This window comes from Cylas formicarius, unplaced genomic scaffold, assembly GCF_029955315.1.
Source record: "Cylas formicarius isolate icCylForm1 unplaced genomic scaffold, icCylForm1.1 PGA_scaffold_1__22_contigs__length_36826433, whole genome shotgun sequence".
In the NCBI taxonomy this organism is placed as follows: domain Eukaryota; kingdom Metazoa; phylum Arthropoda; class Insecta; order Coleoptera; family Brentidae; genus Cylas; species Cylas formicarius.
This window is the reverse complement of record NW_026844264.1, coordinates 7,055,721-7,127,809: the sequence shown is the minus strand read 5'-3', so window position 1 is coordinate 7,127,809 and position 72,089 is coordinate 7,055,721. Positions and strand designations below refer to the sequence as shown.

The following is a 72,089-nucleotide window of genomic DNA, read 5'->3' as shown; positions in this document are numbered from 1 at the left end:
TTACGAACCATCTAAAAAAATAAATCTGGGAGAAATTGCAATCTTTTTTGTTAAATGCATTTTGCTCTATCTCTAAAGGGAAAATGATGGAGGGTGCTTCAACATTCCAATGTCGATAACCACAAAATGGATTTTAATAAACTTAGAGTCGTTAAAGAGGGCTTTTTCTAGTCTCGCAATGAGTGAGATGTCCTGCTACCAGATGTAGTTTTCTAACATAATGGCAAATAAAATAATTTTCAGAAAAATATAATTAAATCGAAGTATAGGAATTTTTTTATTTTATCAAATAGTAAAAGAAGAAAAGAACGCAATTCTATTAAATTAATAACATTATCCGAACATTATATTATATTTTCAAGGGTACTAGGGCGTGTATGATAAATAAATTCAATTTTGGGGACCATTTCAGACCTTCGAAAATAATTTCATTGGTCCATTTACTAAATTTTTTTTAAAATTTTTAGGAACATTCATTTGCCCAATACCCTACCTCGTTCCCCTTACTGGGACACTCGGTTTAAAAAAAATATTGTTATTATTTTGTTATATTTTTAATATGATGATTATTAGTTACGTCCATTGTGAATAAAATCAGAATTCACTTCGTTGCAGAAGCACACCAGTATTAGAATTTGTTTAATGTTATTTATATGGTAAATGATAAAAACATCGATTAATATTTCAGATTTCCCATAACACTTCGATATAAGCTATGAAGGGGTGGATGCCTCCAAAGTCAAAAAGATATAATTTGAAACACACTTTACGTAGGTTTTCTTTTATTTTAATTTTAATTGATAGTTGTTATTACTAAATAATTACCACCTAAGATACAATTTTCAATGTTTTTATGCCGCTATAAAAGTCGTGTTATTCAATAAGCGTTATTAAATGTTATTTGGAAATAAAAATCTACTTCGTCCAATTTGCATTGGGTAGGCGAGACGCGGAACGTTTCGAAATAGTCTCGGACGTAATTTTTTTCGCATTCGGATTTTTGAGAAATTGACCTTATCGGGGGAACTTCACATATTGTTCCCACGACGTACATAAGTCGTTAATTAGCAATCGATAACGAGAAAGAACGGCATCTATCAAATGGCTCGCGATAGACAAGGATGAAACACAAGGTAATGTGAACATTCGACCTTCCTTGAAACCATTTCAATAATGTATTGCACAAAAACCCATAAGAAATATTACCTACGGTATTTATTTGATACGCCGGCTGCAGCCGCGGGACTGAAGATGTATTTCTAACACGTTGACCCAGTGGCGGACATTGTTTCGTTTTCTATTTCGAAGAAAAAATTTAAATCTATCGATTAACCTGTTTTAAGGGCGCAAAGCTATGGAATAAATAGGAAAAATCTCGACGTTTCTTGAAACCCTTGCTTTTTTAACCATAATGACTAGTAGATCGGTGCATTTTGAAAAAAAAACATTTCTATTCAGGTCTATTGTTATAAAAGTTATTAAATAATATGGGTTTTCTGTAAATGACGAAAGAAGACAATTTCGTCAGCATATTCTATTCTAGTAAAGGCAATAGATTTTTGTTGTCTTGATACCCGATAAAGATGGTCAGTATGACAGATTATGTTTTTTGAAAGCTGGAAACTGGAAATTATTGTTTGCTATTTATCATTTGAATTTGTTTTTTCCAAAACAAAATTTCTTTGTGAGCCTAACAATTAAAGTACGTAACGACTAAATACGCGCGACAGTGTGCTTTTCAAATATTTAAACGTATTTTAAGAAGATTTCTTCTGTAAATCCTTAATAAAATACCTTACGAAGCCCTTTTATTGTCAACTAGTGCAACTTTTGGCCCCCATACTTTTCTATGGTATTAACTCTCAATCGCAGGATCTAGTGAGCCTTTCCTAAAGTACTTTTAACAAGAAAAGGTTAATGGAGGACCTTTATTACCACTGTGCGCTATCCAAGAGGTTTGTGGATTGTGGATGTCATTGGATTAGTAATTTTTGGCTGGTGGTTCAATACTACAAGAATAAATAAGCGTTTAAAATCTAATGATAACGTAATAAAGTCACCAGTACACGAGAGACTCCGATTAAAACCAAGACGGCTTATTAAACTTAGGTTCTTAAATGTTAACATAAGAGATACGGTGCATCAAATGCATAGTGAAAGTGATCATTTATAACCATACAAGACAGTGTACGATGCTTAATTTCATTATTTTTTTAGAAAAACATGTCACAATAGCACCTTTAAATGAAAGGCTTGAAGAAAAAGAACTTGCTTTTATCAGCAATGGTTGTTTGCAGAGAGTATTGTCCAGCATAGATTCTAAATTCAAAAAAGATGGCTAGGACAGATATCTTGTGGAACCAACCAATGCTTGAATTAAATTTTTAATAAATTACGAGTATTTCAACACTTCTCTTCAGGTTATTTTCATGGACAAAACGTGGATATTTTCCAATGGCAGTGCAAAAAGTCCAGACAAGATAATTCGATACAAAGTGTAAGAAGACCACTGAGCTGTCAAGGGAAGCGATTTATAGATGTCCATGCAGGGAGTGAAAAAGGATTTGTTGCGAGCTTAAAAGAAAACTTATTTTGCAACTTCGAAAAGCAGTCAGTTATAATTATGGATGACGCACCATATCACAGAATTTTGGCAGAAAAGCATCCCTGTACAAGAACTTCTAAAAAAGAGATCAGCGACTGGCTGGTTAAAAACCAAAATTGAATTTCAGCCATCAAAACTAATAAAAATTAGATATAGAAAGAAAAGAAATATCTGATTGATGCAATTATCAGAAGTTATAGTCATGAAGTACTTCGTACTCCTCCGTACCAGTGCGAATTCAATGTTATTGAGTTAATATGGCCGTATGTTAAACATTGTTGTGATAGACATATCGAAAGAGACGGTCATAGTGATGAAAATGTTTTAGCTATGTGGGATGAAGCTCTATTACAAGTTGTACCTGAGGTTTGGAAAAACTCTGTGGGAGATACCAATAAAATTATTTTTTAGAGTGGTATAACAAAACTATTTTTAATGAAATAGAGCCCGTAATAATTTCACTGGATTCCGAAAATGATACTGAAAAAATTCAAAGACTCTTATTTAGAAAGAATCACTAAATAAAAATAATATATTGTGTCTAATAAAAAGTATTTTTCAAAACTATGTAGTGATATTATTATGTGAAATGGGGGAAACTTAACACATAATATATTTTGCTTTTTATATAATTTATTTGTGCTTAGATTCACCTATTTGAGACTATAGTTGAAATAAAATTGTTTTCTAAAATAAACTGTCCTTTGTATCTTGTGTTAAAATTCGTATATGTTTTCAACCTAATACTTGTTTGTTGTTGCGTTTTTATTTAAATATCTAACTAACTAACTAATCCCAAGATTCACTAATTCTTATTAACTAAAAATATTCAATGATCTAGAGTTATTACCCAATTATGAGAGGTAATGCGTAGCGGATCTTACTCTCTAGGAATACTTTTAAACTATTCTAAAATATTACTCATGTGACCAGATAAACTTTAGCTTTAAGCCAAATTTCTTTAATACAAAGTAAAATAAAATCACTAAATATAATCAAACTAAAAATATTGGAAATAAAAACTAACATAACCTTACCTACTAACCCCTATCACCATGTGTCATAACATAACCTCGGTACCTTACTCACCTTGTCACCTTATGATGTGACGTAATCTTCATCTTTTGTGATTTTTGCGATATGTAAAATCGTATTCTGTTTCCTTCATCTTAATAATAACAGTTATGTGATGAGCGGCACAGATCCCAAAATTTTCAAATCAGTTACAGTTAAATCTTTCTCCTCTTTCAAAAATCTTTACCCAAGCGGGAATAACAGACACAATATTATGTAATGCATCATTAAAAAGTCAAAAGAAAAACAATTGCTGCCTTTAATGGACTAGGCATTGTTTGGGCATACAAATGCCTTAATTTTTGTCTATAGCTAGGTAATATGTTGAAGAACAATTGAACATTTTCTAATTTGATCAAAATTTTAATTACATCTTCAATAATTACCTTCCTTTTAAATTCTTACTAGTAAAGCAAGGCAAAATGTCCTCTTCATTCATAATACTTACCTAAAAAGTGGAAAACAACTTTAAATTTACAAAACAACTGTAACACGTATTTGGAAATGTAAAGGAAACAAAAACTAATAAACCAAGCATGTCTCAGAGACAAATATAAGCGGTTTTTTTCAGAAGAACAAGAGAAGAAGAATACAATTTTCTTGTGATGCGCGGCAAAATGCGTTGAACATAACCTCCCACAGATCCCAAAAGTCTCAAATCAGTTACAGTTAAATCTTTTTCCATTTTCAAAAATCTTTACCCAAGCGAGAATAACAGATATAATATTATTAAATGCATCAATAAAAAGTCATAAGAAAAACAATTGCTTCCTTTAATGGACTAGGCATTGTTTGGGTATACAAATGCCTTAATTTTTGCCTATAGCTAGGTAATATGATGATGAACAATTGAACATTTTCTTATTTGATCAAAATTTTAATTGCATCTTCAATAATGACCTTTGTTTTAAATTCTTACTAGTAAAGCAAGACAAAATGTCCTCTTCATTGATGATACTTTAAGCTACAAAGAACTTTAAACTTACAAAACAACTAAAATAAGTATTTGAAAATGTAAAGGAATCAAAAACTAATAAATTGAGCATGTCTCAGAGACAAAAGACAATTTTTTATGTTACAAAGGATGATAAATCTTCTATGAACTGAATGCGATTCGTTTTCCAATTTTCGAGAGGACAACTGAGTGCTTAGCGCAGACATAACCTCATAACCAATAAAAAATACTCGTACCACATCCAACGATGTTTACTTTATTGTCCGGCATTTAGATGGTCTTCATCAGAAAACTAATACGTTACGCACATATTTACACTTTTGACTAAAGTGTGTAAAATTTCTAAATGAATGTTACGTGTCCCTATGATATTGCGCCTTATGTAACGGCGTCGCGCAATATCATTTTTCAATTCGAAATCAATTTGCATAGAATAAACTTTATTCCCAAAGTACGCTACAAAGTATATATTATTTGATCGACTTTGTTACCACAATAGCTTTATGACATTTTCAATCTGAAACTTGTCTCGACATAGGAGCAAAATTATACAACCTAAATAAATGTTCCTTATAAAAAAATATGTCTTCAAGTTACAATGGTATTGCTTAAAATAAAATTTTCCTCCTTTTTCATGCAAATATTTCGTAAACTCGAAAAAAACTGAAAATGAGCGCCACATAGCAGGACGCCATATTCGTCACCTTCGCATCGAACTAAGATAATAAATGGACAGTTTTAATATGTGCGGTTAAAAGAACATAACTTTACCATTAAATACAGGATGAGTCAACGATAAATTTCATTATCTCATTGGTTTCAAAAATTATGAGAAAATGGTCAGTTCAAAAGTTGTCAAGATTGTTAGGATGCACAATGTAAAATTAATTAAAAGTATACAGGGTGGATCAAAAAAGTGATGACAAATTAAACGTTCTTTGTTTCATTTTGTTCATTTTAAATTTTGTTGGTTCTGAAATTCGTCAACTTTTTTATTGATAATAATATATACTTAAACCGAATAGTTTTTCCCATATTTTAATTTAATAAACAAATGCTAGTTTTCACAATTTTAGTGGACGTTCTTTAGCATAAAGGCATTATTCTCCTGCAACTCTACCGATCCATTCTCGAACTTCTCGAAACCACATTTGTAGCATCTTAACGTGATCAACTTCTTGAAAAAGTTGAGGTAAATCATTTTGCAAAAACCTTAAATATTTTATGGCCCAATATATTGAAAGTGTTTTATTACCCTTTGTTCAAAATCGCAGTCTAGACATTGCTAACAGTCCGGTTTACCGCTTTCTGCCACTAGCATCAAACGGTTTCATTAAACACTGAAGTGATTGTCAAGTTGGTATACGTGTATCGGGGTACCTCGCCTTGTAAAGTCTTGCTGCTAACAAAGTATTTTTCCGTCTCACTCAGTATATAAATCATATCTATTAATTTAGCTTTAGGAAAATCTATACTTTTTGTAATTTACTGACACCAAAATAAATTTTATGAATTTATTTAGTCAGGCGTATGACGTACTTAATTAAAGCTGTAGGTTTTTGTAAGGATTTTCAGAAAAAATAATAATATATTAAGTGTGCCATTTAAGAAAATCGAGATTTTTCAATGTAATGTAAAATAAGGATTATTACAACTTTTGTATTTACCATTTTCTCTTTTTGGTCCAATGGGATACTAAGTTTTATTCTATTCTTGGCTCACTCTGTACAGTGAATTAAAGGAATTGGAGTCCGTCCACTCACACTTATATAAGAAAATTTTCATTTTATTTCTTCTGAAAATGGCATTTTCATAAGTCAAAATAACGGCTTGGCATTTAGGTTTTTTTTTGGAATAGTGGGTCACTTGACACACTTATTTATTCTTTCATTCATTTTTAAATGCCGAGCGGTTTGATTTAGATTTCTAGGTAACGTTGATGACACGGTAAGTAATTTTTACCTGCATATGCAAGAACCAGTTTTAGTTTATCATTATTATTATTATTATGGTTATTATTATTATTAGTATTATTATTAGGTTCTCACTGTATGCAGAATTGTAATTTTAAAACAAAAAATTTGTCTAAAAAATATTCTTTTCGCTGTGCCGCATCTCTGTTTCAACTTTGTATTCAACTAGATGTTCGGATTTCAAATAGTAATAATTTCTATGCAACATTTATAAATTTCGCTTTCGAGTTATTACCACGTTTTTACCAAATTCGACGACCACCGTGCGTCGCTAGAAATCATAACTGGCACTGGACATTAAAAATAACCATCCGAAATCCTTGGTTTGTTTCAGAGGTACCCAAAATTACCATAAAATTCCTAACAGACCATTAAAAATACCCAATTAAGTGGCAAGAATGTCGACGAAATCATGAACCTCGCGCAAACATCAAAATAGAGACGCAAAATGTAAATTGCTCCTATTGCGTTAATAAATTGCCCGCAGTCTAATTACTAGGTGCTATTTTTATCAGCCCAGCTCTCGAGATCACCATTTGATTTGCTATTCGCTAATACGGCGTTGTTGATCTTCTTGCTGAATCGTGCCAAAGGTTAAAGCCTTCTTAAAGGTAACATTTTCCTTAACGTCTTATAGTTATTGCGATATGCATGCGATAATTCATCTTCAAGTAGCGATTTTTACTTGTGCAATTAATTGCAAATTATGGCAAGCTTAATTTGTTCGAGATATTTGCGTTGGTTATTTTTGTGTACAGGTGACCGAGATTGAACTGGTGGAGATCAGCAAAATATTTCGCACACGAATTTAACACTTTTTTGTTCAAGTGTCAATAAACGTATACAGGGTGTCGCACCGGGAAATTCGTCGATCTGTTAATGGAAAACTAGCAAAAATTTGTAAATTGAACATTACCCCGTAGAAAATGGTAAAATTGCTTTAAGTAAGAGCAATTTCAACCATTAATAATACATTATGTTGAAAAAAAGCAGAATTAAAATAAAATTGAAAAAACTGGAAAACCTCTTTTTTTTTTAATCCTTATCGTTTCCTAATCCTAATTCCTTCTCATAATTTAGTACTGTTCTTGCATTATAACACTAATGGGTTAATTGCATAAATAACATTAGAGCAACAGAATAAAAGCCTTTTATGAAAGTTAGCCATTCGGGAATTTTCAAGATATTGCTCAAGCCCCAATATTTTAGTAATACATTTGTAATATTCATATATAGCCTATAACATATATTTCAAAATAAAGAGGTGGAATGAAAAAGGGGATAGAGGGTGGCAGGTAGTAAATGAAAACGGGTGGTTACGAAAATTATTTTATTTTATTTTATCTCAGATGAAGGTAAATCCAGAATTACTGAGGCTGTTTTCCATGATTGAATACGCAGTAGCTATCATCGAAACTGGACAAATTCAGTGCGTTAATCAAATTAGCAATATTATAACCGTAAGATCACTTAAGAAGTTCCTTTCTGTACAGCGCTACTGTATGTAGACTTTTGTGTGGAAAATTGAAAAATTGAACGTCCACTATAAAGGAAACTTTGTTACATAGAAAAAGAGGGCACTTCTTTTTAATGAAGGCATAATACTAAGCTGCCATATGTTCTATAAGGCTAGTGACTCCCATGTAGGCGACGTCAGCTCCAAGAGTCATCTCCCTGATTACAGTAGGAGATAGATATGATTTGCCAAGTGTGACTTCATATCTAAACGAGAGATTTTGCAGAGAATGTGTTCTACTTTCTCGTTTTGCTGTTCGCACTCGCTGCATGTAAGGACATAACGTAACCTGAATTGGTGTTGTGTAAGTAAGCATACCTATGGCGTTTGCTTGAATGTGTTAGACAATTGGTGATATGTATAAAGTTAAGTGGCTCACGTTTTTTTAAAAAGTCACTCCATTTCATATGCTTCAAAATGTGGGTATAAGCTCCAACTTGCTTACTTGCCCTTTCTGTGAAAATGTACTACCTCGTTAAGTGACGACTTTTTTTATATGCATAAATGCGAGTGTCTACTTGGTCTACTTTCAAAAATGAGAGGATCATTAGTAGCATAGTATCAGCGTTTGGTGTTTAAGGTTCGTAGGGAATCAAGGAAAGTCCCTCATATCGGTTTAACAGAGTTTATGTTCAGTGGATAACTAGCCATTTTCTTGGAGATACTGAAGAATATAGGGCGGCGGCTTTGAGTAATGAAGAAAGGATTAGGGTTTTTACGTTATGTTGGTAATGCAGGATTCCAAATTGTCGTACTCAACCGTTATCAACTTCATAGCACGTATCGCGTATAAATCAAATGTTTTCATCCTTAGCAGCAGAAGTATCCGCAGCTTTCGCGTCTAAGTATCATAGAAGAACATCAATTAAAATACTTTTTGGATATAATTTGAACGATGCAATAAGAAAGATCTTTAAAAACTAATAACAAAATGAGAAAAATTTCACAATGCCTACTTAACAGAATAGCAGTAACTTAAAAGTAATATTAGTTAAAGTAACATTTGGCAAATTGGCAAGTATTTCAATTCTTTCAAATACAATATATTTTGGTCGAGATTCTCATTTTCCTTTTGTTAGTTCCTTAGCTAGCTGAAACACTTGCAGTTGTTCAAGTAAAACGAGACGCTGAAGCTCTGTTTATGATAAATCTCTTGTTGGGTCGGATTCCACTTTTTTTTAGGATTCTTCTTTCTCGATCCCTTCTTAATGAAGGAGCTTGCAGTACTGGTCCTAAACTTAAAAACGCTACTTCGTTCAAATATGTTTTTTCTGCGGCAAGCTTTTTGAAACTGTAAAAATTAAACATAGCCCCTAAATGATGATGGTTAAAAAAACCGAAATATTTATTTAACTCTATATCAAATTTTAATAAAAACACAACTAACCTCGCAATCGAGTAATAGTAGGATTTTATTTTCCATTTCATTTTATTGGTTTATTTCCTATTTGATTTTTGTCTGTCTACTTTTAGTCTGGTTTTTATGTTTTGATTCTTCTTCCAAATCTTCCCTTCCTTATATTTCTCTCCTAATTCAGCTTCTAATTTTTATTTTATTTCTTCAACCTCTTCACGTCGTTTATTGTTTACTTCCGAGAAGAATCCTCTCTAGGACAGCTCGTCATCGTCGTTTAATGAAATTATTAAACATACACGACCGACAAAATATTTTAAGTGACTCAACGATGGGGATGTAAAGACTTTGGACAGCAGTAGTGCCGCAGATCAAAGTGCCAACTCGAAAATTTTAGCTGAGTACGATCTCCATTTTTTGTTATAAATTTTATGCCCAAAATGGGCTACACACTCATATGGAGTAGCTACTTCTGAGAGTCCACTCAATTTTATCGATACTATTCGAGATTTAGTCAAAACAATAAAAGATTGTCTAATATCCATTGTATATTATTTTTTATTTACACAAGTTATCAATTGTAGACTAATTTTAGTCATTTACTGGACTACTGCGTTCACCAGTGATGGATTCGGGTGCAGTCAGGCCTGAGGTTGGGCCGCTAGGATACCAACACTAGTGCGAACTATTAATATTATTAAGATTGTAGGCATTTCCACGCTTGCTAGACACATTTCAAATGTTTTAAATAAATACGGCCTCCTTAAAGTTGTGTTTTATCCAATTAGGTTCCATGTGGACAACCCTAGTGTTGGACCATTTGATGTCGTGTTCTTTATTCCATACAAGTTCCGCTTTTCCTTAGCTTTGAATTTCAATGTTTTTTTGTTTACGTTATATGACCCTCCACACTCACAGCGTATTTGGTAGATACACTCCTTCTCTTATATATGCCCCTTAATGTAGTCCCATATTTGAATAGAATGAGAGAGAAACAGAGGGGTATACAGACCTACCTCACATCGTTGTGAGGTTGCTTTCCGTTTACAATTTGATACCTGTGACCATGCGTAGCTTTTTCCTGGCTGTTGTTTGCTTGGTTGGATGGCATCCGTCCTGCCTCCAATAGTGGAAACGAGGTCGTCGCCTCATTGCAGACGCGGTTTCGACACCTTTTTAGCTAGTTTTTAGTCTAGCCACAGGCCCAGGCTTTTACACGAATCATAGATTGCAATGGCAAGTCATTAATTTTTATTAGAAATTCATTTTCTACCTTTTCAACCTGAATATCATTTCCAAAAACTATAGCAGATGACTTTGCCGGATTAATTTGCGAATCAATTGTAAAAATACGAATTAATAGGAATTTAGGAATTAATACATTCATTAATTCGTTTATGTTTCGTAAATGGTGTCGTCTTTTTCATTTCATATTTAATGTTGATGCTATTTGAACGCATTAATAAATAAATCTTATTATATAAACTGAAATGATCATATCAAACACGTTACTGAAGGCTAGCAGTAAAACTATGGAAGTTTTTCCTGCCAACGGCTGCAAATAGGTCATCCGTTACATCAGCAAGCGCACTCTAACAACTAAATCCTGGTCTAAAATCTTTGCTGTTTTTCGGAAATTAACTTCGAAGAATTTTGGTGCGAAGTGTATATACTTAGTGTACTGTGTGTAAATAATCAGTAAATTTATGTAGCACTTTAAAAAGCATTAATTATTGTTAAGTATCTAAAAATAAAATGTATTACCCACCGATCATGCGTGCGGGAAGCATTACTTTACCACGTCAGTTTTGTTTCCCATGAATCCGAGCCACTTCGGACATTTTCGAGATTTTACTGCCCGGATTTGGGAACAATCGGATGTTTTCGGAGATGTTTGTCATTTCTGACGGTCATGTCAGTGAATGTATTTGTGTTGTTTTGCGAAAATGTACCCAAAAACTAACGGTCGTAGAAAAAGTATAGTATGCAACACGTTCGGTAAACTTTTTAACTCACTCGTTTATTAAAAACTCGTGAGTCAAATGCCGTTTACCGCACTTGTTGCATAATAATTTTGCTTCTGAAATTATTTATTTAAGCATGAAGTAAGTAAATGCACATTACACTTATTACAAATGTAAATTGTGTGGCTGTGGCAGATTCTACATCTCCTTCGGACTTTATTAGCATGAACAATCATGAGGTGACCTTGATTATCATAACGTACTTCATCTATGGCAGGTGCAAGATTTCTTTGAGTAATTGTTTTATCAGTTTTTAAAAGTCGCAAAGCAATGTAAGATTTAAAATCTATTATACAATTTCCATGCATTCACTACTAAACTATCCAGTGAGTTACAAAATAAAGGCCACCACCATTTTTTTCCAAATACCTGGCACCTGTAATTACCAATTCCGTTGTCATGTAAATCTGCCCCACCCATATATCTGTTGTATTGGGCAATTACATAAGGTTGGGGTATATTTACATCTTTCCGTTCTTTTCTATTCTAGCGTTTTACATTTTGGACAAGATCTACGCTAGAAACATTACTTGCCACAGTTACAACTGAATTGTCGTGCCAACGGACAATAGAAATTTTTGATTCAGATTCATATGCTGAAGGATAGGATCCGCGGTCTTTTTTTCCAAATGATTTACAATTTTCCATGTGGCATTTATTTGTTCTATAGTGGCGGATAATGGCAAAATAACTATTAGTTTTTAAATGTACAAATAGTTTGCAGGATGAAAAAAGATAGTAAAAAAACTTTGGTGATTTACTGGCTGATCTACAACAGATATCTAGAATAGGGAAAAATTTGTCACTTGACACCAAAATCTTATTGTATAACAGCCTAGTTGCTCCCCATTTAGAATTTTCTTCCACACTTTTGTCCAATTTGCCTAATTACAAATTAGAGAAATTGCAGATTGTTCAAAATAGAGCCATGAGAAATATACTAAAGTGTAACAGATGTACGCCAATTCAAAGAATGTTGAGGGTTCTTAATTTCTTGTCTGTAAAACAAAAAGTAATGTTTAATGTCTATGTATTTATTTTTAAAATTAAACAGCAGTGTGTTCCCAATTATGTTTGTGAAAAAGTTACCTATTTCAGATACATTCATTCTTACAATACAAGGAATTGTGGTAATTTTATGTTAAGAGAATGTTATTCTAGTCATGTACAAAACTCTATATTACATAAGGGCCTAAACAATTTTAACAATTTACCGCATGATATTAAAAACTGTGATACTCTTAATGAATTTAAAAGACTTTTAAGACGCCATGTATTGTCAAAATTCTGATTTGTGTGGTTGGCTTTTGGTTTCCCTTTATCTGGAATTTGATATTTTATATTTAGAATTTGTATTTTGTATTTTTTATGTAGCATAATGCTAAATAAAGATTATATTATTATTATTATTAGAAAGTAGACTCATGACACCACCATATGGAAGTGAATTAAATAGGTACCCATCAGATGAACAAAGGCACCAAAGCTTGAAGCCAGATCGAACTGGCTTACCCCTTATAAACATTTTGCCGGACTGGCGGCTAAAGTATTTGTTCATCTATGGATATCAGTTTTATCCAACAGATTATTGTCAGATAATTGCAAGTTTTGCTTTATCAATTGGAATCTATTGCGGCTCATAAATGTTTTTATAACATCAATTCCTTTGTCTTCATTAGTAGACCAAAATGCTAAATATCTGACAATGAATGATAACCCGAGATCAATAAAATGCCTATAACATTTAAAGGTTCATTTTTTGACAACGAGAATTCCTGGCGGTTATTGTCTCGAGAATATTTTACCGAAAATTTTAAAATCAAATCAATCACTTCTTCATCAAAAAACATAAAAAATATTTCAAGTGGAATTTTTTCAGAAAGCCTAGTTTTTAGTTCCTCATATGATCTAAATTCATCGTATATAGGTGTGTGAGTGTATTCAATCTGACCTTTCTTCCATGTGACAGTAGAAGTAAGCCTGTCGTTTACAGAAAGCATACGTCTTCTTTTGCTTCTTTTGAATTCCAGGGTTTCATCGTCTGATGAGTCCTATTCAGGTTCAGTAGTTGATGAATTACAGGACTGTTGAAGGACAGCTGTATCATTCGGTGTATTTAACTCGAAAGTTCCAACTATATCAGTTGGTTCCCCAAACTCTTGTAGATTTATGTTGTCGTTCATATCTTCGTCAGTCAAGGTATCCCCGTCGGGTGGAATATAGACCGCCTCAATATGTTCTGTAAATATTTTTTTAAGTTATTTTTAGCACAAATTTACAAGGAATGGAATGCTACAATACATAAGAAGCACGATCTCCTCCATAGCCGCTTCTAATTCCTTTTGAGCCAAATACCTCGGAAATGCCATATTTTACGAACTGAAACGTTCACTGCACAAGGCACAAACTAATAGTAAAGAACACGCTAATTGTTGGATGTTTATTGTACATGCGCTGACTTGCCTAGACTTGCAATAACAAAGTTTTGTTTCACAGATAAAACCAGTGGTGCATTCCCGCACAAGCAAATATTTTCAAAAAATAAAGCATAACCAATATAGTATTTCCAATATATGTTTTCTGTGATGTAATCTACATGCAATAAACTTAACAAAAACAGCAATACAAATCCAAAATATTTTTTTTTACTATTTTGGATTTACTTGCAAAAGTGATACAAATTTATGTACCGCTTTTGTTAACTTTTGTCATATATCTTTACAATTTTTTGTTTACATATAAATTAGCGATTTCTACGGTTTTATATACTCTAGTAGTGATAATAATAAAATTTCTAAATGGATGTGCAAAATACTTCCTGGATGTGACAAAAAAAAAATCATAGAATAGGTGGTGCATTAACGTACCACTGGGACAAAATGGGTTAATCAAATAAGTATTTTGATAGCTCGGGTCTTGAGACATACATTACTAGATTAACAGTGCTACGTTGACTGCGCTAATTGGTAATATTTTCTTTTGTAGTAGTTTTTTGAGAAATATGCAGATTTTTTATTCCAGCCATTAGATGCGGAAGACCGTGCAAATGAATTTTGACGACTTAATACCAACAAGTACTTGCCGTGTGTAATGGGAATGCACTGTTATTTACGCGACTTTGCAAATGTCAACTGAAGATGCGCCTCCGAGACCTTGAGATTTGAGCAAAACGAACAGCACATTGGCGTGGAATCGGTAGACAAATTCTGGGGAGAATGTGCAAGTAACACGTGACTTGGAGTTTTGAAATTCTCTGATGAACCTAGGTGTATAATCGTGGCTGTTGGATGCCTGCGTTATGTTTCATTTTAAGTGTCTTTTTGATTATTTGATTACTTTATTATATGTTTATTTCATTGGCATGCAAAATATTCATTATTCTGATTACAATTTTATCATATAACACCCTTCATATTGAATTCCAGTTGTTATCGATATATTGGCAAAAATTGGAAAAAAATAAACTAGTCTTATTTTACTACAACTTATAAAAGAAGGACATTATTTCCATTAATTCCATGCAACAACAAAAATAAATTAAAATCTTTTCTACTTTAAATAATATTGTATTTGACCACCAATACCATGGTTGCACGGAAATTCCACAATATTCCACAATAGAAGAAAACCATTAATTTCAAGTCGAGCTTATCAACCAATAGATACTATATATATATATAAGAAAAATGACCCACCAACGGACAACACTTAAACAAAGATGATATAGGCGAAAAATGGACAAACATAACAATTGTTTCTACGAGGAAGCAATGGCTTCAGAATATGGACACCAGAAGTATCAGCTGCAATTAAGCATTTAATAGTATCCAGAGAACAGAGAACTATAGGTATATTAGTAACATGGAAAACGATATATATGGTATACAAAGACTTGTCCATAAAAGTAATGAAAATATTAAATAAACAAGAAAAAAAACAGGTACAAATCAATCAAATAGAAGAAGATGAATGGATAAAACATTAAAAGCTCTGAAATGACGAATTCAAACAAAATTCCCACGGATGAAAACTGCACTATAGGATTAGATGCAATAGATTTAAGGGAACCGACTGAAGCTCTAAAAGCTGCACCGAATGGGGATATCGAGGTATGTTACTACATCTGCATCTGTTGAATAAATGGAAAAGAAAGAATGTACCGACGAAATGGCAAAAATCACAGGTAATATTCAAGAAGGGTAACAAAGATGAAAGCAAAAACTATAAAGGCATCATCTTATTGAACTCGTCCTATAAAATACATAACAAAATCCTAAATAATAGATTAAAAGTAATATTTGAACACATAATAGTAGATGAGCAGATGTGGTTGACAACAGGACGAACAGCAATAGATATACTACAACAATTAATAGAAAAGCAGCTAGAGCTTAGCAGAAAAAGTCATTCAATCAATATTCATCGATTTTGACAAAGCTTGCAATAATTTAAATAGACCAAAATCTATGCGAAAATATGTTCCAAAAAATGGAACTGACAGACTGACAGAAACAACACACTCAATATAATTTATTCCGCAGACGATTTGACTTTTATTGCAAAAAGTTTGAAAGACTACAGGCTACAACAACTAATTGATGAATATTGTGTGAAAATTTTAATAGAGAAAACAAGTTGTAGCCTCTACGGCAACGCAACCAATTACCTTCAAGAACCCTAATAAATAAAGATAACTACAAAGTTTGCGATATCTTGGATGCAATAGGAATTGTATCCCACACAATAACACTGAACAAAAACTACATGAAATTCGTCCACATGTGTGAAACAATGACAAGAACAGAAAAGAAAGGCAATGTGACAAAAAAAAACAAATCAGAAATGAAAATATCCGAAAAGAATAAAGATAACAAAAAAAGATATCGTTTAGGCACACCGCGGAAAAGATTGGTACCTTACCTGATAGCTGAAGTGGGGATGATGATGATGATGATGCTATTGAGGGGTAGATCTCCCATAGAACGTACTATACTGTGTCCTAAGACATGAAAATGATAGCGGACATAAATATATATTGTTGTCTATAACACCATTAGGTACTCCTTCCTCCTTCGTAGGGTGTTTACTCCAAACATGTTGCTAAAATTACCGTCCGAGAGACTCGAATGGTTGGGGACCCTTTAATTCTTTCACGGATGACCGACTCATTCAGACACACTAAAGTATTTTGGTCTTATCGAATAAAATCTGGTGTCATGTTTTCCGTGACGATGTTCAGAATGTTCTTCGAATTTTTGATATTTCATCGGGGACATTTTGAAAATTATTATTATTATCAGTACAGTGACAACTGGAGGGTTATTTACGGATGCCACTGGTGTAAGTAGTTTTAGTGAGATGTATTTTTTAATTGAACTTCTAATATTTTTTGATTTTTTTAATCTTTGTTCTCATTTGTTATTATTTGGGTATTAGTCATCCGTGAATCTATTAAAGTTGACCCTTCCACTCGATCCTCCCTGGCATGTATTGAAGCTGCGTACGGACCAATCAAATTATTTCCAGAGCTCTGAAGCTCTTTGGCGAATGGTGAACGAGACAAAGTCGACATCCGACGCCGGAGAAATCTAAACGTCTTTTATTTCATATACTTGACTAGGATTATTTATAGACCAGTATTTTGTCTATAACAGCTTTTTTTTGTAGTGAGCGATCTTCATAAAATGAAATAATTTATTATTTTCGTTATATCTATTTATAAAGCCTATTCAAATACACATTTTTAGAAATTATATTTTCTTAAAACCGAGTGGATTGAAATGCGAGAAATATGTGTCCTTAAAATCTGTAGTGCCAGAACCACTTTTTTTCATTTTTTGGTACAAACTTTTCGATAATTAGCCAGTCACCGGTTTCTTTGCAAGTCTTGAAATTCGGCGCCCTGGAAAAAGTCTAACATCCTAGCGACCCAACCCTTAGCATTTACCCGTTCATTATTCTGATTATTCTATTTTTTAATTGTAACCAAAACGACGTGTTCTATTTAATGCTGAGAAAATATATAGGGTGTTCCAGTTAGCACGATATGAAATACGCTTCATTATAAAACAAAAAAATACGACAGTGGGTGATAAAACGAGCAGCTCTAAATAGGTGACAGTTTTGGTGAAACGAGGCGAGAAATCTCGTCTGCGCGCCTATGGATTAAACTTTAACCAATTTCTAGTAAGAGCATGTGATAAAAAAAAAACGTTTGACATCTACACTAGCATTCGTATCCAAACGCATAATCATTTATTCTAATAATAAAAATATTTTGCCTTATGGCGGATATTCGTGAGTGGTAGGAGCACATGCACGTTATTAATTAGGTATTCCTATAAATACTCACCCCGATGTGAGATAATGTCACATCGTTTATAGTTGGTTAACCAAAACGTACGCACAAAATGAAGGTGGTGAGTAATAATGTTCTTTTTTTTTGCTCGGCGGCGGGGCGAGGGGGGGTACCCGTTTTCGTTAGTTCATGGTGATGTTTAAAGGGCACTCTATAAAGTCCGTAGATTACATCAGATCCAAAAAAATCAAAATTTTTAATTTTTGTCAGATTGTCTGTTCTCTGTTCTGTCTTTCGAACCGTTGAAGCTAAGGTAATGTAGAATGGCACCGGACTGACCGCTGGTTTGTGCACTTTCGATTTTCGAAGCCACTGATTTGAAATTTGCCGCTAACATACAGCTTAGTCATCTGATGGAGTCAATGAAAATCGGGAGGGTTGGGAGTATGAAATTATTTTTAAAAAATCAAAAACCACGTTTTTTTGGGGTGCGGCAAGAAATTTATTTGTTGAAAAACCATTGTCCGAGAGAGAAATTTTTTAAAAAAGAACCGGGGTGACAAAAATTGTTCACGATTTTTCAAAAATATACAGGGTGCGCCGGTTGTGGGCAACTAGACTTCTCCCTAACTGGTAGTATAGGTCGTATGGATAACCATTTTTTTTAATTAACGTTTTCGTATTATATAGAGTTTGCAAGATATTTTGCGCTACGTTAAAAAATACAACCGGCTTACAATATTTTGGTTTGATTCGGGAAACGCGGAAGTTTGGGGCTAGAACCTCTACTTTGAGCCTTTATTTCGATAATGTAAAGGGTGCATCGGTTATAGGTCCGTGAAGATTGCCTTTTTTCTTAGGTAACTGAAAAACCTCGTCAAATTTGGCAATTTGATTTAAGCGACGGTGTAGCTTGCGGTACAGGGTGCGCGAGATATTGAAAAAAAGCAAAAATTATTGAAATAACCGTTCAAGTCGAAACACAAGAATTCTTTTGGTGGCTTACATTTCGTAAAAATTAAATAAAATCGTTTGTATCATCAAAATTATACTGTAATAACTACAAAAGTAAATATTCCATTTTGGAAAATTCTTATCCCGGCGATCGGTTAATTTGTATGTAAATTGTTTATACGATCCTAATAAAAAATCGTCTTCCATTAACTAATTTATTATTTAAATTAACAAATTTGAAGGTTTTTGGCGAACGGGTCCGCATAAACTCGAAATTTACGACCTAGAAAAAATGCAATGCGTTTTGGACTGACAATCCTTCCGCATTCGAAGCAGTTTTAGTGGAACCCTGACCTTTCAATAGCGCGTCATCGACCAGCCACAGATAATAAATGTGTTAGATAAAAATTCCAATATAGCAATGGGGTTAAAGCCAGAGTTCTCTTCTTTCAGATTGCCGCCCTTTCCACTCTAATCGTTCTTGCATCGTCCGCACCTCAGCAGAGCTCTAGAGATGCGACCATATTGAAATATGAAAGTAACAACATCGGTGTAGATGGATATAACTTTGCGTAAGTTGCAATGCTCAAATCAGCCTTAATTAGGATTACGAGTTCGAAAAATTTTAAATTTTTAATCGGCCTGCATTAATATAATTACCGAAAGTTTAAATGTTGAAATCAGAAAAGAATTCCAATAGAGAGCGGTTTTGAAAACTCATCCTAGAATTTGATGTTAAATAAGACAAAGCAGGAAATACGTGGGAAAATGGATATCACCCGATTTTAATGGAATTGTAATATGTTGTATTTTAATATAGTGTTCATATGATTTTGCGCTAAAATAAATAAATAAAAATAAATTGGTTTTTGACGATGTATACGGGGTGTACTCATAGAATTGTATATAAATTCTTAATTTTTTTTGGATGCTACTAAAGTGTTGAAGAAAAATACATTTTATAAAATAGTCGTCAATAGTTTTTGACGTGCGAATTTTTCTAACCCACAAGAATATCGATATCGTCATCAAATATTTATTCTTGTTTTTGATAAAAATGTACAAGATCTACTAAAAAAGCTTTAACTTACCAGAAAATTTTATTTTCACTACGGGATAGGTGAAAAACAGATTTGAAAAGAAAAACTTGTTTTTTATTTCATTTCTCAATGACAAATCAGTTTTTATTATACTAGACCGATACAATTTCAAAAACATAAAACATAACAAGTAACGCAAATTTTGCTCACATAGGAAAAATTAATTTATTCCAATTCTGAGGACTGATGAAACAATTAATTTTTCAAGTTTGTTTTATTATTAAATATTATTATTATTATTTCAACATAATTGAAAATCCAAACATGGAAATTATTGAAACGTATTTAAATAACAAATACTAGAATTATATTAGCCGAATATAATTTAAAAAATCATGATTTTTAACGCACTATTAAAAATAAACGTATCTAGTCACAACTTTTAACGTTAAAGCATAAGAACAAGGCTTTTTCACAAAAACAATTGCTAAATTTTGTAAATTATTAGAAAAAAAAACAATTAAAAAATATTTAAAGAAAGATATGCGTTGGTCAGAAAAACTCTAAAATTGAAAAAATTGTACTTTTTTTATTGCACCTCGTGTACAAAGTGAAAGCAATAATCTGTGTTTGGCATCGGATTGCTTCGATGGTTTTTCACATTTTTGCAACATATTTTACCTACTAAATAACAATCAACATTTGCTTGAGCCTGGTAACAGTCTATCTATCTAAAATTACTAGAAATTTTAAGCAATTCGATTTATGTACCTTTCAAAAAGACTTAGTAAATCCCCAGAAAGCTGATATACTCTCTGGAACCATCCCTATTCTTTTTGGCTACCATTGACCAATAAATCAAAAAATAAAATTCTCCTTGTTTTACTAATGCTTTACTAAAATAATGGAATAACGCAATCATTTTCTCTCGACTGGGAAGTACGGTCTGAAAACAATTATATTGACTACCTAAGTCGTACAAGAGATTTGGACAATTATCTGAACATTTAGAACAGCATAACGGATTAAAAAACGGAGATATTGAGGTTATTGATTTTGTAGACTCTGTCCGTCAGATTTCTAACATCAATATAATTTCAGAAAAAATATTTTATAAGAAAAGCTTTCGATACTCTCAATCGTGCAATTATAGAGCAATAATAAGAATAATTGCAGAATTGGATAGAGATAACAAAAAAAATATAAAATAAAAAACTAGCTTATATAGAAAAAATGACGCCGTAAACCGACGAGTAATAACAAAGTCAATGAATACGTAAATTCTGTTGGTAATAACTTTTTTAAAGCCTCTAAAATTAATATTAAGTAAGTCAAGTAGGAGTCAAGAGGAGACAACGATAATTAGTTTTAAAAGCCGATATAATATCTATAATGTTATTTACTAACTTATAAACAAAGAAAATATCAAAACACTGCCATCTGGACCTCAGTAATTACAAGTGATAATAGTGTAAGGTCTCTTTATAACGCTGAAAGTAATTTTGTTTGATGAACGAAAATTAAGAGCATTAATGACTTTTATTTGGACACGCTTGATTCGGTGAACCTAATTGTTGTACACCGAACTCCAAACTGTTGTCGAATACTCTACAATACTTCGTACCATACTACAATGTAATGTCCCTCAGTACCTTTTTTTTTTAAGTTCTAGATGCTTCCCCAGCAGAACGAAATTTCAAAGTTTACCAGTAAATTTAGGTCATAGGTTTAGGAAAAGAACGGAAGGGATAAGATTACTCAAACCTAGACCTACTTTCGTAGAAATCATGTTGGTTGCTGTCAACCAACCAATAGCTCCAACAAGACAGACTGAAAAACTTTTCCAAAATTGCCAACATTAATTTTATTTTTGTTGCCGGTTTTGTAGATCGGAACGATCTGGGCAACCTTCCATTTATTCGGAAAAATTCCAGACTTTGTCAAAAGCTTTTAAAAAGCCAATATAAGCAATTCAGACATCACGATCACCTATATTGCCGCAAAGATTCCCTAACTGAAGAGAACAAGATTACTTGACAAGATTATTATAGACCGACCCTTGTAGAACGTACAAAATATACTCAGAAACTTCTCCAAAATGGTATTTAAATTCCAGCTGTTGAAGAATATAAAAACGTGGGTATTAACTTTGACAATTAACCTAGATTTCGTACACAGTCTTTAAAGTTATCCAACAAGTTTGTATTAGTTTCCGCAACATCTACAAAATAAACACATTCTGAACTTTAACTTAATAAAAAAAACTGTCCATGAAGTAATGTTTCTGGGTCCTCCAAATTACTGTTATTTTGGGACCTTGCTTAGCTGCTTTTTACAAAAAGTACAGAGCTCTCTGGGTTCGTTTTATTCATAAAAGAATTTTAAACGAAGATAAGACGTAATTCGTAAGCTTCACGATGTAAAAAGTTATATAGAGCCTAGAGGCTCTACATTTTGCTTATTTTCTTAACAAAAATAACTTTTGAAATTTTAACTCTAAAATTAAGAAGACCATGACTAAAATCTCCTTCTCGTATACATCTGTTAGACTGCTTAGTGAATATTTATTTATTTATTTATAAATAGTCTACCTAACATAATAATAACCATAATAATAACCTAAAATCTAACATAACATAAGCATTAACCCTAATGAAAAAGAACAAGGGAAGAGGAAACGACTGATAATTATAGTTAATGGGCAATAACGTTTGTGCTTTGCTAATAGATTGCTAAAAAAATTCCAAATCAGGTCGACCATTGTATTTGTAGCACATTGAGAAAATACATGAAAATTTTAAAATATTTGTTCTGAGCAGAAATAATGTTGGCCTATATCTAGAGTTCATACGGGGAACAAAGAAATTTAGTCTGTATAATATGTCAGCGTAATCAAAGAAGTTATTTAAAATTTTAAATAAAGACATTAAATAACGGTAATCATGGCGATCGTTAACAGAAATATATTCCAAACAAAAAGCCTTGGGGGGGGGGCATACTCCCACCATTTTATGACATACATATTTCAAAAACTTACACTGGATTTGTCACACTCTATTAACGTGGCAAACTACTGATGCATACTCCATCTTTGACCTGACATATGAGTTATATAATATTTTGATCATTTCTGTATTTTTAAAATCTATGGGACAACGTAGGATATGTCAATCGAATATTACTCCCAAATCTCAAAACGTGGTGGATGGGGAGTTTAGTCCGGCCTTTTTAAATTTCATTTTAAAAAATAACTTTTACTGAAAAATACCTGTATAATCAAGAAGTTTCCTTTACGTAATATTATCATTATGCACCTCTTTTGTCACAATATATTAATCACTAACTAATAAATACCATACATTAAAAAAGTATTAAAAATTGTTAGTAAAATCTATTTGTTTTCACAACAAGCTAGATATATTTAAAATCGACTAACGCTTTAGTTCTAAATAAAATAATGTATAATTTTAGCTTTTTTAATTTGGCGAAATTTATTTATTTATAATTCAAATAAATATTTATTTTAATAATTAAACTATAATAAAATTAACTTATTATGCAAACTATACTGAATTATAGAATAAATCTTTTAGTGTAAACATAATACTTTATAAATATTTTTTGAATTGATCTTTCTAGATACCGTCCTCTACTTTCTTCCGACTTATTGCACTTTAAAGTGAAAATGGTGTGCACCATGATTCTAGAGCTAAAATGATAGTAATTTAATTAATATCACTTCTGAAGCCTTTTATTACATATGTATATATTATTTTTCGAGGAAATTAGTTATTTTAAAATTTGTGTTCCCAAAAATCAAAGCACGGAATTGATATAATGGAAATTCTAAAGTTCTATTTGCAAATCTCCTGGTTGCATCCTGCGTCGGTCATCCTGTTGACTTGTTCAGAGTTTCACCGAAATTGTCTGCATCAACAACTGAAGCAGGAGGAATCCAGAAGATTTGCAAATAGTTTTGCAGTAGCCTGTGGTAGTTTCTTTGAAAAATTAAAAGGTTCTATAAAAATGAACAATTAGTCCAAATTCGGTTATCGATTTGCAAAGAAAATTATCAACTCGTCAGACGAATTATCTGAGGCTTCACGCAGTTCCACTGCTTTTACGAAGGTCGCGATGTCGCGTGTGGGAGAATCTTTAGCGCTAAACCGCAAGGAAAAACGAAAATGAAAGTGAAGATGAGTTTAGGTTGGGTATAGGTAACTGGGATGTAACCTTGAAAATACTTTCACGTACTGATCGGGAATACACATCCTGATACCGCGTGCAGAATTTCAACAATTTTATCGTGTAAAACACATTTAAATATTGACGTTAACCGGTTTCCTATAGATATCGACAGTTTTTTTTCAGTTTCAAATCACCGGCAAATGTCAGTAAACGAACGTTAAATAATTATCATCATGTAGTTTGTATAAATGAATTATATTGCAGTCGCATAAATGTTCGGCATTGTTTTAGAGGATGTGTACGATAAGTCGTGAGTAATGACCTTAATGATCGGAAATGTCAACAATAATTGCACTTTTTTCTTTTCTGAATCAAAGGTTAAGCGTTTCCCAATAAAATTCTAAATTTATATATAAAATAGACATTTTTAAGATTTGATTTAATAACTATAAAATATTTTAGGAAGGCTTGAATAGAAACATTACGAAATTTTTGAAAGTTGTTAGCATTGCTATAGGAAGCCAATGGTCATCAGCTTTAAACTGTCACATGAACGAGTGGCAAAGAAACGCCAGTTATGATAAATTTGTTACCCTCTCCATAAAATTTAAATAATTTAATCTCTCGTCAGTTTGGTATAGAGTAATGTTTCAAAACTGTTACCTGCCATTACTTCTAAATGTATATTTATTTAATGCAATTAACTAATCTACAGCAAGCAACAATTTGTTTTAATTGTAACAAATTTTAAAATAACTGAAAGCATAAGTAAGAAGATAGCAATAACTCATTTAATTATAATTTAATGACCTCCCCGTTTTTGGATATATCTTCGATATCTCTCCCGAAATTTTCTTGCAACAATTTCTTTTTGAGTATGCGTTATTCACAGCTCTAACAAATTTTTCTCCCCAAATGTAGGAAACTGCTCACTGCAGTTATATACACTTTTTCTTCATTATGAGGCCAATAAAAAAATCCAAAGGTCCGTTAGTCCCAATCCAGTCACCTCCAAAAGTTCTATTTAAACGGTTTATGTTGGAATACTACTCCATCGGAAAGTGAAATTATCCTCAACATAAGAATAATAATGAGTGGACTAAAAATCAAGTAGGCTTTGCTTTTTAAAAAGTTGAAAGTTGGCATCTGTCGCCAACGCTTTTATTTGTGTACGTATAAGACATTGTTTCTCTAGTTTTGCGGCTTTTTTAAAGAAACAGTTAAGGAAAATAATTTATTTAATAATGGATGTTACCTTAGCAGGTAAGTGCAATAATTTTGTTAGAAAGGGAATGCTTGTTTAGCACGCTTCATTTCCATAGAAATATATTATAGAAGATAATAGTAAACTTATGGCACAACAAGTAAAAGTTTTGTCTTGGAATATAGCCAAAAGATGGAAAAAAGGGAAATAAAAATTAAACTACAAAACAATACAAATGCTCTGGTTAAAACCAAGGCAAAAATTTTTTCTTTTTTTCGTGAGAAAAGTTTTATGATCCAGTGCATTATTTTCCGCATGAAGCGTTAGCCTGTTTGTTACAAAATAATTTTGGAGCTAAGAAAAAGAGCTGCGATATTTATAAGTCATGAAAACATTTCGCAGGCAAAAATGGAATGTCGACCAATTGGGGTTCAAACTTGTCAAACAATGGCATTAGTTTCACTGACTAAATCCCACATAATAAGTATTTTACTAGAAGAAAGTGCAGTAATTGGGTCACTAAAAGCTTTTTACTTGGAAACTTTTTTAGATTTAGCTTCTAAAACATGGAAAAATCTAAAAATTTAAATTTTGATAATATTTTAGATGTTAGAGTTTTAGAAACTTTATAGTTATCATCTGAAATGAACTTTTAAATCTATATTGTTTTTGTCACTTGTTGTTGTATTAAATGCCGATGTATTTTTATTATCAATTAACTAAAAATTAGGAGATAAGTATTTTAGTAGTTGATTAATAATATATTAATAATTTTAATAAAAAATTTGCCGTTAATAGTAGTTAAATTTTGTTGCAGGAATTTTTATAGTAAACTATTATAAACCATTATCTTCTTTCGAAAAAAAAATGGTTTTCAATGTTTTCCGTCAACATTATTAGCTTTCAAAAGTTAAAAGGTTTTCTAATAATTTTTCTTCCAATAAAATTTCTATTGAACATGTCTAAGTTATATTGTGAATTTGGCTGTCATTATTTATAGCATAATTATGCATAAACCACAGACCATATTCTAAGAGTTATTGTCTAATTGTTGGTGAATTTGGTACTTATAATATTTACAACCGTGTTCATTGAATATTTGTCTTGAACTTTCCCTGTTCACTCCAATCTCCTCTTCAATTTGGTGGGATCAAATATTAAGATTCGCATTGGCACAAGCGAACAGCACTGATAATAAACACAGCTTCATTTACATTTTCACGAAGATTCCTAAAATGCTGGACTAGCTACGGAAACTAAGATTAACTACCGCTGCTTATACACTATTTTAGCTTGTCTTTTATTGAAAAGATATTGACCGTAAATAATTAGTATATCTGCTTGCTACGATTCTGTAAAATGTCTAGCCACATTGTTTTAGATAAAGTGAAACTAAATTTTGTATTGATGATTATAAAAATATTATTATAAATTTAAAAAAACGTACACTTACTCACATAGTGGTTATTAAACGACTCGGTTTCTATAACTGCTAAAATTTAGATTGTCGTTTCTCTTGTTTTGAATCCATAGCAATTTTTTTTTTAATGGCGACAAATTTTGCTTTTGTTGTTTTATTGAATTGCGCTTTGAATGAGAAGTAGTATTATTTTTGTTTTGGGCTACTTCGATTTTTCATATAATAGAATTGTGCCATATTTTTGAACGGCTTTATTTAAAGACTATTGATTTTCGATACGAAGTATGTTAGTCAAAAGTTTTTTAGAATTGTTTAGCGAGTTGAAAAAATTAAAAAATAGACAGGGAATTCCTTAAAAAAACAAACTTAAGGCTATTTCCGATCAAAGCGGAAGGGCAATTCAATCGTTTTTATGTTACAAATGTTCACAAATGCTGTAGTACACAATAGTTTCGTTGTCATTCCGGTAAAACAGCAAAAATATGAGTGGGAACGCAACTAGTTCAAGATTCATACATTTTTGTTTGTATGACGTCACTGGTACTCCGTCTATCCATCGAACAATAGAAAGGCCGTACTGCCAATTCGTACTCTCCGAAGACTATAATAATCTACCACAACAATGGCTACGAATCAATACGAGACTAATTGCGAGTATGGTATCGCTGATAAAAATATATCATAATTTTATAAATTATTATCTTATATGTATACGCGAAAATGTTAACTCTTATTAAACCCATCATCGTCTTCGTATATAATACGCTGACGTTGCGTAATTATATCTGAGAAATATGTGTGCCGTATGATGGTCGGTGGTATACATTATTGTTTTTAACTAGGCAAAATTATGCAATACGATTCGTTTCATTATTTGGTAATACGTAAACGTCTGGGGGATTATTACGGCTTGATAATTTAGCGCTTAAATTCGGAATATTAATAGTTTTTTCACAAGAGACGTTTTCTTCCGTCGTCGTGCGTTTATGACCCTTGCGTAAAAGACTTTTACTACGCCCGTGGGTTTTTTTTAATACGCTTGTAGGTGGTGACGTAGTCAAAGCAGAAAAAATGTAAAGTGGCACATTTCGTTATTGAAAAGCATATATTATTCATTCATTATTATCACTTCCAGGGAAATGAAATTATATCTAATATCTAATACCAACCCCGAAAGTTGTGCAATTGTTAGTCCGTAACTTTTTTTAACAACGAACTATTTATTTTTCGAGACTTTTATATTTCTCTACGATATTTTTTATGGTAAAATCTCTTCATTAAGATTAAATGATGTCTAGAGATCTTTATTTGGACTGTTTTAAAGGCATATACTTTTAATTTAAATCTACAATGAGCTACAATGACAGAACTGGTTCACACAATGCCAAATAAATCTATCTAATGGATTAATATAGATTCAGCTGTCAATATTTACCAATTTTGACATAATTAAAGACTAGCGTATTTCGCGTCTAGCTCCGAGAATCATTTTTGCCAATAATAGACTATGAAAAGTTTGCCTGGAAATTGCCATCGGATTTGCACTAACTCTACCCATAAATTCTATAAAAAAAAATTTACCAAGTATTACCTCAAAACGATTTTAGATATAAATTTGTGACCTGGAATTACTAGAATAATTGATAGTATAATAGTTTGCCCTATATAAAATTACAATCATACTGCTGTTGCTAAAAATGTTTTATATCTACTAAAAAAATCCGAAAACCTAAGCAAAAAATTTCAGAACAATCCCCACTGCATAAATGTATTCAAATTTCTGCCTAATTACTGCTGCTTAGTAGCAGACCTTGGTTTATTAAAATAGATTTTCGAAACGTAGTTGTCTTCCAAATAATTTTTATATTATTTAAAATACAGTTACCGGTTTTTTAAAACTCAATACTGTAGACAACACCATCTGGGAATTAGAGTGAAGGCTTATGTCTTGGTCAAAATTAACTTTGGACAAAAAGTCATCTTTGAAAATAATTTATTGACTAAACAATATAATAGAGATGCATAAAAAAAATTAGACAGATATACCTACTTATGATTTTTGTTTATGAAAATGACTCGGTGTATTGCCCTCCATGGGCATTTCTTTAAATTAATTGTTCTAAAGATCCAATAAGATAAATCAGGAGGTAATATCCAATTTTCTCCATGTAAAAAAAAATTCCAATATGAATAAGTTCAATATAAGCTTAAAAAAAGAACGGCAAGACATGTTGTATTATATTAAAGGTGCAGAGAAATGAAACCTAAATATGCATGGAATGCAAGTAGTGCCACCCGTGTTTTATTATTATATATTTACTGCACATAGCCAAATAATATACCTTGCATGTGCTAGGTATAGATTTTTACATATAAGGATATTGGAAATATATTCTCAGCATGTGCTAGGAATAATAGTTATTTATACTGGGGACATAGCAAGCACAACATTTTGGTTGGTGTAGTAGGAAACTACTGGCATGTGCTATGCACTAGAATTATGAATCTTCTAAGAATTGAGCTGTTTGTATTCTATGGAAACTAATTATAACGAAAGTCCATTAGGGTAAAGTGTAGCACCCATCACCAGTCTCAAAACTGAAAACTTATTATTTACTTATGTTCCATAAGCACACAAATAAGTAGGAAATTTAGCTGGCTACTTAATTATAATAAAACTGGTCCAATCCTTATTAACAAATTTATTTTAAAAGACGCCTATTGAAAATACACCGGCATTAAATGTCATCGGGCTTGTCCGCCAAGTCAAAAGTTGATAAAAAGACCTTTTTCCTTTGCCTTCACCTTCACCTCTCTGATAACTTCATGATCGCAGGCATTCAACGTTCTTTAATGACAACTCGCCGCTTCTATAAAATTCACAGATTACTCACAAGAAAGACATATTTTTGAAAATGTATTAGTTAATAAGCCAAAATGATGATAAAAACTTTTTCTAAAGAGAAAGAAAAAAAAGTACAATAACAAACCAATTGTTATAATACTTACCATTTACAACTGTAGATAGGATAAGATTAACAAAATTTCCTTAAATCTTGCCACCTTCCCAACTACATAGCTGCGGACTTTGTTAAATATAAATGAACTTGCCCATAAGTTATCTCTAGGGCGCCAGTGGCTTTCTTCATAACCACATTTACTGTTGCTTGTTTCATATGGCTGACTGCATTACAATAAAATAAACCCGTTTCTTAAATTCAACATCTTGGTTTTATCCAAATATTGGATTTGACGCATTGCTCATGAGATTCCATGCCGACTGAAAGAGGAAACAGTTCCAGAAATAGATGATGAATCTGCAGTGTGATTTAAAGAGAGCAAAAGTCCGGTTGATTTTCTTAATATTACATAGGTTCAACTTAATGACAAATATAATAACTATAAAAAAAGTAAGGAAAGGTTTAAATTTAATCAAAAAGTATTTTTTTATTTATCAAAATTAATGTTGTCCCCTTCAAGCAAGTTAGAAACAAGCAATGACTGAGCAGCTGTATTATCGTGATGCAAAATCCGTCCAGTTTTCTTAGTTTCGGACATTTTCTTCGAATTGGTAATACTCTTCATTGCTCTTACGACCTTGTGGTAACAACTCTTGATATACTAGGCCACGATACTCAAATAAAACAGTAAGCAAAACCTTGACATTTATTTCAGTCTTAGCGATTCTGGGTTCTTCCATTGGGACGACTGGGCTTTGGTTTTGACGTCATAACTATATACCCATGATTCGTCACCAATTATGACCTTTTTGAGTTTATCAGGATCATTATCGACGTTGTTTAACAGCTTGAGCTTGATCCAGTGTTTTGCAGCACAGTATTCCATTTTATACACAAAATTTTATGCAAATTCTTTCTTTCTTTTTGACAGCAGAAAATCGGCAAGCACGCAAAACACGTCTAACGGTTCTGTCTCACAAAAAAAAAGTAAATTTACAAACTGACTAAAATTGTGAACATATGTTACGGACATGTGTACAAACATAACAAAAAAAATATATCGAAAATCGAATGTACATAGCCCGCCCAATTACAAAAGTCACCTTAATTTTTGAATACACCTCGTACATTAAATTAAGGATAACACTTCGGAAAAATTCTATGTAACTACTAATGCACGTTATTGTTGAACCTTATTCCGGCCATTTTACGTTTCACTAAACAAACTTTCTGGGGTTCAAAGGAGGATATGATTAGTTACAAAAATATCGCGAATACACAGACACCAAGGTTTGGACCACCGAATACCATTTTTGTTGTTAGACAGCGTTGTTTTGATATCCTCTTGGAAAATAAATATTAATCACTTCTCTTTCATTGTCTTTTTGCTTAAACAGAATATAAAAGGTTCTAGCGAAGGGATTTAATAAATATTGAATCATTCTGTTCATCTTATCGCAAATATCTGTCTGTTTGTATGTGACAATAGTGGTTAAGCACCGCGCCACTTTTTCAAACTTTTGAAGACATTTAAATGAATAAAATTAATTAGTAATAATTCCAGAATGGTTATTGAAAAATGTTATAGTTTGGTGGAAAAATATATCATTCTGACAGACATTTAAATGCAGACAAATTAAAGTTGTGCGGGTCATTTGTTTTATAGATATTTCCTATTTTGCTATTGTTACAAGTATCTACTGAGAATATGCTAGATCTCAGTTGGAAGCATATCCGTTAATGAATTTATAAGCAGATAACGAAAGATCTGTAGCAAATTCAAGGAAAATATGCAATATGTATATATTCATAGAACATTCCTGGAATCTGAGAATAAGAATATAAGACGATTTCCCATTCCTGAAGACACTTTAATACCGTTAACATACGTCAATGGCCGACACGAAATTTACCACTCTATACTTCTTTGAAATACCATATAGGAATATTTATTTACTGTCATTTTTCGTTTTTACAGAATTACATAAAAACAAAATTAAGAACTCCTTACAAAATAATCTGAATGCACTTAGAGACTGCATTTTGCCGTATCCGTCGGCCATTGGGCCGACCAACATTTCCGAATCGTTTTGAATGGATGCCGGTGGACATAATAAATATAAAAGAAAATCAAATATCCGCTTGGTGTGGCCACCATTTTGTCGAGAATCTTAATAGTGTTGTGATGCAGGTTCGAAACATCTGACGGCATGTCAAGATCGGAAACGGGCGAGTTAAAGAACGCCGGCACTGACAATGAATTTATCGCCGTGCGTGGAACTATTTCTTGGATAGGACTGGACGGAACCCCCTACAGTATCGAGTTTATTGCTGACGAAAATGGATTTCAGCCCAAGGGTGCCCATTTACCGAAGTAAACTAATTAATTACAGGATAGGACGTTTCTGACGCTAACTTCGGTTGTCGTGTACATATTTTTTTCTCGAATGTACGAAGAAATAATTAAAGGCTTCTCTCCACGGATGTGGTTTTTAGTCAGCTGTGTCTATAATCCTACCCCGCTGGTCCCAATTTTCTCTAGTTAAATCTCCATTGATTGATTAACTTAATCAAAATGAATTTCATTGGGAATGCAATGCAGACATTTTTTTAGATAACATTTCAATGCCTAACTACGTGCGACGATCTTGATTTTTTTTAATGTGGCGCCATCTGTTAGCACCGTTCGACACCCTTGAATAATGAGATCCGTGTGATATTAGTGTTCTTTCTACGATTTTTGCTTGCCTTCTTGCATTTGCCGCTCTCCTCAACAGATGGCAGCAGCTCATGATGCTCATTTTAAATGTGAATTATATAATTATAAATGCATATGCTATGCTTAGTTTCGATAGCCCTGTTGTCAAAATGGTATTATTGCTCTAAAAATAAAAAAATGAAAGTTTAAATATATTTTCAAAACTAACCAAATTTATGAAACGAACGTGGGTTTTGAAAAAAAGTGGGAGAAAAGATTTCATTCTTCGAGACAACTTTAAATTATTAGATTGTAAATTTGAAATAAGAATAGAAAACTATTTTCAAGTTCCTACAATATCCGCTAGATGGCGAAACTTTTGTGGTGAATAATAGAATGTAATTTTTACAAAATTCTAGCATAACTTTCAGTAAATGTTGAATTATTTTCGACCTATCTGCTACGGGGCAAAGTTAGATATTAATAACTCCGATACGGGTTGTCGAAATCAAACGGTCTCTTTTAAACAAGCAATCTTTACGCTATATTATAATTGTAAATGTTGAAATAAATAGGGTATTCCACTTAAACTCACAACATTATAACGTTCTCTATGAGGCTCTGGTGGGTCTGCCCTCTTTGCCGTATCGGGTGCGGATGGAGGCGGCTAGGATGTCTGTAAGGCTGCTGGCTCTGGAGAGAGGGAACTTTCAAGCGGGGCCGGGTACGACATTTTAGAGGGCTAGCGCGGGGATGGCGGTGTCATGAGCTTGCCGAGTGACGTCATGATCCCTGAGATGACCTCCTCCCATCAAGGGAGGAGTGAATAGAGGGCAGAGAGCGTACTACGAGACAACGGGATCGAGCTTGTCGGTCCTCCTTACTTTACTATTAGCTAAAACTCTCTTTTCAACGAGATCTAGCTCTTTAATTTTTATTGAGATTTGATTTATTCAAGCATCTTACGTTTGGGCAGTAACGTTCAAAGGTTAAATTATGCTGAAAAATAATACGTTTTATTATGGAATGGACTATTTTGTACAAATTGCAATGTCGCAACAAAACAGTTCCTTAAAGGGCAAGAATTATTGAACTTCGGTTGCAAGTTTACCGTAAACGAATTAGATGGTCTATCGAAAGTCAGTGCACAGCACAACAATTAGCTCACAAAACATTTTATCTTGCGTGAATATACAGTGAGTATCGATAAGAAATTCATGAATTGTCAAAATATATAAGATATAGTGAACACACACACGGGAACGTTAATGATATGTTCAACAAAGAATATTCCAGCTAAATAGTTCCGATGTGCATTCATTCTACAATTAATTATGTATGTATGTATCAATTATGTATTAAAAACTGTGAAAATCTGAACATTTTTTGTTTTAATTTAATTTGTGTTAAATGAATTTTCATTAAGTAAAAACCACCTCAGTCCAAGTAAGTAAGTCCAAGTAAGTCCATTTATAAATGACAGTAAATTACATACTAGAGAATCTATTATTGGTCTATAGTTCCTACTGTTTACTATATATAAACAAAACCTGGAACATGTAAGCATTAGTTTTTAATATCACAAATTTAACAGCTTCTACTAAATTTTAACAGAAAATTTTGAAGATTTGAAAATTCAACATAAGTTTAGGGTTTTAAATTAGTTTTCGTCGTAAGTGTCAAACTCATGAGTTCAAAATTGAATTTCTCTGTATCTTAGTAAAATCTTCAAATATTTTTTTTTATGAATTACATGCGGGTACAAACTATTGATACTGGGATTTTGTTTCAGAATACTTGGTAAAGGGCAGAAGTTATGTAATTTAATTAATAAATTAATACTTATTTATAATGAACACATGGATATTCCTGGAATGTGTTTCTTATGTATTTTCTGAGAATATTACAGGAATATTATTTTTATATGTGGTGGCATTTAAATAAAAACAGATCCCATCTTCTCCGACTACCTTATTTTGGCAGCTAGGAAGCAAAATTGATTCGAAATATGATGGAAATTATGATGGTACAATTTCTAACCAAACGAACATCCAAATAACGGAGAACAACGGGAACGGGTAGAGTAGAGGATACATAGGTCTAGCCTGTGTTTGCAGGGTTCATCAGGACACTAGAAAATACATTATATGTTGTTCTTTCTCATTCTCCAGACAGATTCCACACATGGAGGCGAATCGTGACTAACATACAATTAATTAACACAAGATAGAAACCTTTTGTAACTCGAAACCCGTTCTAGGTGCAGACTGTGGCATGGCATGGCAAAACAATTGAAAATAAGCACTCACCATGAAACGACCTATAGATCCCTGTCTAGAGACATCCAGAAGAGATTTCGTAAAGACAAATAAAATTACGTATTTGTCAAAAGATATAATCACAATCGCGTAGAAATGAAATTAAAGACCTGTTTCAAAGGATCTCGTAAGGCAGTTATGCAATTCAATCTGAACAGAGCTCTGTTGTTGGGGAAACCAAAACAGTATTAAATGTGGGGGAAAAATATTGCAAAAAAAACTGTTCGCCGGAGAAGCTAGAATTCAGAATGGAAGAAACAATTGAACATTTGAAAAAAGGAAAGTAGGCAATCTTGTGGCAAAGTTGCGGGAGAGCCATTGCAAAATTTGGGTAGACCTGGCACCACAATCTTAAACGATCTAGGTAATATCACATGGAAGCATCGTCAGTAGCCCAACTTTTATACAAACTTCAAAAAAGGCTGCAACCAAAAAATGTAGCAAGCACCGTCAAGGTCAGAATAGAAAACCAGCAGTCGCTCCCATTCAAGACCGGCAGGGGCGTTCACCAGGTTCAGGACCAGGCGTTCAGATCTCAAAAAGATAACAAATATGAGATATGCAGACAATACAATATTAACAGCTGCATCAGAGGAGGAAATGTTACATATACCAAACCGAATGGAGAGCAATAGATGTTGCCAAGCCAATTATGATGGTCGATCGTTCCAACATTCCGTAATTGACAGATGCTATGGAAGTTCGAGTGAAGGTGACATCCGAAGAAGAATAGGAGTGGATAAAAATGCAATAATCCAACTACCCAGGGACTGGAAAGACTAGTTGAATCTTTGATATCCACCATCCCCCGACATGGGGTGAAACGTGGACGATTCAAGGTCACAGGTATCACAGGTCTTACGAGTCAATCCTTACAGAAATGAACATCCGCAATAAAATCTTTTCGACTCGCCTTGTGAATATAATGAGATTTTTCGGACACATCGCGAGTAGAGACGATAACGATAACGGCTCATTAACCTGATGGATTGATCAGATCAAAAAAGCTACGAGCATTTCTTTCTACAATTGTGCAAATATAGGCCAGGATGGAATCAGAGACAACGGCACAACTTACAACTTACGAGAGGGACAGAGAAAAAGGCCAAAAGTTCCAAAGGCTGTAAATACAGTACAAAGTATAAAAAAATGTCTTATGAAGCAGTGGGTAAATTAAGCGTAAAAAAACCTATTACAAAAGGTCAAAAGTTCTCTAGCGTTCGTAACGCTGGTGCGGTGATTCCCCATGAATAACCAAGAAAAATTCCTAGTGGGTCACCTGGTACAACTTGGTGGTGACTCTTAGATTGTTAAGTAGTTGAAGGTTCATCTTTGTTTATAGTGCATTTTTATCGTAACTCATTGCCTCGTACTGAGTAGGCTTTTCTATTATGCGGAATATTAATTAGTTTTTAATACGAGATTGATGATTTTCGTGATTACGAAACAAAAACTTAGGTATAGCAACATAAATGTTCTACGTATATATAATTGTTGTTTCTCTTTCCGGTTGAAGTTATAGAATGGCAAAGTTGGCGATTTATATTAATTAAAATTTGTTACCTCTAATTTCTGTTTCGTTTAATTTTTTTGTTATTCGTCCTTTCCATTTTTGGGACTAGTTTTACTTTCTAGGTGTATGAGAAGTCGACAACACTATGGATGATGGTTTTTCGCGTTAACAATTAATCACAATTAAGAGCTGTTCATACAGGGTCAGGCATCTGGTTTCCGCGTTTATGGTATCAAAAATATTTGCGTTAACTGAACGTCCATCATTTTTTTGTTGTTAAATTTAAGGTTAGCGACATTAATAAATATTTCAAGTATGATTTATGCAGTAACCTCTACCAAGCTGAATTCATATACAAGATTATTTTATTATCACTTTGTTAAATACATCATAAATATTTTAAAATTGAAAAATTAAATAAATAAACAAATAAATCAACAATGGCTTTATTATATAAAACAATTTTCAACTTTATCGAGACTCGCGTAAATATCAATAAAGGGTGGTCGAAATTAGGGTGTCTTAACAGGGAAAACATATTTGTGAACTAGATAGAGCAAAATCCATTCGATTTTTGAGAAACTTTTAATGGTTAAAACCGCATGGCGACATCTTCACTACCAATCGAGATACGGGGTGTTTCTCAAATTTCGGTCCTTTTGAAAATTGGACATAACTTTTATATTTACGAAAATTTTCGATTCGGATAAAAACATTATTAGAGTTATATTCCCATGAGAACTGTAATATAATGCGTTTCTTACAATGTTTGCAAGATTCGCGCTTTTAAGTTCACATGTAGTATCAGCATGTAAGAATATAAATATATGTTAAACCCCATTTTGAGGCAGATGTATCTTAGCTCGCTTGTGAATAGTATTGCATTGGCCTACTCAGATTTTTTCTACAGATCTTCGTTTTCTCATAAATGAATAAAACTTTCTTATTTTTTATGCAAATCATAGTTCAAAAAATACCCGCGTCTAGCCGTTTTCAGCCATATAGATTTAGTGTTATGTCTCTACTGTTGGAAGCGAGAACTGACTCTTCAGGAATATTTAGCAGATACAATTCTTATCGCTAGAGCACAGAAAATCCTCATGTTGTAATGTATTAAAATCGGCAAGTTTGCTTTTGGTTCAACGTATGGGTACGAATTTGCCGAGGTTGATTTGTAAGACCTAATTTTTTTAATGAAAATCTTACAGCGGATGGTTATATAAATATTTTGCGATCATTGTTGCCATTAATTCCTGAAAGGAGTATTTATTATCATAAATTTGGAGTAAAGGTGTGATTCCTTAATTGGATAGGAGCCCACAATGAATAGAAAACATGGTACGCCAATGCTTTTTCCAAAAATGAATTACATTTTTTAAATCCCGATTCAGCGAAAAAAATTAAAAGTAGTTAAATTTGACTTAATAATTTGAATTAAATAAAAAGTTCAATAAATAGTCATAATTTTCTATTGAGTATAAAACTTACCAAAATTATTATACAACTTGAACATTGTTTTCCTTATGGTCCTCTAATCAACACAATATCTACAGCAGTTTCAATGAATATGAGGAAAAACCCTTTTTTTATATATTCAATACTCTGTATAACAAAAATATTGCGATTACAGCATTGACATCAAATTTTTTTCTTAAAATAATCTAAGCAATCGCACAATCTTAATAATCACCATCTTGTTATAAAACACGCTGTATGAATATTATAAATAATAATTTTTACGTCACACAGTAAATAAGTCATTTTAAGTATATTTTTCATCCTTTATTAACAAGCAATAATGTCTTAGACGGTTGCACAATTTGGGTACTCCTTAAGTATTGTTTGATACACGCAGCCATCTCCAGCAAAAAATCGAACGCCAGGAAAATATAGAAACTCGCGAAAAAGAGAGACTACGAAAAACATTGTTAACACTCCGGGCAAAAATTTAAACACCATCCAAACAACAACAAAAAAAAGATCAACAGTCAAAAAATTAATGGGAACTCAGAATTAAACATTCTATTAAATGTTCAGGATAGTCCCCATCGTATATCTTCTGAAGCTGTTGTTAGCATTTTTGAATGTCCATCCATCCATCATTCCAACTTGGTCAATCTTGTAGATATTTTTTTGTAGCATTCCGGTACTTTTTACTAACCATGTATTACTTAACTCAATATTACCCATGCCTCAAACTATCTGAATAAACAGTCAATTAAAAGTATATTTTTCCCCAATAGTATACGAATTAACTTTGTTAAGGAGGTGAGTTGGCATTTTGTAATAAATTTTTTGAAACTATTGTAAAAATGAAGCCGTAAATATAGTAATGAAAAAAAAAACTCAAAACTCTACACTTAAAATATAAAATGAATGCTCGAGTGCAAGGTTTAAAAGGAACCGGTGCAGCTTTAATAAAAAAAAAATTAAAATGGAGATTAATCAGAACCTAACATTTTTCAAAATTGATTAACAAAACAAACAGCTCATTTAATATGTTCTAACTAATTGAACATTTAATATCGTTCAGAAACGTTTTAAAAACTCAACGTGCATTACAGAAACATCAGACTTATCATTAAGCCGTCGAATTTGCATATTAATCGAATTCCATGTTTTCATTTCAAGTGCAATATAGGAATTCCATTGGAACAAACATCTTCATAAAATATGCAAAAATATAAGTATTCCAATTACGCATTCACGCGTAGTTAATACACCATTAAAAACGCCGAACTTCGCAAAGTTTGCGTACTAATTAGCGAAAAATTCGACGAATATTATCCTAGGTAATAGTACGATTTCAGCTTATTACCGTTGCTCTTGAGTAGGCGACCAATTTTTCAAACAGGTGCAGAGTCGGCTTAAAACATCGTATTTTTTTTTAAAATAAAGTTTAGTAAATATAAATTAATTCTCCAAAATTAAATGTAGGTTCTAGCTTAATTAGGCATATTTTTAAGTGATAAGTGAAAAATTCCTACTTAGAAATTATGATAAACAGAACACAGATTTGGAAAATAATTCAGAATTTCTGGAAAACAATTAAGAATTTCTGCTGTGAATCGGAATGACTAAAAAATAAATCATATCTGAAAAAGAAGTAAGAATTTCTAAAAAATAAATCTGAATTAAAAAAAAAAGACTGAATTTCTGAAAAATAAATGAGAATTTCTTATGTCTCTGGCAAGGGAAATTGCGAACGTTTGGAAACTGCGCACATACTCACTCAAGCAAGACCGGAATTGCCAGATAAAATACAGGAATTTTCTCTGTTTTACCTACATCTGATGAAATAAAGTCAGCTATCAATAGTTTTAAATCGAATGTTTTGGGAATTGGTGGAATTTCACTATCAGTGCTCAACTAGCTTAGTACCTGGGTTGAGCAAGAGTCTGGAGAAGATTGTCTACTTACAGCTCTATGAATTTGTTAAAAATAATGATGTCCTAATAGTTTTTCAATCGAGTTTCCGCCCGGGACACAGTACTGCAATAGTTTTGACGGATCGAATTATTCAGAGTTTGGATGATAAACTCGCGCCGATACAAATTCTACATGGCTGCAAGATACTTGCATCTTGAGAAAAATGGGGACAAAATTTAGGAGTAACGGTGAACGCTTCATTAAGGTTTAGTGAAGAAATTTCAAATTTAAGTTAAAAAATTTATATGTAAGACTCTGTATGCCAATAAGCCTGTGTTGACTTTTAAAATAAGAAAAAAGATCTGTGCGTCGTATATTATATCTTCATTTTCATATTGCCTCGCACTGCAAATACAAACAGATGTTGTATAGTTTAAGGTGATATGACAACATGTCCGCAAAAATTAAAGAGCTGTAGTGGGTGAGACTATACAATTTATTCGAATACCTGTACTTCGTGTTAATTTTAAAGATCAATTAGTTAATAAAAATATATAAATATTGCGTTATCATCATTAAATTTGTTCCGAAAGAACATTAAAGATATATTGTTACAGAAACAAAGTGAGCCATGGGTTTTTCGTTAACCCTTTAATAGTTTAATCATTGTTTTCCTAAATACTTAAGTACTTTTCCTTTTGGTTTTATTTTATTTCTGTTTAGTACGGATTCTCTTGTAGTACTAAGCATATTGTTACAAATCTGATTAAAGTAAAATATATGTATTATGTATTGCAAAAGGTGTATAATAGATGGAGTTGGGTTAAAGCTGACTTAGTTAGCTAGACTTCGCCCTTTCAGAGTATTGTACTGTATCTTTGTGTATCATGCATAGTCGGTATGATTTGTGATGGCTTAGTCGGCAGTAAAATGCCAGACAGAATAAAACAGATTATTCGTTTTACTTCCACTTATGCTTCAACAGATGTTATTCAGCCCTGAATATCTATCTGTGCAATGCAAAACAGTCGTCACCAACGACCACGATTATATTACTTGGGAGTAAGAGATACAGTTGTACTTGGCATTTATTAATTAAAGTAGTACGCCCATAAGCAGAGATGGATTCGAGTATTCTCTTTGTGATAATAGATCAGGAAGTTCCTTAATGATATGCGAATGTTTAAAAAATTATGATAATTTGGTAAATAAATTATTGTCCGAGAACTGTGTCCATTCAATTACAACTAAAACAATACCAAGAAAATTGGAAAATATAAAAAACATATATCATACCATATAAAATCGGAACTGCTACTAACATAAAATGATCCTTCGTATACATTAATAATTGTGGTGGTACCGTTGTATCTCAGTATTCTTTTACTATATTTTGTGTTACAAAACTGATCCAATTTTCTTTGGTAATTGTCTGGAGGGTTGCCGTCCAAACAAATACTACTGCAGTATCATCGTGCCTTTCCTCACTTACAATATTTTTTTTAAAAAATATTTTGCACTGAGCCCCCACCAATTTTTCACAATTTTTAACAAATCACATTTTAGACCATTTTATGGGTAATTAATCCGCCTACTGAGCAGATATTTGGTTATTTCATCATGTCTTGTCGATGTATTTGGTACACTTTCGCTAAGTCTAGAATGATATCGTTTCGTCAGTTTTGTTTTGTAGTGGAAAGTACTGTAATTACCCGATAACTGGCGCTATCTCTGTCGAATATATGACACCAGGGAGTAATAGACAAAGGTAGAACACTGGCAGCTAATGGGTGACTTTTACTATTCTCAGTATACGAGTAGAAGCAGTTAAAATACTATATGACCGACTATGATATCGCAAATCGTACCGAATATATATTCCTGAATGTCTCTTAATTCTCAATTATTAGGTATACAGAGTGATTTATGTCTATACTGGAGGTATTAGACACTAAATTACTGAATGAATGAATGGGCACAACTTGGCTCATGCAAATGTCGCTGGTTTCGGATATAAAGAGCTTTCAAGTTTCAATTTTATTTTGATTTTTTTCATTAATTGAAAAAATTTTTACAGCATAATAATAAAAATTGGCCGTTTTAGGTTTTTTTGTAAGTTAATTTAGGTAGTGCAAGTTTCACCATATTATTTACCTAAATTGAATCTTTTTTTTTTAATCTGTCGAGTTCTGGTAAAAACATGAGGGCAATCTGAGAGAATTTTCAAGTTTCCATAGAAAGAAAGTACTTTTGTTTATGCCATCTAAGGCTTTGTCTTCTTTGACTTATTATACTTGAAAAGGTACGAGAAGCAATAAAAAAAAACATTTTTTAAAAATAACAATTTTGGTAATATTGGTATCTAGTACCTCCAATTTAGAGATTGTTCATTCTTTTTGCATTACCCTATTTATTTGACGTCTGATGTTACGAGGGACTTACTTTATAAATTCTGAGATATTTTTCAGAAATTCTCACTCGTGTCACAATTTGTGAGTTATATTTCCAGAAATTTAAGCTTATTTTAAACAAAATCTGAGCTGTTTTCGAAAAATTTTGAATTATTTTTCGAAAATTTTGCCTTAAATGACATTTCTTTCTGAAACTATGACTCGTTTTTTAAATATTCAGACTTAATTTTCAGAAATTCTGATTTAAGTCAGAAATTCTGAGCTGTTTTCCAGAAATTCTGCATCATTTTTCAGAAATTCCCACTTGGGTGAGCAATTCTGATTTCTTCTCTAAAAATTTGCTTAATTAAATTAAAACATATATTTCATTTTTCGCAGCCTTTCATCGCTTTGTACAATTTCGACTGCAAATCTAATAAAATTGTTACATTATAATGAAACCGAAATGTCACAGGTAAAATTCGGGCCACACGGTACATGTAGTTCTGCACGAACTACGTCCAAGGTTCGTCTCCGACTATCGATTTTGTCATCGATCTCTAAATTATTTATTGTTAGCAAGATTTGTACACGGCGATTCGCATCACGCAGGTGGGGACAACATAAAAGCCATAACATCTTTAAAACAAACCTTTGACATAAAGTGCGATAAAAAGACCGCCACTCATGTACGTGCGTGTGCTTTCAAAGTTTTAGTGCCTTAAGCGTCTTTATTTATACATATAGTGTGTAATTAGTTTCGTGTATAGCTTACACTATGTGGAAATTGTCTCAGGTAAAAATCTGAAGAGTGCAAATAGAAATATATCTTTTTAATAGGTCGAAAATTAATTGAATATTTTATATATTATTTATGCTAATAAAAACATTTTCCATAAGTTCATTAATTTCGTTGGCTTCAGAATTCGCAGCATGATTATTTGTATGTCTATCTAATTTATGCCTTCATGATTTTTTTAATAAAATAATTAATATTTAAATATCTTGTGTCCCTAGCCATTCTTTGTCTTATGCTAACCCGCGGTTTTTAGATGTTTATTTTAAACCTTTGCCCTTATCAAAGGCTCCCTGTCCAACAAAAGTATCCACAGACGATGAATGAGCAATTTAATTATTTGGCTTAGCACTGCAGAGGCTAAGATTAACTTTATAAACCAACCAAAAGAAGCAAAACCCTATAATTGTATAAATAGAAATCGTTTTTATCTTCCACAAGAAAAATGGTCAAGATTCAGCCATCTATTTGCGAGAAATTAAAAAATATATATTTAAAAAAGTCAAACGCCTAGCACTAATATGGTAATTGAATTGGCTTTTCCTAGAAAACCGTTGATGAATGGGTAACTGACATTATATAATTTGTACGACAATAATTACCGGTACCTACGTTAATCTTAACGAGTTAAAGTTGTCGCTCTTGGCCTCAAAGTATTTTTAAAAAAGGTTACCGTCCGGCCAAAGCAAACAAAACTCAATCAACGCATATTTCACTTATATACTCGCCAAGGTAAAATTAAAAACGTATTGAATCAACCGAACTGAATCTTCCGAAACCGGAAATTATTTTAGAGTTTTAAGTTGTTTGCTAAATTAATTTGAAACGCCCGCTCACGCCCCACAGTGGTGCAAACAGGCTCTTTTGCTGAAAATATTAGGCAACATACAGACCATAAAATATTGTTACGACAGTATCTTAAATTCCCTCTGTATAACATTCAAGGTAGCGAAAAATCTTTTAAATGAAACAGTGTTGCCAGCTTTATCGAAAAGCACGAGCGTTATTGATGTTATATGTAGGACAAACCATTATATTATCGCATTTTGAATTATTCTAGCAATTCCAAATATAATTAATAGGATACGCAAATTTATATCAAACACCTTTTTGAAGTAATACCACAGCTAAAAATGAGTATTTTTTTATAATTTAAGTAGCTGTAGAATTTAAAATATCCACTAGAAGAGTAATGTTTTTTATTTCATATTTAAAAAAAAGTAAAATTATACAGAGGACTCTAAACATCTTATACAGTGTCAACATTCAACTTTTAAAATCCGTATTTTGGATTCCTTTATCTTCATATTAGTAGTTAGTCTTTAAATGAATTTTGAAGAGTAAAACTTTAATATTTCAAAACGTTATAGTCATTCACTCTTTTGCATAAACTTATATTAACAGAATGAGTTCAGCCCTCTTGATCCGCATGCATCTCTTCTCACACATGCTTATTCGATTTTCATCCATTTTTTTCATATTCTCGATGTCCTTTTTTCCTTGGTCTTTTTATTTTGATTGTATCCTCGTTGCAAAACTTGCCATCGACTTTCTATACGAATTGCAGGAAGATGATTTTTTTCAGCAATTTTATTTGTGCAGTACCGATGGTTATTCCATATTTTTGAGTAAGTGAAACTGGAGATGTGTCAGGTAGTTCCTCATTTGTTGATATCTCCGTGAAGGTAGTGATGGAATAATTTACTATTATTGGCAATATCGAATCTGCTGACTACAATATTATTCAGGAAAAAATTGAAAAATCTTGGATAAACAAGATGTAGTTTAATTGATGGTTTGTGTTACACAAAGTGTGGCTGAATCTACCCGTATTAAAGTAAAAGAAATAAACTTATTATTTTCACAACTTGCAGTATCGATAACTAATTCCCAAATTAGTTTCACTTCCCCATTCACAATTTAGTGTTCGAACTCGATGTTGGAATTCGAAGAAATTAGAATATTTTACACAACACAAATTAAAGTCCAAATCTAGATAATATTTAATTATGAGACATTTTAACGAAGAGTTGTTCGTAGAAAAAAATATTGCCAATAAATATTAATCGACAATGAGGAAATAATTAAAGCACCGATTTAATATTCGAAAACATTTTTTGCATTGATTTTTATTTTTGTATTTTGTAATTTAGAAAATTGATGCTTTTTTCCGCTTTTCTTTGAATGCCAGTTCCAAATGATATCAAATTGTTATCTTCATTACTAACCCCCTGTAGATATTTATTTTCAAAAGCTCTAGTATTTCATTTTTAGGCTCACATTATTTTTGGCCACCTTAGTAGCGATTTTTTTTAGTAGATTTTTGCAGATTAGCGAAAGGTTAAAGTTTTTTTTAATGAGTTTTTGATCAATGACAATCGTGCTTGATGTTTGATAAACCGCACATATTTTATTTCTGATATTTGATATGATCTTTGATATTACGAGAACGTGAGCAGTGAAAGGTTTATTGTTACTGGATTTTAATTAAAATTTTACAAGCATGTAGTAGAATTAATGTACTTCTTTACGGCCATGAATACTTCATCAAAGTTTATTTTAATTCGGCGCACGCAAGTATTTAAAAACTGATAAATTAACTTATTAAGCTCGGCGGACTCGTTCATCTTAACCAATGAATCCAAACCGGATGGCAGCGGCAGACTTTTTAATTAATACCTGTTCAACCATTTTAAATTTGCATAATCCATTTTTTATTATTTTTCGTCTAGGTCGTAGAACATAAAATTCCAAACTTTTTTTCGCCTACGAACACCTGTAAATTTTGTTTTCGCATAAATTAATAAGATTGTGCATCGCATTTCGAATGGACGAATTTTTTTTAACGTTTTTAACGGTCGAAAAACTGATCGAATACAACCAAGTTGTGAACACCGAAGTTTCCTCTTTCGAGCACATGTCATCTATACTGCCTACTAGTGAATAAAATTTCCACGGAACAGTATATCTTCCAGTGATAGTAATAATGATTATTATTATATATTGTATCATATTATAATATTAGTATATTATTAACTATTATTATTATTGTTGTTATATTTTTTACGCATTTGTTTATTATGTCTTCAGTCTGAAATTTTTCCTTTGTATCATTTGAATTATTACCAGATTGAATCAACGATTTAAAATAAATAAGAAAAGATGGGAATGAAAAATATCCAAGTTATTTCTTAAATTCCATCACAAGAATGTTTTAATGTTGATCATATATCGAAGAAAAATGTAAAGACATCTTTATGCTGTGTTAATTTCCAAAAGGGACCTGGGCTAGATGGTTTTCCTTCGATATTTCTAACATCATGCCCCGATCTTTGTGAGCCCTTCTCTTTGCTGTACAATCAATCCATCTTAACTGGTAAGTCCAGGATACTTTGGAAAATTGCCCAAATCGTGCCCATTTTGAAATCCGGTGATAAGTCCAATGTAGCTAACTGCAGATCGATATCTCTCCTAAGCCGCTTCGGCAAATTGTTTGAGTCACTTGTTTTGGACCAATTACTCTTTATTGTTAAGGGTACTATTGACCCGAATCAGCACGGATTTTTTCGTAAAAGATAAATCTTAACTAATTTGGTACCGGTTGTTCAGTCAGTGACGGACAATATGGAGCAGGGGTTCGAGACTTGTGCCGTTTACACCGATTCCTCCAAAGTTTTTGATAAAATACACCATCCAACTCATGCCTTGAAACTGGAGAAATTCGGTGTGCACGGTGTTTTAGTCGCCCTCCCTAAGATTTAGTTTTGCGTGCGATCTCAATATGTTGTAAATGGGATAGAATCAAAGAGTACAAATATAACTTCGGGACTACTTAAAGGACTAAGTAAAGGACCTGGGTATTATATTGGATTTGGGACTTGTTTGCAAGATATACGTAGAAAAACATTGTTCAAAAGGCTCAAAAGAGTCTTGGATTTATTCTACGGGTTACTAATGGGTTCAATAATAAAAAAATATTTAATAATAATTTTTTACAGTCTTGTCAGACCCGTGTTGGAATATACTACACCAGTCTGGAATCCGATGTATTTTAAATCTATCGAACGGCTGGAGAGTGTACAACGAAAATTTGTATTTTTAATAGACAGAGATATTTTTTTAGTTTTAGCGTTTTTATTATATGCAGTCTTTGGAAAATCGTAGAACAAATTTTGATTTACTATTTCTTTATAAAATTGGAAACAATTTGATGAAATGTCCTTTCGTTTTGGAAGAAACATACTTTAATTGTAATCCCTACATTCTTTGATACTGGCAAACGTCCGCTGTATCCAGATCTTGATCTATTTGCTCTGAGTTTTAAAGTCTTTAAACGACACTTAAGACGGTATACTAATCAACATACTGTAATAAAAAGCTGTAATTAGTTGTTAATTAGATTTAGCTTGTAAAAAATAATTGAAACTAGTCCACAGACAAAGTATTTCTTTTTTGTGAAATTTTGTGGTTTCCTTTTCCTTGTGCAGCGTCTGTTTTTAGGAAAGACTTGTTTATAAATAAATAAAAAAATAGTTTTAAAATGTTAACTTTCTAATAGTCTATTTGGGTTATGTTATTGAGAGTAAATAGGAAAGGTGTTGAAAAGGTAGGGAGAGTATAAGACAGGATAGAAAAAAGGATATGCTATTATTATTATTATTTAATGATTATATAATTCAATTATTTTTTTATGCTATGATCTGTTATGTTATATACGGGAACTCAAAAATTTCTGGATTTTGACAAAATTTATTTTTGGGAAAGGAACGAGATAACTAGAAATTAAAAATATGTGTATATATTATCCAATAGAGATATCATTTATATTAAAAATCATAGAAGAGCACACATTTTTTGTTTATTTTTTTCGTTAACTTTACTTTTGTCGCAGCAAAATAGTCGCACTCTTTTGATAGTTATTATACAAGATGTTTCAAGAACATGTCTGTATATTCGTTATCCATAAAAATAGAACCAAAGTTTATATTAACGTATATTAGGATATATTTACTAACAATTAGTAAAAAAAAAACTTGTTTTAAAATCTTTCGTCATAGGCAACATACGCAACTAAGCTGGGGGTCATGACTTATTCAAAGTAAATCACCAAAATTGCAGTGGCGTGCCTATATTGACTTTTCGCTGGCTTTCGAATCCTTAGACTTTGACATTATGGCAAAAAAACGATAAATGGAGAATGTCACATAGGAAACATAGGAAAATAGGTGTCAAAGTAAATGGAGTGCACTCAGATCCTTTTAACGTTAACTTGGACACGCCCGAGGGAGGAACCTTAGGTAGATTCTTTTTATTTTATATGTAAATGACCTTCTTCAGTTCCTAAGTAGCAACTGCCGCGTTTTTATATATGCGAATGACAAGCCCATCTTCGTCTAATGGAGAGATGCTCGGGAGTTGATCAATAGGTTCTCCAGTAAATTTGGAGAAAACAGCCGTACATTAAACTTTTGCCTAACTTGGCATTCAGTGTTGTTGGTTCACGCTTTACATTAAACCACACAACAAAGTTTTTTTGCTCTTATATCGATGCTTTCCTAAAGTGGGACCACGACGTGGATAGTGTTTGTAATAAATTGAACAAAACGTTTTTTCCAATATGAACAATCAAAGACGCTATCTTTGGAACGTCCTTGTTGACTTTCTATTATGCTTCAGCCTACTCGTCTCTTTAAAATAATATTCTAAACTGGGAACAGGCTAGCGATGCGGAGGGGTGTTCATATAGCAAAAAAGGATACTACCCCCGAGGCATTCCTGCAAAGATACTTTTGAAAAATATAAAATAATAAAGACTCCCATAACAAACATGTCCACGGTTATACACCAAAAACTAACCGCATGATTTGCAAAAAGTATGTAAGTTATGCAAGACCTCATTATCATAAAATGCGTCCTCCAAGCATAAAAACGTTATCTGTAAGATAGTTTAAAAAGTGCATCACGAGCCTTCTGTAGGCCAATGCTTTCTACAGCAGAGATTGAAGCGTACCATGTGAAAGTGTTCTGATGAGTGTCAGGTATATTGGTGTATTTTATCAAAATGTTTGTACTGTCGCTTGGAAATATACTCGATTGTTACGTACCGTAATGTTATGTGTGTGTCTATCGTATTGTTTATACATATAATTTCATGCATCTTTTTAATATTCGATAATGTACTTTTTTTTCCTGACGAAACATCCATTGTATACTTACTGGGCTTTGTGTATAAAATTATCTATTAATCTATCTATATTTCTTTCACACTAACGGCACTGGACTTCACAATTTTAATCTGGAGAAAGCAGAATTAGCCTTTTATCATTATAACAGATGTTGCCAGATTTCAACAAAATCGGACAAAAAATGAGTAACATATTGTAAAAGCGCTATCTTGCAAATTAACCATCCCCGAACCTAGATTTATATGTACCTAGGTCTTCCATGCAAATATACAATTTTTCTTGTTGGACTAGACAATTTGTACGGGGTGGCCGGTTATTATGGGATGATACCTTATCTACCTTGTTTGTTTACCATTACAATTATCTCAATCATTGTATGAGCTGCAAATTTTTCAATCAAATGGTGCTAATTTTACTGTATTTTTGTAAAATGTGTATGTGATTGTTACGATAGAATGTTTTACAGTGACAGTAGGGTTGCGGAATTGCCAGATTAAATTTTTTTGATATTATTATTGGGATATTGGATATCACATGCATAATTTTAAATAAAATATATATTGTTATTATTAAATAATGATTTTTTAATTAATCAATTAAGTGAGCAATTGACGGTCAAGCGAATAGTTGCACCACTAAGTGAAAGTATTGCAATAACTTCTTATGTTTGTTGGTATTAACTGCCGTAGAAATACTGTCTACAGTTCGAGATTATGTAGAACAGTGGATCATTAATCAATTAAGAAGTAAGCAATTGACGGTCAAGCGAATAGTTGCACCACTAAGTGAAAGTATTGCAATAATTTCTTATGTTTGATGGTATTAACTGCCGTAGAAATACTGTCTACAGTTCGAGATTATGTAGAACAGTGGAAAAATGTAGGTACAATTCACAGATGAATTCAGGGTTTGTTTAAGGTCACTGAAGATATCCTCCAAGATGTGGTCGTTCTTTTTGCTCCTTTCATTAGAAATCAATTAACTTTAATACATGATCATGCTAGACCTCATGTTGCACGGGTATTGAGTGAATATATGGATGAAGTTGGATTGTCAAGTTTAGAATGCCCCGATTTCAATGCTGTTGTGAATTTTTTGAATGAATATAATTCAGCCGTACTTACATCTGGCGTTGATGGAAGAATATCAGGTTATTTCTCACAGAAGAACATTTATTCTAATTAGTTCGATACCATGAAGACTGTGATTGCTGGAAGAGGTGGAAATGTACCCATTTAAAATTTTTGTTAATTAATTTTTTGATATGGTGTTTCCTTTTCTGAGTGATACCTAAATAAACTGCAAGTTACCGTTTTATTGCAAACGCAACATTTAAGAGGAAATAAAAGAAATGGAATTTGTATAAGATTACAGCAAACAGTTTGTAAACCGAATTATCCCCTTCAGTTGTGGTGTTTTGAAGCTATTACAAAAAACAACATTTTGCTTTAACCTGTATGATACTGCATGAAACAAAGAAAATTGGTTGTCAAACTAACGAAAAACAATTAAAATAAATGAATTGACGAATTGCTTAAAAAATCATGAAAATTGGAAGATCGATAAAAAAAACATAAAATGGATCCAAAAATTTGGGATTACAGAATTTTTCTGTATACATAGAGGGTGTTTGTATCTTTGTAGACAAGTAACAACTTTTTTATTTTAAATTACTCTTGTATATTAAGGCATTTTTGTATTCTTCGAAGCTTTATCAACATATTTCATATACCGACCTTTGCAGGTCTAAATATATCTATCGATTTCTGCGATTACGATATTGTAGATTTTTTATAGAATTGGATCGAGTTAATTGGTATGTTCTAATATTTAATAAATAAATAAATACAAGTTCACCAATACCTAACGTTACAAATTTAAATGAAAAAATTGTTATAAGTCATTTTTCAAATGGAAAAGCCACATTTTTAAATTTTTTTGGTTCATTCATCATTAACAGAAAAGTTTAATTATTTAATTTGTTTAATGATTAGAAACCAAAAAAAAAAATCAAAAACACTATCTTAAATGATTAATAGAAAAAAAAAATTTTAGGATTGTTATAAAAACTGTTCAAAAAATACTTAATTTGCTCCGAATATTGCAAATGATAAACTGTCTTTTTAATTTGTTTTATTTGGTATTAGTATTTTCTCCATCATTAATTTTTTAAGAAAAACTTTTTTGTACAACCATAACAATAAAAAAGTAACTAAATTAGGCGGCATTAAACTGTCAATTTTTTAAAATATGAAAGCTTATACAAAATCTCCCTCGTCAGTTTTTAAGATTTTTTCGTTTCAATTTTTAATGTTATTTTTTCAGCACTCTATATTCACTTAATTTTTTTCTAAATATCAACGCAGATCAGTAAAGTAGAACCCTTTCTATAAGGAAATCAACCCTAAATATATAACAACGGGTTCCAGTTGTTGAAATCGATAGATATGTTTAGACCTGAAAACGTGATTTTTAACTTTCAAAATTCATAATATGTCGGAAAACAATTTTATTTTTTTGATATTTTGTTACAGTTTCTATAAATATTTCATAATAGTAGCTAGCGATCATTAAAAATATACGGAAATTTGGAAATTCTCTGTTTCATTCAATTTATTTCACATACGAGTGTACTGGTTTTTATATTGAATAGAATTGAATATATGAAATAGAAGAAAAAGCTTAACGATTACACATATTGCAAAGCACAGAGATAATTCGAACTCCCACATTCAATCCTCTTGCAAATATAAGGTAATAGGAATCGTCTTACAAATCACGCACTAATACTAATTACGGCATATACTCGACCTTCGCGAGTGTATATAACGGCTAAGGACGTAAATTTTGAAATCCTTTTAAATTAATTTAAAAAATATGACCGTTCAATGATGTCACTTTTAAGTTATTTGCCTAAGCGATTGTTTATCGTGGTGCCTTCTCGGTTTATCAATCTCTAAGCAAATCTTTAAAGCAAACACGTATAAAAATGTGTATACCGGTCGTCTCAAATTCGATCGCCAACCTTACCTATGTGTTTTTAAGTTTTGAAAATATCTATTGGAACTTTCGGTGCCTTTTTTTTAACGATCTCTTTGATTACCTTGTTAAGAAATCTTGCATACTACCAGAAATCGTATTATGGTTGATTAATTCGGTGTAACTGATTTTTCTTTTCGTTGTGTTTTCTTAAAATTACTATCATGGTTTACTTTCTTGGTTATTTCTATTGGTGGAAAAATTAAAGCTCTTCATTATTATTATAACTACCACTATTATTACTACTTACAAAAATTTTTGATTTATGTTTTCAGGTGCTTCTCATATCATTGTCGTTAGTGGTAAGCGAAAAAGATACAGACGAAGGAAGACCGTACGAATTTGGATTTACGATAGACGGGGAACAACACCGATACGAGAAAAAAGGTGAAGTTAATAAAGTACTGGGTGTAATAATAGGGGCAACGAGGTACGATATTAGAGAAAAAAATTATCCTAGAAGCTATTTTCGAGATTTTGAAGTGACATAGCTATAATTAAAATAAGTACTGTTTTGAAGCGCATGTAAATTAAAATATTTTTTGTTTAATGTTTATGTGTGTTTAAGAGCATTCTGGCAAAGACTTCCACTTCATTGGTTGTTATTAATCACCAATTATACAGGATTTGCCAAATAAAATGGTAATTTGTTATTCAGGGCGCCGAATATCTAAAATTAAAGTAAAATTTAGGTTTTACCTTTTATGTTTTTTCCCTATTACCCCAATACCGTACTTCGTTGCTATTTCTGCTATACACGAACTACAGCTGCTTTTTTTGAAAAAAAAAATAGCAATTTAGCTGTGCCATTTTAATGATTTCATAGTTCTTGACCTGTGGTGAATGCACGCATCTTACACCGAGTATATTATTTCAGTGTAAATTGTTTAATTTTGTTTGTCAAATATTTTTTTAGGTCTAATAACGTATCTCGTTGCTATTTCTGCTATACATGAGCTACAGCTGCTTTTATGAAAAAAAAAACAAATTTAGGAAAAGAACAGATAGAAAGTTTAATTAACTAAAATAAATATCTAGACAAACGATGTATGCCTTAAATTGCTATATACCTATGACATATCCACCAACAGAAGTATTTGATGCCGTTCATAGCGCAACATTATTTACAGCCTGACTACAAAGTGGTTTTACGGGCATCCTTAAACTTTATTAATTTTTTTCTCCGTTGGAAAATGTAAAAAAGTAAGAAACACGAGTCGCCACTTTGAGTTAAAAGATCTAATAAGCGACTTGAATCCTAATGCGATTTGTTCGATGATTGGCATTTTTGAAGCGCCCAAAAGAGCTCGCAAAACGAAATTGAAATTGTTTTCAATTTAAATTTTCTATTTCAGTCTGACCAAATATTGAACAAAAATTCTTTCCCAAAAATAATAAAATAAAAAAAAATATCCATAAAATACATTTTTGCCAAAAGTAATATTGCCTTTTCCAAATTTGTTAAATACGACCAAGAGCTGATTCGATGTTTGGATCTATGAAATTTGTTGATGTACCTCAACAAAATATTGCATAAATGACAACAGATATCACCGACACTTCAACTATACGTCAACAGTCACACGCCTGGGAAAGTGTGCTCTTGTTTCAGCATTGGTCGCTGAATTACTCTTGTGGACGCAAAAGATGCAAAGTTGAATCGCTCGAGCAGTTTCGTTTGGTCACAACCTTGAGATGGAAACTGACCCTCCATCTTGAATGCCAGCTACTTTAGACATTTTCTGTGGACCCTTGCTAATTTATTAATGTGCACCCCATAAGTGGGACACCAAATTATAGAAACATAACCAAATTTAGTCTTAACTAGACTATCTGTTTAGACACCGAAGATTTTCAGACTCGTGGAATATAAAACCGAGGTTCCTGGCTGCTGACTGAAATACACTCTAGATGTCCATGTTTAACCTTGGATCTCTATCAACATACACTCCAAGATCATTTACCATCCGGCGTTCCAATAGAGAAGTATCAATGCAATAGAAGAAAAGAAGGCCATTCTCCACGACCGAGGAATAGAAAGTAGTCATTACGTGAATAATAGAGACATAAAAGAGAAGTGGCTCTAGATTGCTACTCTGAGGGGCGCCCCTGGTGGAGGTAAAATTAAAAGACTTGAGGCTATTATGCTCAACAAATAGTGAACGCTCTGATAAGCATGGCCTGAAAAAACCCATTAAGGTTATCATCAAGACCAGCAGCTGACGTCGTATTCAACAAAATCTCGTGATCCATTCTGTCAAACGTCTTTGAAAAATGCGTGTTCATTGCAATTTGTCAAATATTAAACTTTAAACATCACGGGTTTTAGGAAAAACGTTACACAGTGTATCATTAAAGAAAAGCATTTATAATAACACGCAAATTCTAAAAACTGTAACAATTGTAAATGTTTTGACAAAGACTACAAGGATTTAGTTAGCCGGAAAGTTTACGACATGTAAAAGCCAAGGATTGGAAAACCTGAGGAAATGTTTTGGCAATGACGAAACCCAAATAGGCTGTAGAATTACCAGCCTTTGGCAGGTTATCTCCGCCATTAGCTTTAAATTTCACAAAATAGACAATCGACAGGTACTTATGGAATCTCAGAGATTACCAAATTTTGGCATGAGTGCATAACAGCGATAAGAAAATACCATTCCGAGAATTGTTCAGTCACTTACCTTATTGAAATATAGTTTGAAACTCATGCATGATAATAATAACCGTTTTGCATAGCTACTTAGAAAACTGTCGGGTCCCAAATGCCATCGTCACTTATTTGTGAAAACATTCAACTACCAGGAAGATGCAAAGGCAGTACTTTTACACAATGGTTCACAGATTTCCTTCCACCCAACAGAGCGCTAATAATGGAAAAAGCGAGCTATCACAGTCGTCAACTATACATAAAGTCTCAGACTCTAATAACACAAAGCTGAAAATTTAAAACTACGTGGCAATTAGGTAGCAAAATTCTTCTCCCACTTTAAGTGCCAGTGCGGCAGATTTAATTTTTAAAAATGTGTTCGTGAGAAACCCCCAGATTTTATTGTTAGACCCATTACAATTTACTTAGATGAAGATAGCTACAACAACACGAAATTGCTGATAAAGGGTTTTTCAATTAGCGCTGGTAGATTTTACCGGCCCGTGGCATCCATTTTGTGTTCATGGCCTCTATAAAATCTTTTGTTTCCAGTTACTTATGTCAAATCACCAATCAAATGTTAAGAATGTTATTGTCAAAATTAGTGTTCACCAGTGTGAACTTCACAGTAAATACTCCAACGATAACCCCACCCCAGGAAAGTGAAAGTCTAAAAAAAAGCCTTTTTGCAGACTTCAACTTGGCAAATTTTGTTTCGGGAATTAGGGTACATTCAAGTTCATAACCAAATCATTTGAAAGAAGTCCCCAATTTGCATAATATGAAATGATACGCTAGGTTCACCAAGTGTATCTTTAGAAAGTTAGTGTTTGGTGTGGATTTTGAGATGGCGGCCACAAACTAGACGCCATAATTATATTAACGATTTGAAGGTAAGGTTATCTTTCTCGGTGACGTGAATTGGTAATGCTAAACTTTTTCTTGTGGCGTTTTTTGAATTGTGCGGAAGAATCAATATACATTGGATCTGTGCCATTTTAGGAGGCATTGGAACGAGGTCATATTGGCACATATGGGCCCTTAAAATTAAAAAAGCATTTTGATAATACCTGAAGCCCAGTTGTTTATTGAAATTTCCTCTAGAATATTCTTTGCGTCTTTCCCAAAACTTACAAAAGTTTCGTTTGCTTTTCTTATGGCACTAGAGGTCAGGCCTATGTGGTCTGCGTAAGCATGGCCCTGTGATGATTTATAGAAGATGGTACCTGTTTCGAAGTTTCGACATAACTTAATGAATATTATAAAAACAAAGCTTACACGTTTGGCACACTAAGCCCTTCTTCTCACTAACTTCTAAAAGCCACAATGAAACTCTGACTCATCAAGAAAAAAAGAGGTGAATAACGAACATCACGATCAATCAACCTTCTTTGCGCGTAACTCGAGCAAACTTTTCGCCACTCGGGAAACTTATGGGCATTGTTGTAAAAACGTTTTTTCCATTATTCGGAAACACCGAAACCTTTTTACAAAGCAATTGTGTGAAAATCAATATTAACTCTATATAACGCCGAAAAGAATGGTCCTTCGTATAAAAGCTTTGTTCCCCGCGAAAAACACACCCGAACACTCGTAGCGAAAGCTTTTTAAAACTTCCCTCTTTGACTTGTTCAGGTTCGATACACCGATTGTGCGCTCATAATGGAGGCTTTGCGCCGCTGTGTATTCAGAAAATGGTCGGCATTTTTGGCGTTAGAAGTGTTTAAAATGTATTTGGTGAATCATGACGGGAAAATGAAATGATATGAATCAAAAATATAAACACAGTCTTATTTCTTTTCCCATATATATCTATAGCAACAAAACCTTTTGTCTCATTATAATGAAGATGTGTTAATACTATTGGAACATTTTTTTTAATATATAGGAAATAATAAAAGAAATTCGATTGATCGTTTTACCTCTAGTTAAATACGCCCCACTTACAAAAATTACTTTTGACACAACAGTCCTCAATTTAAGCTTAGAATGAGTTCATTTTCTGAGTTTATTGCGCTAGTTACTAGGAAATTGCAAAAAAGAATATGAGCTCTAAACTCAGCGGTATCATTACGCCTTACCCCATGCATGACCAAAAAATGTTTATTCTTGAGAGCTTTCGGTTTTTATTTTGAATCAGCCAATAACAGGCTTAAACAACTCTATTAAATGCTTGGAATGTTTGTGTTGTGTGACTAGCAAGCCACTGTCGAACTACGTCGTTCTCAGTAACAAAATTGAGTAGATCGATTGCATTGCCACGAGATGTATGTCCGTCCAGTTCGTCCTGGTGGTTTCTTTGCCACAAAATAGTCTGCAAAATACTACAAAAAAGTCCGAATTAATATATTATGATTTAGGGTTCACTGGAACCCCAGAACCAAAAGGTCTCCATCTAAAAACGTATCTTTTTTTCCCTTCTTCTTAGATATCCCAACAGGTGGGAGAGTGAAACTATAAATATTTTTTTCCCTTCACTGATGTCCTCTTTAGCGCGTTTTGAAGCCACGACTTTTCCTACTCATTCTGATTTTCTTATGCTAAGGATCCTTATTGTGCAGCCAAAACCTCTGAAACTTCTGAAAGAATTTGCCACTCTAGAAAATCGACGAATCTAGACGAACTTCTCACCAAAATTAAAAAGCCATTTTCTTTTCACAGCTTTTGTAAATAGTAAGTTTTCGTTCATGTTCCTAATTCTGGAAAATGATCCAACTGCACTTTTGAACTTATAGCTAACAAACAATTTTTTTTTTAAATCCTAATTGAAACTGTTTCAGTTAGGCTCTGAAGAAGCCAAGATTTGTTAATAGCGTAATAAATGATCTCTCAATGTTCGAGATAAAACGCAATAGACTCTGCCTGCTTCATTTACACCCATTCCCTAGATTGTAATTTTTGCTTAGCCTTTGCCAAAGCAGCTTAATTTGAGCTCGTGTAAGTTTACCCACACTCTCTTTGTCCACTACCAGAAATTTTCATTTACAATTTAGAAAATATCATACAATCTGAGTAAAAGTCTTCTTTGGTGGATGATGTTTTTGCTTGTTTCACTGGAACAGAAAGACAACTAAATTTATTTCTGAATCATGTTAACCTCATACATAAAGTTTACATAAGGTTTACCATAGAGGCGGAACTAGATAAATATTTAAACTATCTGGACCTATACTATAACTAAAGTGCAGAAAAAAATAGATTTTTCCATTTACCATGAACTCTCACACATGGACAAAGTAATACATAATAACTCAAATCACCCTTACACAAAATGGCTGACTTTTATTATTTTATCCACATACTACTTACTACAATCCAGAGAAAAAATTGAAAGAGAATGAAATATTAAAACAAATAGCTTCGACCCAGATTCATTCTCTCCATCCCATATAACACCAAAGCCAAAATGTGTAAAACAATTAAATTCATGGAAGAATCAAGCAAGAAAGTTTCGAATCAACTATCTAAATTTGGTCTTCAGATTGCTTCTGAAATTGAAAACACCATAGGGAAATTAAAAAAAAGAACAATAAAACTAAATTACGAAAAACTCAAAATCTTAATTTATAAGTTAAAATGTGGATCAAGTTCCAAAATGTATGTATAAAAATAAAAATTCGAATTTTAACTGTGCCATTCATTTAAATTCACAAATGCATAAGTTTGACGCTAGTTTTCATATATTTTACGTAATTATCAAAAAAACAAAAAATTGAATTTGAGGAAAGCTATGGAAGTCTTCGTTGCTAAATATAAATTTATAACCCGACAATAACGGTAATAAAGAATCTATTACTACCTGGTTATATATATAGCCTTCGGGATATTTTAATATTTGGTATTTGATCAAGGCACGGCGTTGCAGAAACAGCTGTCATAAACGAATTTAATTGTTTCAAGTGGATTTCGATGAAATAAAAGCCAAAAGTATGTTTCGTAGGAAACGAAACTGACTTTGTAAAATGATTCTTTCTGTGAGCTCCATCGGTGCTTAATTGACTTTAGTGAGTACAGAAAAAAATACCCCACCAATTTTGTAGATAATTTGCTTTTATAGTCTCAACTTTAGTATTGTGCTAATCCTATAGTTTAAAGTAAAGTAAAAAAAACCGAACGACAAACAATAGAACGAATTTATTTTGTGGCTCTTCTTTAGCTGACAATTGGATTCCTTTAGGAGGTTCCACATTTTGAAACTCTAAAGAACTAGTATTCGGAGCCGTTGATTCATGACTAGAGCTGGCATTTGTGCATTGTTGTGGATTGAAGTTAGTTCTTGGTTAGTTAGTTAGTCAGTTAGTTAGTTTTAGCTTCTTTTTCATATTTTCTACCATGTTCGATATTTTGACATTATGTAATAATATATGGTCACTCGTTGAATGGAGTATTTGAGAAATTAAACAAATTAATTATTTCAGAATTTTGTGACAAATATATTGTAGGATCCATTATGTGAATGAGACACGCAATGAATGATTTGATTTTACAGTCATAAATTTAGCTTACGTTATGATGTAGGTATACAAAGCAAAACTTTCGTTTTTAGTACATTAGAGTATTTAGTCAGTTTTATAGTCCATCCCTGCTTTTTTAAATTGAAAATAGAGTCTCATTTACGATAAAAATGAAATAAATAAACACAAACGTCTAACACTAAATTGGAGAAACTCATTTATTACACTACTACTGCAAGTAACAGACTTTCCAAATTTTTGTAACAAATGCTTTTTAAATAAATAAATAAATAAATATTCAAAAAAGTATCATTGTCACACAAGATGATCTTAACCTCCACACCAAGGTTTCGCAACGCACCGTGTTGGGGTCAACAAATTTAGAAAAAGAGCCAATGTATTTGTTGTTATTAAGACCCTCAGTAACTCGGTCGGCCAACTCATATGCGTTTAAAGTAGTAGGTTTTAGTTCTGTTCTAAAGAGGGTGATTCATTAATAATTGGCAATATACGGGATGTTAGTTTTCTTTGATAACTTTATTTCTAGTTTGCTGATTATGAACTTTATATTTAGCACAGTTATTACTATTATTACTAATGTTCCAATGTTCCAAACCCACAATTATAGCATAATAAAAAAAGTCTTTTCAGAAAAATCGTCGTTTTTCATTTAGATGCAATGGACAATTTTAACATATTTTTGAATTATCACAGCACGTTTTTAATTTTACTTGATAATAGTGAATAATCCTAAGTTATTTTCCGTAACCAAGTTGTACAAAATACTGTTAAAATATTCTATTAAATTTGCTTCAGGAAACTTGGATGATTTGATAATTATTAAACATAAACGCAAATTAATAATTTATTTCATGGAAATATAGAAGGGCAATTTTCTTGGCAACGGGTTATTTTATTGAGGTATAACAGGATTTATTCTAAAGTTTTTTAAATGGTAATTAATTATGAGCTTATAAAAGTTGCAAAAAGCGGTACACAAAAAAGTTTTATTACATTGTCTTAAGATAAGGCCTTTGGTATAAAGAGTTTTACGTCAAATTGAAAGTCATTTTTAAGTAAAGGAAATTATAAGTAAACTAAGGATAAGTTATTAGAAAAAATTTATTGAATAATATTCACCCTCTATAATAATAATATAATAAGCTAATGTTGCTGTATTTAAGTTTGTTTGCCAATGGCTTAGAAATTCTCTATCGACAACAAAGTTGTACACCGTAACTTTCTTGAAGCGACTTAGAAGGACTATGATCCACTTTCGGAATTGAAAAATGTATATTTGATATTAACATTAACATAAAAGCAAAATTATTAATACGCATGCATAGGGTAAATAAATTTTCAGCGAATGGCGGTTCAAAAAAAACCCACAATTTCACAATCGATTTTCAAATTGCAGATGAAAAAGGCATAGTTCAAGGCGAATTCGGGTTTATCACTGCCGACGGTATTTACCACGTGACCGTGTACGCCACTGACGAAAACGGGAACTTTAAAATCCTAAGCATGAGGAATCTGCGCATCAGCGCCCGTAAGTAACTCTGCTGTTCAAGGAGCAACCCACGAAATAAAGCAACTTTTTAAACCGAATTTGTCTTCGATTAGCCTTAGATGGTTCGCCGTTCAAAGGAGAAATATCTCCCGAAGCCAATAAATACAGGAAGCAAGCCGGCCTAGGTCTTCTTCCGGAACCGGCAGCCCCTAATCCTTTAATGCTGCCTGATGCGCCACCAAAGCAATCGCCAGAAATTCAGAAGACCACTTCGAGAGCGCCGTACGTTTTCACGACCCAGTCCACTATTAAGCCAGCTTGCGGTAATTATCATCTTTTTTCATGCCATTCTAAGAACTTGGAGTACCAGATTTTATCCATATTTCAAATTTAGGGTATAAAAAGTATTAGTTTGTGGTGGATTCGCCAGGTGTACCTGGTACTTGACTACACAGGATATACCTGTTGTCTCAGTAAGGATAACGGCATACGGTATTGTTGGATGTTCCTAAAAATTGGAAAGAAACTAAGTAAATCGGACAAGAGAAAATGCTGCAAATTTTTTTTTGAGGTTCTGAAATGGCCACCAGAGGCAACAAGTAGAGTGAAGATGCCAATCAAAATTCAATTTTGAGTTTTAAATTATTTTATTCGCATTTTAGGTTAGGACCAAGATATTGACATCTTTTCGTTGCATTGTTTTTGAGAAAATTATTTTTTTTTGGCACGACGTCAGAAAACGGTATCAGGGTAGCAGGGTACTAAATTGCACTCATATCACATTGGATAGCCTAGGAAAAGCCGTTTTTAATTATTCCAAAGTTATTATCGATATTTATTTCCGGAGATGTTGGAACACCTGTCACCACTTTAAAGATGGAGTAAAAGGTATCTAACAGAAAAGATCTAAATTTGACTCAGCTTCAAAATAGTGTTCGCTTTTGCAGAAAAATTGAAGATGGTAATTGGTAATAACATTTTCTCTTTTTTTTTCAATTTTTTGGGAACATCGGTTTTTCCAATACTGTACCTCGTTGTCCTTACTGGGGCGGCCGGTACTTCCTTATGGAAAATTTCCAGAAATATTTTTTCGGAACATATTTCCGGAAATATTTCCTGAAACATTGAAATTATATGCAAATATTGAAATTATCTGAAATGTTTTTTAAAAATAAGAAAAAGCTAATAAATAAAGACAAGGGACCAAATTTGTACAAAAAAAATTTTGTTTTTTTTATTTTATTTTTAAGCAAGAGGTATATCGTCATCGCTGTCATCAACATCATGGTTAATATGACTTTATTGTCAATCAAGTTCCTCAAAATCTTCAATAGTCTCGGGAATAGAAATTGGTCTATACTTTTAGAGAAAAGTGAAGACTTTTTAACCATTTTCCAAAAGGTTCAAAAATGTTAATTAAGTGGGAAATTATAGCCTGAAATATTTCGTTATCTAGTATCCACTGCTTAACATTTTTATCGACCATTTGTATTGCTTCTTGGCTCACTGCAACTCTTTGTAAACTGAAAGTAGCGTCTTTAACTGATCAAAATTGAAGACCAGAGAGTTTTTACAGGCAAATTGTATGGTACCTACGTTTTTGTTTTCTGTTTGTTTTGTTCGTTCATAAAAAAGATAAGAGTCGATGTAATCTTGATTGTAAGCAGACCATGAGAAAAGATATTTTTCCCTCAGCATGATTTCAGCAAAGTTGCATATTTCTTGCATTATCGGCAACGAACTTTAAGAATCTGTCTGGTTCATATTTTTCAATTACCTTTCTTCTTAAGCTTCATACCGTGCAGTGAATCTTTGCAACTTAGTTTCGATGGCAGCATCCTGCAGCGGTGATGGTGTACTAATTATACAATTTGACTCTTTAATTTCGCATGTTGCTCCAACTGTCGATGTGTAGACGTAAAATTTCGCTTTCATTGATTGAAGTATTAATCTTTTCTTTTACTCCATTAGACCCCGTACCCAAATTTGCATTCGACAGTTTATGTCTATTTGGTCGTACAAAACTTAGACCAATCATCTTGAAGAGTTTAACCCAGTCAGCCTTTTCAAGGATAGACAACGGACAGTATCTGGCGTATATTTCACAAGCTATTAGAGTTTCGATTTTTTCCGTTTAAAAAATGTATTCTTAGTGTTTGATTTTCTCATATATTTCTATTTTATTTAGTGAAATTGTAATCATACTTTTTATTTCTTAGCAGTGACCTGTGTGAATAAAGAAAAATAATTGGTCAAGTAAAAGCTTCAGCCAACAAATCCAAAAATACATGTAGAAATCGCATGCTATTGCTAATACCTGTAAAAGTTGAGGTGGACGGTTGTGGTATTCCGCAACATTGTAATTATCATTCAAAATGCTTTTATTTTCCAAAACACATTGTCATTATCGATGGATGAGACATTTTCTTCTCCGTAACCCTGCATAAATTTTCATTTGATTTGGTTATGACAGTTTTTACAAACTTTACTCAAAAATATAATATATACAAATATACTTTAAACAACGCATAATGTATAAAAGTAATTTCCAATAACGCACTGAGTCACTCATGTTCACAATAATTCGATATTTTTGTCGATCAATAATTGAGTTTGAATCGTTAATGATAAGATTTAGGTATTTTTTGAAACATTTCCACTATTCCCAATATTTCCATTTAAAATCCAGAATTACAAAGTTAAGTCGTAAAAAGTTATTGATAATTTACTATTGCGGTAAATATTCCCGGAAAATATTCTTATTTTATAATATCAATAAATATTTATAGTGTAAGTGTTATTGGTTTCCATAAAATGGCGGTGTTTGTCTGGAATCTGGTAATTCAGCTATACAATGGCATTCGCACCGTCTTTCTAACAAACAAAAATCACCCAGTAAGTCATTTTAGCTGGATGTGGCTACGTTACAACACCGAAACCGGTACCAGGGCAAAAGTTTCCCTTCCAGAACTCAATTTTCCAGAAACCAGATAGGGAACAACCTCAAAAAAATGATCTAAATTCGCAACCAGAACAGGGATCGATACAAAGTAACGGCGTTGGTCCGCAACCTCTGAAGCCGCAATATCAAAGTACCAAAGGATTCCAAAATACTCAATATCCTAGTTTAAGTCACGGGTTAATTAATTCTCGATTCGAAAGTTCAGCTACCAAAGACGATGGAAATGGTAAGAAAACAACGAACTGTATGATATATTTTGAATCATCGGTCTCGGATTTCAGGTGATTCTGGATCTCAACATTCAACTAGTCTAGATGGTGTGCCACAAGATCAACAATTTGTTGGACCGCCGAGCCCGGCAGGTAAGACAAACTTTTCTCTCTACATATTAAGAAGCGAATTTTATAACTTTCAGATGTTTCAGTGTTCCAACCTACTGGAAATTTAGATAATGTACCACAAAGTCAGCAATTTGCTGGATCTCCAAGCCCGACCGGTATGATTGGCTTTAGTGGCTTTCTATCCATCCTCTGTAGCACTATTTGTTCCATCTTTGGACCTAAACTCCTGCCAGACTTCTCCTCTGTTCTTTGTCTGTCACCATGTTCGTTCCTTTGGGTTCGCCCTGTTTGTCTTCCTCTATTTTTTTTATTTTCCGAAAGTATATGGTTTATAACGTTTTGTTCAATCTGTCGTCTTTTTGTGAGATGTTATGATCCGCAAATTTCTAGTTTGACTTAGCTACCTCCTCACTTACGTCTGTATTTTGATTCGATTTGTTATCCATTCGCGTCTTTTTCACTCTATCAGTTTTAGACTTAACATTTGTCTTTCCATTAATATCTGTGCATTCGCTATTTTGTACAAGTTTGATGTTGGAAGTGTCCATGTTTGTAATCCCCAAACAAAGATAGGGTTTAATACGCGCCGATTGTATACTGTGATTTTCAGGGGATGCTAATCGTAATCCGATTGCGACCATTTCACCTATGTTGATTTTGATTTTAATTTTGGTGTAGTTCATACAGTAAACTGCTTTTAAAAGGCCATCAAAAATATTCAATCTTCGTAAAGATTTAAAGCATACATTGACTAGTGCACCAGCTGATGCCTCTGTTTGGCAGTAATTTGAGTGAAAGCTAACAAGGACATTAACAGGACGGCTTTTGATCTGAGACCCTCCAATTCTCCTAAAAAATGTATATATTTCTTGCCAATGGTTCTTTCAGCATTTTCGGCAGTTCGTTTTATGGTAGCTTTCAAGGCTATATCATTGGTATATTTTATAGTGCTGTTCATATATTTTTATAACTTTTTCTTCCTAGTCTAGTTTTTATAAAGACGTAATGTCCTCTGTTTTGTTTCTCTGTGAATTGTGGGAAAGAAGTTCGTTGGGAAGTGTTTAACGTTCAAACACAATTCGATCAGCATGTTCATGGTTACTTCTACTGAATCTCTTTCTGAAACCAGCTTGCTCTCTCGATCGATATTTGTCGAATCTTCTTGGTAGCCTAATTGTAAATATTTTTGTAAGGAGCTTGTAAATAACATTCAGGAGTGTTATGTGTCGATATTTTTTAACAAGTACTCATTGTGAGATACATGAAGTACCTTAGCGACTCTGTCATTAGTAAATATGTTTCCGTTTTTTGAAGGAATCTGACTATATACGCTAAAACTGTGTTCAGCATCATCAAAATTCGTGAAGTTATGAAGGACACAGTGTTTTCCACCAGGAGACTAGATTATCAAAACAATAACAATAAAACAGCATAAAACAAATAACTTGCCACTTTTACAATGATAATCTTCTATTTCAACTATTATTCCTTACTGCTTTATATTGAGTTTAATTTTTGAAATATTAAATAGGTATACAAGAAAGAATTTATGTTTCATCATCTTCAGGAACTTGTGATTTTAGATTTAGTAATTCGGTAGCAATATTTCTCTTTTTCAACAAGCTTCTACAATTCAGAATTTTCTTTATCTTAAAGTGAGGACAATGGAAGATTGTTCTGAAATACCCTCCTGACATGGCAAAATACTTTTATAGTAAATAATAATGCTTAATCTCTAACAATTTTTAACGATTTGCCAAAAGGTTTAAAAATGTTAATTAGGTTGCAAAATACCTAAAATACTACGTCATCTAGTATCCGCTGCTTAAATTTTTTATCGATCATTTGTATTACTGCTTGGCTAACTGGAACTTCTTGCAAACTGAATCTAATTTTTTGTCCCTAATCAAAATTGAAGACCAGCCAGTTTCTATATGCAATTGTATGGCACTTCAATTAGGATCTGCATTTGCTTTTAGCTTGCTTGTAGCTTGGAGTTTTTAAATAACATTCAGGAATGTTATGTGTCTATATTTTTTAGATTGATGCAAAATGATGGTTACGATTTCATTCCAGTTGTTTGGGATTCTCTTTTCCTTCTCATTCTGCTTGGTTATCTCAGATTGTAGGTCTGAGTTTCCATTCCTTATTTTAGATTAGAGTTGGATTTTGATTTCATCTGATGGTCCAGGTTTTGTTTATAATGTGTGTAAATTATTGTAGTATTTATTATATCGCCTTTTTATGGCTCCTTTTCCGTTTTGGTCTTTTATTGTATTAATTTTAAGGCTGCCTATTGTTGGTTTAAAACTTCTCATGTTCCTGTTTCTTCTTTAAGACTCGTTCCTTTTTTATTTCTTAATGCATTCCTTTATTTTCTTTTATGATTTTTCTGCTGCTCTTCTTTTTTTTGCCTTTGGCTATTTTTTAATGTATCAAATTTTGGGTTAGTTGTCCCTTTAGTCTCTTATTTTAGTATATATTTTTATTTTGTGCAAGTTTGATGACGTTCAATTGTCCCGACCTTGTTCGTTTTTTCTATCTGTTAAGTATTGTTACATCTTTAAGGGTTGTATTTTGCAGTTGAAAATATATAATCAATTTCATTTTTGCTATGTCTATTTTCGTTGCGACCTCATTTTATAGAACGAGTTCATTCTAGATTAAGGTAGTCTATTACCCAGATTGGCATTATAATCTGTAATAACTAATGTTAAGCGATGTTTATGTTTTTGTATAACGAATTGTGCTCTATCTCGCTCAATATTTGAAACTTTTAGGTGTTTTTGGATCCCAATCAAGTGGAAATCTAGATGGTCTACCACAAGGTCAACAATTCCCTGAATCAAGTGCGACGGGTAAGAGTTGACCATAAAATCCTCTTTTATCTATCTTGATATTCTTTATTTTGTCTATCAACACGTACAAATACTGTAGGTTTATCTGGATATCAACAGAATGCGTACCAGTCAAATGTGCAAAATAGATAGACATGTTACCTTCTTTTATATACATAATGATTTCAATTCCAGGAGGACTGGGGGCGGCAAATCAACAATCTTCGAGGAATCCAAAAGGTATGTAAAGGTGTTCTTCTTTCTAATAAAGACAATCTATATTTGCTGACGCAGAAATGGAGGTAAATCCACTCTCAATTCCGAATCCAGACGATGTAAGACAGCAAGTTCAACAGGAAGTAAAAGACTTCGTCGGGATTGGACAACGAGGTGCGAGCAAGAAAATTTCTGGTCAAAACAATGAAAGCAAAACAAAATTATTCATTTGTTTCAGGATCAGCTACGTCGAAACAGTCTGGTTTTCCGCCCATTTCTGTGTCGGACAGCGTCATACACGTAGGTGGCAAAAACCCCCAGGATATCCCGATTAAAGACAAGTTTCCTGGTAATATTTTATTGATTATTTATATACTTTGACTCATATACAGGGCGAATGCTGAAAAAATTGTCACAAATTCTATAATTATCACTGAAATTGTTTATAACAGGTATGGAGGATGGGCTTCCAGAGGGTGTCAATGAAAAAGACGTCAAGGATATTCTATACAAGTTCCACTACACGGTAGGTTTCCACGGACATTACGAGAAAGGTTTGAAGAACGGTGCGAAAATCGGTGGATACTTCGTCAACGGGAGGGACGGTATCAGCAGGGTAGTTACCTACATTGCCGACGAGAACGGCTACAGACCCAAAATAAAACTAATCAATCTCGGACTAGATTCGGAAGAAACGCCTAAAGAAGCGACGGAGAAGAGCTTCGGACTCAAGAGCTTTGAGTTTGTTTGGTATCCCATTAAATAAATATGTTGCGTGTGTGATCTTGTATATATATTTGTCATGAGGTTTATTCTAGGGGTGAACTATGCAATGAAATTTGGAAATTTCAGGTTTTTCGAATTTTCCTTAATTCTTTTTTCCATTTTCCTTTTAATATTAATAGTTATTAAAAGTATTGACATTTTCATTAGTTAGGTTGCTTATAAAAGTCAATATTCAAATTTGTCATTGCAGTGGAAAGTACTCAGTACGGGGTGAATTAAAAATTTGGGTCAAGCCATTAAAAATATTATTTACATAACATACATATTTTCTTGAAGTTTGGTGTAATTGTTGTAATTGTGTATAATTAACATTACTATTGCTTAGCGTATAGCACATTCGTAACTTTTCTGATATTGTATATTAATTAATAAATTAAAAGCTAAAATTGAACATTAATTAAATTAATAAATGAAAAAATAAAAATTATCAAATTTAAATTAAGAGGTTGGCGTCTCGTCCGTTTTTCTTTTAATAAGTAAGAAAAAGGAAATGTAAGGCTACGTTTAAGAGAAATATTTCTTAATACTAATCGGTGGATTGGTCCGTGACAAAATGTTCGTGTCCAATGGCCAGTGCATTCCCCAGCCTTTAGTCTACTGGGTTCCTGTTTTTGAAGGTTCATTAAAGATTTTCTTTAAACGGTTGCCATTGCTAGTGAGCATCGTTTGAAACAGTCAATTTTTCTAGTTTGCTGTTTAATTTAAATACCCGAACCGATATTTATTACTCTATAAAAGGGCTCGTGTTCAAGGACCTAATTTTTATATTTACATATCATTTACATAATTTATATATAATATTTTTGTATTTTTTAACTTTTCTTATATTAACTAATTTACAGTATCTTAAAAACTACCATTGTTATCAAAAATTAAATAGGAAAGAAAAACTACGTAATATTGAAATAACTGATTAACCATGTATCAAAATTATTTATTCATTTTCATCCCGTTTTTTTGGACATTTGTTATGTTTCCTAACATTTGTAATAATATTTTTGGATTAATTTAATTGAAAGTTTATTTATTTCGCAGTTTTTAATTGTTGCTAACATTTTTAACATTGTTTATTTATTAGATTGCTTTTTACGGAATCGGCACGTTTTTGGACATTTCCGGATTATATCGATAAAAAAGTTTTCTCGAACTTTTAAAATTTCTTGAATTTTATTGAGTTTATTCTCACATTTGTACCGAGTTTTCCGGTATTACGTGAATTTCTTTGTACTATTTCCTAAGTAAACTAAGAGCCCATTAGCTAAGAGTGTTTCTAAGGAATTCGGTGTGCCATCGTCAATGAAAGCGCATGGACTGTAAAGCATTATAAAAAATATGCTTAGTGGACTAATCTGAACACAGACAGAAAAGGAAATTCCCCTTTCTGTCGGTGTTTGCAGCTCAATGTTCATAAGACACACAATGGATAATTAGATAGTTATCGGATGTTTTTGAAAATGGGCAGTTTCCAAAAAGCACTTTAACTTTTTTGTTATGTATTGTGCATTGGTGCGCCTATAAAAAGAGTTCCGAACCAACTTGTTACGCAGAATTTAATGGTTTGAATATAATACTTTCAAACTAATAGCGTATTAGTTATCTTACAAAAAATTGATTTGTTATATATATTTTTCAATCGTTGAAAATTATTAGAAATTACCTTCCAAAAAATATAGCATTCATGATATATTGCACAGGTCCTATTTAAGATACACGAGTTTCTACTACTTCGAATAAGAAAAGGCGTTAAATCTTTGAATGCAGACCATTGTTGCCAAATTGTACTATTTCTTTCATGTACTTTTTTTAATAGTAATATAAATACATATATGCTCAACAACAACAGAGTAAAAGAACCTAACCAAAACTAATCAAGCTCTAGCTTATTTGTACACAATTAAAATGCAGAAAGTCGACAGCACCATTGGACATGTAGACTTTGGACGGGGCAGCAAAATAGCGAAAACAAATGCGTCCTTGCAGCTGTCAAATTTTAAATTTGATTGTTAATACGTCGAGTTTTGACTTGGTCTTTCCATATAGCTATTAGGTAATATAGTGGCCCAACTAGAGTAAAAATTGTTTTTTAGGTAGAAAAGAGAGTGATTTTCAGCACCTTTCCACTCATGAAAGTTAAAGACACGGAGAAGACCAGCAACAGTTAAGGTTAGATGAACTTAAAAAACCATATATGCCACACAGTTCCAGAAAAGTGCATTTTTGCCAGTCTGTGACTGTTTGAAATATATTATGGTTGCACTGTCCAAAGTCCGCTTGGTAAAAGTTCAAGAGGTCTAACCAAAATTAATGAAATGTTAAAATAAAAAATATTATATATAAAACCATGAATGACATTCCAAAAAAGTTTTATGAAAAATTCCCATGACAAATGGTTACAGAATTTTTTCTTGAAATGCACATTTTCGAAAAACTATAACTTTCGAGTCACTAGAAAGGCGAGTTTCATTTTAAAACTGTCCGCCCTCTACAATCAGAAAGCCTTTAAATTACTTTTCCGCGATAACCATGCCCGTGAGACATGAACATGTAATGTTGGTTGCGGCCGTAATTTTATCAGTTTTGCTATGCCAAATTTCAACCACGGTATACCCCTAGGATTTATCATAATAATAAACACAATACGAGAGCGGGGGAGACTTTTATTTAGTTTTTTCTGGGAGTAGCCTTTTATCGCAATCGGATGCATACATTTCACGAACCACATTGTAACGAAATCGGGGGTTCGCGGTCGGTGGGCGCGTTGCTATATCGAGCTGTGGACATATACGGCAAGTGATTAAGTATTCCTTAACCACCGACATATTTGTTGCTGGAGATAAAAGAACGGTCGGTCGAATCAAGGCTGCCATGTGGGCTTTTTGCGAAAACAAACGAACCTAACCATTGTGTTTTGTACGGGTTACGTATCGCTGGTAGCAAATCGTATTTCAAGTTCACACGAGGCATAGATTTGCATATGTCGGGTGGGCAAAATAATACCAAACGGTGTATAGTGCGGCAACGTTCCCTTGTCTTTTAAAACACCCTTATCGTAATGAGATGATGAATACGGAATCCTATAGATCTGGGGTACTCACATTTTTTCTAAAAGATATAATTTTTAATATGCGAGCTAACGATATGTTTACTTAAACGGAACACCGTGTATTCTTCTTTAAAAATTGATTGCTCTTTATTTTTTAATGAAACACTCTGTATGCAGTGTGTACGAAATATTAATATTATATAGGTTAAATTACGAAAGTTTTAAAGAAATTTGTGAGAAACTTAAACTAAAAGTCAATCGTTTTTGAAATTGGTTTAGATTTTAGTCTTTGCATTGGTATTATTACATTTTTAGAACACTTTTCGTAAGAATATTATGTCATCAAGGAAAACAGAGTGTTTTCTTTGTTTTCGAGATTCACCATAGATTTTAAAATTTTCTTATAATATATTAATAATAATTATGGGCACCTTATGATGGAGACGGAAGGATTAATTGATGCCATTCAGGATTAAGTCATAGCAACTAAGAACTACAGAAGGTACCATTCTGAAACAAAACATAGAAAGCGACCTTTGCAGATTGTGTCACTTGAAACCAGAAACTGTACAGCATCTAAGGACGGGATATTCTTTCCTGGCGCCACGAGATGTAAAAAAAGGCATGATGATGCAGCCAAAGTTCTACACCAAGACTGTCAAAAATATCACCTTACATATGATCTAAAGTCATAGAAAATACCGGGGGAAAAATCTACTGGCATCTGGGAATGGTCACGAACCGAGAGATTTGACATAACAGACCGGATATTGTTCTCTTCGATAAAGGCTGTTATGGACATAATTGTACCAGAGGACAGCAATTTAAAGAACTCTAGAAATAACAGCATTTAAAAAAAACCGATCTGCAGAAACTTAGTTTAGATTGCCTAAAAATATAATTCAGGTGGCACAAAAGGCCATCATTCTGGGAACATGTCGGAAGGTCCGGCGCAAACTCACATACTAAAAGAATGTTAGTTTCAGGGAGAACTCCGTTCTAGTCACTCGGAACCCCAACAATAGTTGTGATTTAAAATAATAATAATAATAGCAATAATAATAGTAATAACCTGTACTTTCCAAATCGACAAAAACTAAAAAACTACTTATCCAATACTACAAACCGTACAAGCATTTAATCATAAGATATTAATTTCAACATTTTTTTTTGAATGGACATAAATTATCACATATTTTTATTTCTTTCGGTCAAAGCTTTAAAAAATCGAACACCACTTACACGTGGTATTCTATAACAATTAATATATTTCGTATAAAGCTGTCTTTAGTTCTTGTATTCACGAAGTGAAAATTACTGTTCAATGTAAAACCTGATTAATTTTGAAACACATATACACACATTTTAAACATGTATAGATAATACAATGTTAAAATTTAACATTTTTGTAATAGGT

At 32.6% G+C, this 72,089-nt stretch overlaps 2 protein-coding genes across 5 annotated transcripts; both read left to right on the top strand.

Annotated features, from left to right (window-relative positions):
* The first annotated feature begins 17,853 nt into the window (after positions 1-17,853).
* On the top strand, positions 17,854-32,047 carry LOC132696432 (endocuticle structural protein SgAbd-6-like). The gene is made up of 3 exons (XM_060661244.1): positions 17,854-17,920; positions 19,207-19,325; positions 31,757-32,047. The coding sequence occupies exons 1-3, from the start codon at positions 17,912-17,914 to the stop codon at positions 31,941-31,943; spliced, it is 315 nt and encodes a 104-aa protein (XP_060517227.1). The 5' UTR covers positions 17,854-17,911; the 3' UTR covers positions 31,944-32,047.
* Positions 32,048-42,517: 10,470 nt separating this feature from the next.
* On the top strand, positions 42,518-70,270 carry LOC132697233 (uncharacterized). 4 transcript variants are annotated; one of them, XM_060662568.1, is made up of 12 exons: positions 42,518-42,649; positions 52,149-52,260; positions 60,395-60,526; positions 60,601-60,810; positions 63,397-63,675; positions 63,731-63,811; positions 63,874-63,945; positions 66,571-66,648; positions 66,823-66,867; positions 66,922-67,017; positions 67,082-67,192; positions 67,296-70,270. In XM_060662568.1, the coding sequence occupies exons 1-12, from the start codon at positions 42,632-42,634 to the stop codon at positions 67,607-67,609; spliced, it is 1,548 nt and encodes a 515-aa protein (XP_060518551.1). In that variant the 5' UTR covers positions 42,518-42,631; the 3' UTR covers positions 67,610-70,270. The 4 variants fall into 4 exon arrangements, with proteins under 4 accessions (XP_060518551.1, XP_060518550.1, XP_060518552.1 ...); XM_060662567.1 differs by having other exon boundaries at positions 63,865-63,945; XM_060662570.1 differs by lacking the exon at positions 42,518-42,649 and adding an exon at positions 48,643-48,687 and having other exon boundaries at positions 63,865-63,945.
* Positions 70,271-72,089: the final 1,819 nt, after the last annotated feature.

Excerpts from the sequence above, each read along its gene's own strand:
- LOC132697233 (XM_060662567.1), top strand. Across the intron at positions 66,649-66,822 it reads CCCTGAATCAAGTGCGACGG|GAGGACTGGGGGCGGCAAAT; the intron begins GTAAGAGTTGAC and ends TTTCAATTCCAG. Across the intron at positions 66,868-66,921 it reads ATCTTCGAGGAATCCAAAAG|AAATGGAGGTAAATCCACTC; the intron begins GTATGTAAAGGT and ends TTGCTGACGCAG.
- LOC132696432 (XM_060661244.1), top strand. Across the intron at positions 19,326-31,756 it reads GTAGATGGATATAACTTTGC|GTTCGAAACATCTGACGGCA; the intron begins GTAAGTTGCAAT and ends GTTGTGATGCAG.